We start from the raw sequence: 72,089 nt of genomic DNA on the forward strand, positions 1-72,089 counted from the left end.
CTCCTCTTGTCTGCACTTTTCCTCTCTTGCTGCCTTTGGGAGGAACGAGGCCCTGGGCACCCTCCAATCCCTGGAATCAGCCTCCCTAACGAAAACTAGCCTCAAACTGGGCACCAAATGGGCAATATGGACCCAGCCAGTCCTCGCCAGGGCATCTGAGGGCTCTCCATCGAGGAGATATTTTCCAGGGGGCACATGGGGCTCTCCAAAGGGGTGTAGAGAAAACCAGGGATAAACATCTCCAGGCTCCCTCTGCCGCCTGCTCGGTGACCTCACGTGGAACGCCTGAAATCCCCTGGATGCCAAAAATCAGGGGTCCAGGGAGATCCTCTTGGCAAGGAGGACATGGCCAGGGAGCAGCAGGTCTGTGCTCCGGGACAGAGGAGGTCCGCACGGGGTGAGCCACCTTGCCCTGCAGGACAAGCCCTGCCTCGTGCATTTTTTCAGCGGTTGATGACTGCTCTGAATTCTCCTCGTGGACCAAAAAAACTTGGCCCCAGCCCCTTAACTCTACAGTAGCAGCCAGGAGAACCATGTATTCACCAAGACACAGAATCATTCCCGTTTTCATGACGAAATGCTCATTGATGAGCAGCCCGAGCATGAGGAAAGTGCAGCAGCCTCCAAGGACAGTGATTTTGGTGTCTGAGCTCAGGCACGGAGATTCCCTGTGGTTAGAGAACTAGCTGATGCTGTGACCTGCCCATTATCCCTTCATTGAGGTGGCTTTTGACTTTCCCTGTCACGCATTCCCATTTCTTCTGGCTGAGCAAGCCCCAGTGTTTTTTTATGAAACAGAACTAAACAAACAGATAAAACAGTAATAAATATAATAAATCTCCCGATACCTGGACCACCTCCTGTCCCTGTTCTGCACTGTGCTCCCTCCCCACGATGACCCCCAGCATCACCCTCGTCTCTGTTCCACAGCCACTCCTGAGCTCTGAGTTCAGGAGCCAACTTTTTCACCAGCTTTAAGCTCTTTCTTATGGCCCAAACCATTTTACCCTTTCCCCAAGGATGGCTCTGCACGGAGGTTTCCTGTTAGTGTCCGTGTGGTCAAAGGGCAGTTAGGCTTTTCTCCTGCAATTTGGAGCTTGAACTGGCTTCATCTGTGTTAGGCAACACAAGCATCTGCTTCTCTTCTCCCTCCCACCTCCTGCTCGTGCACACACAAAGCCTCATTATATTAATAAAATATTTTCCCATTCTTCACCTGATTAGCTGCCTGCACGTGCCCGTGAGCCCATTTTCCATGAAAGATGTGTGTGTGCATTTACACCCATACGTGCCAATGCACCTTCCCCAGATTATGTACAAACAGATGTTTATATATAGAATGCATATTATAAATTTAAATTGATACGGGAACATAAATCTGAATAAATCACAGCTAAGCTGCAGCTTAAAATAAACATTCTGGAAAAAAATATATAAGCAAATAAACTTCTTTTTTTTTTTCATTTTGGCAGAATGTTTATTTATTTAACAACAGCGATGCAGTTGCTTACACTTTCTACAAATGTTTTATCTCTTCTTCCTCCGCACCTGTCCCTGAGTGAATAGAGCCACATCTGTCTCATCTTGGCATAACAAGTACACATCTACATCTGTGAAAGATGATTCCATTTTTGAAGGAAACACTGTCTACTTTTACACTCCTGCAGTCTGCTAGAAATTATTACACAATGGATTTTGTGTCTTGCAGGAAGGCTGCTTAATAGTGAATAGCGAGTTTGGAAGTGGTACAACAAAAGTAATGCCCTACTTTAACAAATACATGGCTAGATATAAATCTATATTTATTCTAAACTTTATGGGCAAGAGAGACCCACTGATTACTGTTACCTTCCTTTTACTCTTTCTGGTGTAGTAGACTCAGTTAAAAAGCTCAGGAAACTGTAGAGTAGAGGGTAATAATGGGATGTAGAGGCTTTTACTCATCAGCTGCCATTTCAGAGCCTACGTGAAGTTATTAATGACTGGAAAAATGGAAAAAATCCTTCCCTGTGAGGATGGTGAGGCCCTGGCACAGGGTACCCAGGGAAACTGTGGCTGGCCCTGGATCCCTGGAAGTGCCCAAGGCCAAGGTTATGTCATTAATGACATTCAGTAGCTCATTAAATAAATGAAGAGGTGAGCTTTGGCTGATAAGGGTTTAAAGAGTTAAAACTGTGAAATAGCCAAAAGCCTCTCTAGTGATACTGGACTGATGAGCAGCAGAGGTTTTGGTGCTCATCTTTCTTTTATGGGCTAGACTATCAAAGTTGAAGTAAAAACAAAGGAAAGATGAAGGGTCCTGAAGTTCCTCTATTGTATTTTCCTCACCGTTATAACTTCCACTGCACACAACAGCTCTTAGATAGACCAAAATCTGTAAAAGCAGTGCAGGAGGGTCATCCATCCATCCATCCATGCATCCATCCTTCCATCCATCCATCCATCCATCCATCCATCCATCCATCCATCCATCCATCCATCCATCTTTCTTTACTTCTCACCTGGAGGGATTACCCCAGGAAGAACATTAATCCAAGGTGTTGCAGACCTCTTCCACAAGTCACGGACTGTGTTTTGCCCTGTGCCAACTTGTTTGTGTCTGCTGACCAACTAGATAAACAAGAGGACAAAGAAATTTCACTTAAAATTGCGGCCAGGAAATAGAAACTTTTTCTATGGAAAAAAATCTGACGGTAGTAAAATTTTCATTCACCACTTCCCATCTCTTCATGGCTGTTTTTCATCTTTTTCCAGGCTGGAGTTCTTGTGCAAAGTGTGAGGAGCCTTCCTTGCTTTTAGAGTCTCCTAATTAAAAAAACAAAAAAAAAAAAAAAAAGAGAGAAAAAGAAGAAAAAAAAATAAATGCGGAAGTAACAGAATTATTTTTCAGGACAGCTTTTCCTTCACTATGTTGCAGGACAGAGAGTGGAGGCAACACAAATTCATTATTTCAAAACAGTCTGAAATGTGCTCAGATCAAAAAGAAATCAATACCTCCATGAGTGTGACATCAGAATTTAAATATTTTGTGGAGGAAAAAAATCCTAATTAGAATACATTATGAATTGTAATTAATTTAATGATTTAAAACATATATAAAGGTTTAAGGGGACATCATCCCGGTCGCTGTATCATTCTAAGAAAAGGTCAATCCTTAATAGTTCAACAATCAGCACTGATTTTCTTTTAAGGCAAGTTTGGAAGGCAGAGCACAATTTGTCCTTCTGTGGAGTATATCGAGGTATTGATATGCTGGTCTCAGATGCCATGGTGCCAACCCTCTCCCTCTTTTTTTTTTTTTTTTTTTTCCAGTGTTTCATGCACTATCTTTAGGCTTTCTCAAAATCAACTGCTTGATTTACCCATCCTTCCTGGGAATTTATGATTCATATCTTCCCTTCTTTTCCCTCCCCTCTCTTCTGCCAGACCTTTCCAACTCCCAACTGCTGTTCTATCTTCTATATTAAGCACCCCAGGCTCTGATGTACTTGACAGTGCCCTGTACTTTAAACACGCACACAAAAGCACTCTGGTGATCTGAGATATCTCCTACAATGTGACATACATACACCAACCTCAGACTCCAGACCTTTCACAATCTTGATAAATACCTCATATTTAAATTTTTACCTTTTAAAATTTTGTTTTATTCTATTATTTTTAAAAGGGATAGGGAAAAAAAAAAACCAACCCAAAACACTGACAGTTATATAATGTGCATTATTTACTTAATAGCTGTTCTGGTCTATTGGGTAAATATATAGCCAGGCAGATTTTAAAAACACGTATTACAGACCCAAGAGACCAGAGAGACTCTGAAGCAGCTGTTCCAGTCTATTGGGTAAATATGTATTTAGGCAATTTTTCAAAATATGTTAAAACTCCTTCAGTGCCATTCTGGTCAATTGGTTAAATATGTATTTAGGCTTCTTTTATAAATGCCTTTTATGTAGCCGATAGACTGAAGGAACTGCAACTGCTGAATATGTTTTTAGAATTTTTACCTGTGGGTATCACTGGGAGTTGTTTCCTGGATTCCAGCTCTGTGCCCTGCTGTCACAGCACTGAAGGTGAGCTGGGTGTCACAGCCATCCTCACCAAGAGCAAATACAAATATTCCCTTACCTGCAATGGCATTATTCCTTCTGATTGTCATCGCTGCTCACTGAGAGCGATGCTCTCCATCTATTTTTCCTCTCTGCCAGTGGACTGACACACTTTGCATTGTGCTGTGCTGGTTAGGCTGATGGATATTTTTAAACCAGACACGGGTTTTTTTCAATATTCAGAGGCACAAAATGGCATTTTGAAGCCCTGCTGTCAATTCTGGGGTTGTTTATATGAGTGAAGTTTAGCACATGCTTAAATATGAGCCAGATCAGGGCTCAACCAACAGGACTTAAATTGCTTTATGATTTAAGGAAAAAAAAAAAAAAAAAAAAAAAGCTTCCAAAATCTTTTTAGGTGTTCAAGGTGACAGGAAAATCAAATCTGATGGCTGAGCTGTAACACAAGTTTCTGAAAATCTTAATGTAAAGTGGCTGTGACAGATGTGAACATGCTGGGGTTTGTAGAACTTCTGCTGTATTTCAGCTGAAGATTTATATTTACATCCAGTTCTTTCAGAGTGAGCTCTGGTGAGAATTTTGTACAGTGAGAGAAGGAGGGGCTGGGCTTAACTCAGTGGCTCAAGGAAGCTTTTCCAGGCTTGTTTCTGCTAAACCACAGCTTTCAAGACAATTATATCTGCTCCATGGTTCCCTCTTTGCCTTCCCTCCCTTTGTGGAGCAGACACCTCCACTGAACTGCTGTTGTAAATTAACTCAAATTTTATTGTTGCAAAAACAGGATTAAATAAGTATCTCCTTTTATCCCCACTGCATGAAGTGACAGCTTAAATTCTTTCTCAGTTTGTTCCTTAATGATAAATTATTAACTCTCCACATAGAATTGATCATGTTCAGCCTGAAATGGTCTGTTCACTCACAGAATGTCTTCATTTTCCTGTGCCGATAATTATTTCGGGAAGAAAATTTTCACTATTTCAGGTGTGTCCTCAGCTTTCCTTGAAATCTGAGTTACTACTGGTAGTAGGTGGCTGGTCTTGACCTGTGGTGGAGTCAGTTCTGGTTTTTTTTATCCCACCTTTTGTTCCCTCAAGATGGGTTTGCATTCTCCCTTCCCAGCAAAAATGTGTTACTCACCCATCCAACTATCAGAGAGATTATTTTGTGTTGAGGTTTTCCTATTTTTCAGAAATTTTGAGATAGTTTATAACAAATTGTTATAATTTTCTGTTATTTTTATTCCTTTTTTTTATGTTTTTCTCAAACAACATTTTTAATAGTAAAACTAAATTTGATGTAAATATTTCCCTCAAATGTGTTTAGAAAGCTGACCGACCTTGATGAGTTTGGGGGTCTTTCCTAACCTTAACAATTCTATGATTCTCCAGTGGAAATGGAAAGGACAAATAAGCAGAAACTACGTGGGAAAATGAGGAATACAAGTGTGTGCTCACACAGCTTCAAACACAGGTATAAGTTCATATGGAGATGGAAATAAAAATTTGATGGAAATAAAAATAGTTAAAAAAATAAGTATTTTAAACAGGCACTTGATAAACTGGAAATAACCTTGTTGAAGTCAGTGTGAACACTTCAATTCAGGCAAAGTGCAAACCTCTACAGACTGGAGTAAAATGATGTCACCCTTTTAAATAAATCAACTGTTTTGCATTAATACAAGTTTAATACAAGTTTAAATCAGAGGATTTCTAAAAGGAAAACAAATGTGGAAAAATATTGATAAGAATTCTGACAGGGAATATTAATAAATGAAAATGTTGATAAGAACTCTGGATACATTTGATGATTTATTGCCAAAATAAGTAACTTTATTATCCAAATTATTAGACCAGCTGTAATGCCAGGATAAAAATAACAGCGATGCTATGTCACTCACATAATCTCATAAACAATGATCAAATCCCATCAGAATAAGAAACATCTTGTCTGTCAAAGATTATGAGATGCCTTCCAGATCCACCAGTATATCCAGGCCTTTCCATTAATCAGTGCCACAGAGGGTTTTGTTATTTTTTTTTCTTTTGAAATCACTGAGCTGGATGCCGGGAGATGCTCTCAACAGGAACTGCTGCTGTGTAATAGACTCAAGCCTGAAATGTGATTCTATTTTTGCAACACAAGGATCCCTGCTGGCTTAAGGGAGTACTGGTGGATCCTGTGCCCACATCTGGATGTTGGGTTCATTCTGTGGAAAAGGTGAAATTGCACTTTTAAATAATATTCCAGTTTGTTGGGGTTGGCAGAAGCCAAATGTGGTGATTTTTTTTTAATTCATCGACTTACTTTGTAAGTCATTGGTGAGGTTTTCCTTTTCTTAGGATGCTTAAGCACGGCCAGGGGAAATGTGAGTAAAACTGTAACTGGAGTTTCTGGAGTTGCTCTGCCAAACTGCTGCACTTCTACCCCTTTGACCATATTCCTGGTGTTCTCCTAGATAAAAAATAGAATTACCCATTTCTGTGAACAAAACCAACAAACAGATCCCCGTTACTGAGCCAAAGTGCTTAAAAACTAAATAAACAAACTTAAAAAAAAATAAAAAAAGGAATAAAACCTATCAATAAGTCATAATTCCCTTTACAATACATAAAGCATATAAAGAAGGAGAAGTCCCTGTTGTTGCAGAGCAAGAGGGTTTTTGTGCTTACGTGTGGCAGCTCTCAGAGAGGTCAGGAGATTGGGTTAACCCACCATTGCCATAATTTGGTTTGGCAATTTCACTGATCATAAGAATATTCTTATTGTATCAAAATATGTGACAGCTTTGTGATTGGCACAAATAGGGGATGAGATCAGACCCCGTTTCATTAGATTAAATGGAAATGTGATGTTTTCAACAGTCAAAAAACACTGGAGACATCATCAAAGCTATCAGTGCCCATCTCTCCACAATCTCTGCTATGATCATTTTGTTCCCTTACCATTGATCTACTACAAAACTGGAAATTAATTTAAAGGAGGAAAGATCTTCAAATATTTATATCTGAATATTTGCGTGGGCAAAATGCAGGCTGAGCTAAGAGCTTCTTACACTCACCCAGATGAAAAACTAAACCCAGAGCACCGGCCAAAATTCTTAAGGAGTAAAAAGGATGACTTTGCACTGGCTGCAGTGAACACGAGGGTCAGCCCAGGTCCTGAGTTCTCCTTCCAAGTCCTTGCCCACGTATGTTCTTTTTTCCCTGCTGCAGAACTTCTTGCCTCTCTCGCCAGGAAAGTTTGCACATGCAACACTTTGATTTGTGGCGGTGTCACTTGGCCAAAGCAACCAGAGCCCAGATGGGAAAGGTGAAAATGATGGCTGAGGTGGAGGTGCAGGTAAATACACAGAGGTACAAAGGAGACACAGCATGTTGGGCAGCTCATTTGTCAGCTGAGCAGCTTTTCCTAGCAGGCATTTGCTTTGTTCCATGTGATATTAAGCAAATGTGATATCGTAAAACTGATAAAAGCAGTTGATCTATTGAAACTGGCTGGACTCGAGCCACTTCTGTACTCTGTCACCACCTGCGAGAGGAAAAAAAAAAAAAGTGCTACAAAATACCTGAGTCTACCACTCTTGCTGTACTGGCTTTCCACTCAAAAGCACACACCAGCACATCTAAGGTCTTCTTTGCCTTTGAAATATGAATCTTTCTTTCCTTAATCTGCTCTGGACACCACGCACAAACTGAAATGGATATTCTTTATCACCATTCAGAGTTTTGCTGTGTTTCTCTGGCCTCTGGAATACAGCAGTGGGAGCAGAGATTCCTCCTCAAGATTTCTCTGCCTGGGGAATAAAAGAAAGGTCCTTCTCAGTGATGAATAATGTGCATACCCACCATCAGCACCGTCACTGTCTCAAGAGGAGACCAGCACTGAAGAGCCCACTGGATACAGCACAATGCAGATCCACCACAGCCAGTGGGAGCAATTTAAAAGGGGATTGAGGAAGGAAAACCCGCCCAGTGCCAAAAAACTGCTCTCCCACTGCTGTCTGTGGCACACATGGATGGATGGACTGAGCTCAGCACATCTGAGCACAAGGTTAGTGCCTCCAGGATCTGGTGAGCCCCAGGCTGGGGTCACAACTCAACACTTCTCCGCCAGGGAGCAGAGACTCCATTCAGCTCTGTGGGATGCTCTTATGCATGTCCAAAAGCATAGATGTGGTTCTGGCAAGGCTTTTCTTTTTTCTAATTTTAGTAAAATATTTACAAGAGAGAGGTACTTCCTCAGAGCACATCAGGCATTAGTCACTGATAGGAGTGAACATAAATCCTGGGCTTTAATCTTACATGCTATCATTCCAAAAACCACCTTAACATGTAATGATACCTTATAATATTGAATTTTAAACCCCCCCAACTTTTAGAACTGTTAGAGAGCGTATGTTTACTGGAAATGGAACATCAAACTCCTGATGTTGAGCTTTAAATTAGGTGACATTGTTTAAAATACCTTCAGAATGCTTAATCTGATATTTTTTGTCCAGTCTGAGCGCTTGAAAACCCAATGATAGGCATACTTGTTTGATATATAAAACTTTAAGTATTTATCTCTCTAAAAGGCAAGTTTCCTTGCTTTTGAGAATTTTTTTTACTGGGAAGTCTTCCAAATCCCCTCTCATGTAGCTTCATGGAATTTTCTCAGCTCTTGTGTTTGCTCCTTCTCCACACCTCTTCCCCAGTGCAGAGAGGCACATCTGTCTGTTTTCTGCCTTATCAAGCAGACATCTACATCTGTGAGGAAAACTCCACTTCCTCAGCTAAAAAAACCTGTATCTGATTGTGGTAATAAAGCACTACTTCCTCAGTTCAAAACATACATCAGACAGGACCAATTACTCCAAATGACTCATGGCAACAGGCAAAGCAACGCTCGTCCCGGCGGAGCCTTTGAACTTCCACCGCTTCAAAGGTGTACTGAAACGTGGTTATGAGGCGATTGTCTAAAATTGCCAAATTACCAGGTTCCCAGCTTTGACATTTGTTATTCCGAGCCATGAGACAAAGGAAAGCAGCTCCTTGACTTGCTGGGAAATACAGAGAGGAACAGAAAAGATGTTTTCTAGGTGGAGAGAGCTCTTAGGTCTCGGTGAATTCGTGAACGCGAAACAGAAAAAACACTCGTGCCTTAAATTCATCAAATAATATAACTAAGTGATCAAACAATGCACAATAATAATGCAAAACTCAAACAATATAAGCCAAAGCTACTGAGGGAGTTTAAAGGGCTTTTAATCACATCCTGGAGGTCAGAGAGGCTCAAAGTGTTATTAATGGGAATCAAAGCTTTTCACCTTTAGGTCACCAGCTCGAATGTGGCACAGGTTGGTTCTGACTGAGCATCATTTCCATCTGGTAATTACTGGGGGGACTTGTGGTGTCAGCAGCCCCGTAGGAGAGGAGTTTTCAGAATCCAGCACGAGAATGTGCATCATCTGCAGTGGGCCAAGGAGTGCCCAGCAGAAGACAGATGATCCAGGAGAAGACACAAGAATGTGCGACCCAGTGTCTCTTTCAGTAAACATTTCCGTGCTTTCTACTACTTCCAAGTAGTACTAAATAAAGTTCAGAAGTTGTCTAAAATTGCTAAATTAATTATTTCTAATAAATCTGTTTCCACTTTCCCTATGCTGGGCATTGTCCCTGCTGACAAGCACCATGCCCAATGAGATGCAGCAGTCTAGTTGGTTAACAGTTTTTTTGGGGTGGGCTGATCCAGTCTAACTGTCATTACAGTTACGTTGACTCTGAAAAATTAAGTGAAAGAAGAACCCTAAACTGAGCATCATAAAGCATATTATTATTATTACTAGTGACACAAGGTTGTTTGGGTATTCATGATTCAGCGGTTATTTTATCAGAAATCTTCCAAAATTAAAAGGCACATAAATATACCCATAAATATGGCTCTAATTTAGGAATGCATCTCTATTTGTTCCATTTTCATATCAAAAATTTTAATTCCATTTAATTAATATTAAATTTCAAATTTAATTTAAATGCCGTTTTAATTTTTACATTGTCTTGAGTTTTTACCTGCTTTCTTAACACTGAAGGTGATCAAGTATTTGGAGGGCACATGACAAGTGACAAAGGTTATTGAGGTTTGTTCCCAAGAAAGCTCACTGTCAAAATTCAGTGATGGGACAGGCCAGAACAAACATGATACAATCCTATTCCCTATTTGGTGTAGATCTTCATATACATCTTTTCTTGCAAACACCTACATATAATCAAGAATATTAAGGTTCCATTAATATTTGGCAGTATCTACGTTAAAACTTCTGTTTCTCTACAAGTTTTGCCAGAAATACTGTAATGCAACTATTCAGATAGAGAAATGCAGCAACAGAGAGACAGAGAAAATACACTTCAAAATCCCAGTTGTCACAGTGGAGGTCTTTTCAGGGCTAGAAGTCACTTCTGGCTTTGGTAGGAAGCCTACAGGCACTTCTTTTTATGAGTAAGTTACATCTGTTCAGGCACTGCACTTTCCTAACACCATACTTTTGTTTTTTAGACTGAGGAGCCTTCAAGTCTAGCAGCTCAGATGCTTGCATCCGTCTGTACCCTTTTGGGTAAATACCTGTCACTTTAGACAGCCTTCTCTGGCTCTCTGCTCCACGCTGAGGCTCAGATTGTCCCACTGACACTCTGCCTGCTCTCCTCTGGCACACAGGACACTGCCACCAGCCCAAGACCTTCCTTGTCGCTCCAGCTAAGGAAGCACAGTTTGCTCCTGACAGTTTTTGCCTTTTCTTGCTTATTAAACTCAGAGGATCTCCGAGAGCATTTGATGGAGCAAGGAAACCTGGATTGCCTGGTCAATCCCCCACTGGTTCCTGTACCTCTTCCTTTGCTGGGAAGATTTGGGGGTGTCTGTCAGCAGAAAGAGGCACACCTGGCTTTTTAACCCTCTCTGATGGATGTTATGCACACAAGGCACGTATTTTTTTGTGTTTGTCACAACTCTTCCCATTGAACACAAATCCCTTTGCTCTGTTTTAAGAAGTCAAAGATTAAGTATGCAAAAGTGGAGTGTCAGGTTATCCCTGTGTCTGCAGAAATGCACTGATTTCTCCAGGAACATGTATGTTAAAAAGCAGTTGTTCCTAAGAAAGCATTGGTCACTCATCTGGAAGGACCAAGAAAATTTAGCCAAGGTCTGTGTCAGAGGTTTTAAATTGTCACTGCAATCTCAACTAAGAGTAATTAATTTTTCCTCTGCACCATTCTCTATGTCAAGGGTCAAGCTGTATATTCCCATTCTCCCAGAGCACCACACATCCATGTCCATAGATACTTCATTGGTGACACCTTCACTACTCCAAAAAAAAAAGTTTTAAATCCACTTTCCCTTTAAAATAAGCTACGACCATTATGATTATTAAATATTGGTTGTATCTCAGTTAAAGGGTCACCAGCCTGGAAAAGATGAGACGCTCATAAATAGTCCATAAACTCCCTTTTCATCTCAGGACAGTGAATGAGGGGAACCAGAGTACAAACAGCTCTGGAGCAGCTATGGATGTTCTCCCCACTCCAAAACAACTCGGAACGATGTTTCCTGTCATCCACCCCGGAGCTGGATTTACGAGCACGTCAGCGCCTGCATTTCCACTGAGGATGCCCAGATGGGGAAACCCTCTCACCAGCACCATGAAATACCCATCTGCTGCGTATTAATATTCCTCAGGGAATGATTGTTTCCTGCTGCCTGGCTCCTAGGGTTGGTGTTGGGAGGCTGGGATGGAGGAGTACAAACCCAGAGTGGCTCTGGAGTGAGGACGAGGTCAAGCCACCTTGAGACAGGGTCAGTTTGAGGATATTCTTTGAAAGCTCTGAGATGGTCCACTCTCAGCAGAAATTGAATTGAAAAGCAGAATGTCCCCTATGCATCCATTTGATCAAATAATGCATTTATAGCACTGTCATTAGATCAAGAGAAACAGTTAACTGAGACATGACATGTAACTGTTAAAAATTACACACCATCAAACACCAGCCAGTGACACTGGAAGGAAGAGTTGATGCTTATAAATAAAAAATGATGTAGAAATTAAACAAACAACCCGTGGAGACTCTTTCAGGTTTTTCCTTCCCCCCCATCCTCTGTTTCTTATGTAAAACCACACAATAAATGGTCTTTGAGTTGCAGAGGTTTAATCTATGTGCAGAAAGGGAATTAGAGGCTGATTCAGGGTTTGTTTTTTTTTTCCCTTTCCTTTCCTGGAGGCCTCTTTTTTATTTTCTTTCCAGGTATTGATCGTGAAAGTGATATCACACCAGAAGGTGCATTGATATGGTGTTGAGTAACAGAAAACTGCAAAGACTCCTTACAGTATAATCAAAGCCTCTGTCCAAGCCCCCCACTCTGATGAAATCCAATCAATAAGGACGATTAAATGACACATACAGAGCCATCAATACTAAATACAATCCATTTCCTGTACAAGAGCAGTGCAATGTAAAGTGGACAAGATAAAACTTGAATAGGCAGGTTATTTACAATGCTTGTACAGTATTTAAGCAATGATGAAAGTTGGGAGCACACATGACGTGCATATTAATCAAAAAAAGCAAGTAAGCTTTCTGATTCACATGAAATAGAGATTGATGGGTTTGCAATGTTTCCAAACAATATGTTTTTAAAAGTTGTTTTCGGAGGGGCAAAGTCAGAGAGGACTTGACTCCAAACTGAAAAACTACATTCTACAAAATCTACATTCTACAAAATAATGAATTCTACAACCTGTGATTTAACAATCCATTGGGTTCTTACAGTCTTTTTTCAGTATTCCAAATCATTTCCCTGTTGCCTGTACAGTGGAAGAAAGGGTTTGAGATAACTCATTGCAACTTCAGTCTGAATTTTACCTCCAGAGGTGAGGAAGAGGCCACCAGGAAGTGTCACAATTTCCCACCATTAGCAAAAGGGCAATATTGGAAGGTACTTTAGGGACCATCTCATTCCACCTCCTGCCATGAGCAGGCGTATCTTCTTCTGGACCAGGTGGCCCCAAACCTCATCCAGCCTGGCCTTGGACACTTCCAAGGATGGGACAGCCATGGATTTTCAGATCTCCCAGTGGCTATTAGGGTTTCCTTTGTGGAATTACCTCATTATCCTCAGAGACACTCTGCAGTGTCTCTGCTGCCCCTGGGCTAGGGAGAGTCCATCAGCTGAGATAAATGGTTTTTGGTAATCTCTCCTCTTCTCTGCTGTGCCAGTCAAAATGCTTCCACCAGTTCTTACAGAGTCTGTGTGTTGCAAAGACTGAAAACCACCTCTAATAAATCTGGTTTCCATCTCACATATTGCTTCACACCATGGCTTCACAACGGGCAGGTGGGGAAATGGAAAAATTAAGGATCTACTCTCAAAGGAAACAAATTGATAAAAATAGAGAAATAGATTAAAATATAGATCTCCAGCAAATCAGGCCCTGAATCAGACTGTCTTTTGTTCTGGGAAAGTTGCAAGGATGAATGAATTCACCTCAGACAGAAGGAGACAAAAGGAGCAGCACATTGATAGAAAGGTATCACTATGCCACCCCTGAGCACATTGTTCTTTGCTTTTCACACATGGATCCTCATCATATTGATTGATAAATACAAATTCTTTTATCCCTTTTTTAACGTCAATTCATTCTTTTTCAACATTAAACTTCCGCAGTATCTTTGAAGTGAACAAATAAAATTCCTTATCACCAAAACTTGTGCTGGTTTTAGCGGAAACCTAGAAGGACTGTTGACAAGTTTAAAGTTAATAATGTATTTGTGTCCTTTGTTATACTGGGCCATAACTGGGTTTGGTATCTTCAGGATGAAACCTCTTCATCTTAACACAATTTTCAAGGATCTTTTTTTTAAAAAAAACTTCCTCAATAAAAGTTTTAGAGAGAAAGTGAGCCTGAAAAATGTTCTTGGAGATGACACTACTCTCTGCCAGGACACTTTCACAAATACTGTGGGGACAGCAGGTTGTTTGCCAATGAAAAGCTACTTTCTCTTGACAAAATTGAAAATTGATGACAAAGTGATTGGGTATTTCTCAAAATGCTGTCAAATGTAATGACATTGGGTGTGTTCCAATTAGTTTTGTAGGCTTTCGAGATGCAGCTCTCTCTCCTTGCCGTCTGTGTAAAAAACTTTTGTGGCGTGAGTCTGGTCTGCTGAAGGATAGCTAGAGCTGCTACAGCTCCCAGAATTTGCTAGGGAATAAGGCTGCACTGACACATCTAATCTGGACTAAATAACCAACTTTCACTTTACAAAACTCCAGTTTTCCTGTCCAGTTTGATGTGGTGCTATTCACACCCAGTGCAGGTCTGCAGGTCACGCTGCCACTGAGAGAGCAGGGAGAACTTGCTGACAAAATATCAAAGTGCATTATGTTTGGCCAGTAATTAACCACACTCCTATAAAATCAGAGGTGCCTGGGATGTGCTGAGCATCCCACCTGCAGGAGCAGAGGGGAGAGGGAGGCCAAAAGCTCCAGCAACAGCAACGTGTGTTGTGGGAGCTGGAAACCAGGATCTCCCTCTCTCCTCCCTATCTGAAGCACAAATAACATAAAGCTGGGATAGGATTGATACGGAATGCTACATAAAATGTTTGCTTATAATTATTTCTAGCACCCTTTTGAAGCTTAGGGATAAAACATTTCTAATTATTCATCAGGCCGTTGGAACTCCTAGGCCTCTGTAATAGGGATTTAGCAGAACAACAAATAACATACAGGGATCCAGATGAAAGGAGTGAATTTGAAGGGATTATTACCATAAAAAAAGCAAATGACTATTTGATGGAGTTACAACAATACAGAGAGTCAGACAGGGATAGAGAAATAATGCTAATTGATAAATACATAGCTGCTTAAGCTTTAATTTGAGCTGTGGAAGAGTTGTAAAGCGAGTGATACCTGTAATTTCCTTTTTTAAAAAAGATCCCTCTGTTTGAAATGCATATATAAGGAAAACCCCTCAAATGCAGCTTTTCTGCCCCCCTCCTCTCATTTTCACCATATTACATTCACAAGAAATAATTCTTTAAAAGGAAGGACCATGAAATCTTTTATAGTTGTAGCTGGCTTACAGCTGCATAAAGATTTGTTCCCCAGTTTAGGATTGGAGCCAGGACATCTTCTGCAGGATCCTGTGATCTGCTCATGTAGGAACCCCACGGGCCACAGGAAGCAATAGGCATTGAAGGCATGAAGAGTGGACTTTGTGTTCACTACCATGCACCACAAAATCACCACCTCATCTTAATCAAAGCATTGCCAAGTGAAAAGCAAATTACAAAGAAACTAAAACAGAACCCCATGAAAAAGCCCCAGATTCAACAAAAACAGGATTTGTGAAACTGAGGTGCACCCATCCCTACTCTCTCATTTTTTCAATAAAATGGACAACCTTTAAGCAGTTTGTCTTAAATAAAGACACATAAAATGGATAAGTGGAACCTAAACCACAAAAAAGATAAATCCTCCATATTCAGTGCTGTTACAAGCAACATCACCACCACCACAACAGTGATTCCTCACGAGGATAGTTTTTTTGAGGGTACAGAAGCCGTCTTGCCTAAAGGAGGGAAGGAAACAAATTTGACTTTGCATATACATAAAAAAAAAAAAAAAAAAAAAAAAAAAAAAAAAAAAAAAAAAAAATTAAACAAAAACAAACTAACAAAACACCCTCAAAAAATAATGGATAAGAGCCTTACCAGCTACTCTGCAAGCTGTGTGCTTCTTTATACCACAAATACCGGTTTAAAGGGCAAAGGTATGCAAAGCAGATGGATTGTGCCTATCTCTAAATCAGAATTTCAATGTAAGACAGTTCTCCAACAGCTCAATAGAAGCTTCCTTCCCCACCTTAATGAAGGTAAAATGTTAAAAATATAAATTGCCGCTTAGAGAAATTATATTCAGACTTTTTTATTAAAAAAAAAAGAAAAGGAAAAAAGAGAAAACCTGTATGCTCTAGATTAGCAGGGGTGGATCGTCTTGTTGAGACTTGTGCTGCCAAAGCCTATTAAAGTAATTCACATTTTATACACAGACATTACCATTTTCTCTGAACTGTAACGTCCTTGGAGCATTACTCCACAGAGACATCCAAAATCCACTTTAGATGGGGCACAAAGGCACAGTTTGAGATTTACCTGTGTGACTTGTCTCGCAGGTGACAGGCATTAAGGAAGGAAATCTACACTTCTGTCAGATAAGCAGGAATTCCTGGATTCTTAATTCACTTGAAAAGAAAGGATAATTACCTGAACTAAATTTCTGCGCCCATCTCAAATGGACTCTAGGGACAATCCTGCAGATTAATGCTCTAAGAACATAAGATTCAGAAAGAGAACGTAGGGATGTATGAAATAGGATCTCTTTTAACAACCTCGATCAAAAACTATAGCCTGAATGGAGGGGAGAGGCAGAGGCAGGGGCAAATCCAGTGCAGCATTAATGCATTCTGCTGCCTCAGCACAATCAGATTTTGACAATAACTATAATGATGATTTTTATGGGCTCAGTTTTTTGTTTTCTCTACGTTCTGATGGATTTGAGAGATTTCCACAACCTGAAGGCTTCAGGCAAGATCCTCAGGTGATGTAAATCTGCATTGTTCCTCTGAAATACCGACAGATTCCTCCCTTCACACCCTCTACAGCTTTTCTGCTCATCTGCAGTATCATAATCATCTGGTAACATTAATTAATTTTCCCGGTGTTTTTATGCAATGCTGCCTCTGTCTCCTCCCCGCCTCGAATTGTTTTGATTTTGTTCCTTCTTTTTTTTTTTTTCTTTTTTTCCTTTTTTTTTTTTTTTTTTTCTGCTGTTACTGCTCCACGTCTGCTGAGTAAATCCGCGGCGTGGTTACTTTAAAAATGAAATAAAGCTTGTGTTCATAGTGACAGTCAATAACACTACAGCATTATAATCAATTGCTATTTGTAGCAGCAGGACTAGCAGTGGGGGCAGATCAGTGCAAATTACTGTCACTGTGTGCTGTGGTGTGCTGCAGCCAGCCTGGATCACGGAAGACAAACGATCCCAGATCCAGTGGGAGCAGGGCGGGCTCACTCATACCTGCACAGCCATGCTCAAAACACGAGGGGAAAGTGGTTATGAACCCACAGGATGGAGAGGGAAGAGAAATAAATTAAATTAACTCGATTGTGCTGCTGAGATCCCAGGCTAAATGCTCCTGCTTTCGTGATGGGATGGAGAATGGAGGATTACAAGTGTCCAGGGATCTACAAAAAAGGTTGGATAGCTCTTTTGTGATCACCAGTGATGTCTCTGTTGTAGTTTAAACTGAGGGTTTGTACAGACTCCTGTAAGCCATGGGGGTCTTCAGTTCAAAACACCTGTTAGGATCAATAATAATGCCAAAAATGAAATATAAAAGCTCCCCCGCACCAATTTTTCTGTAGAACCAGGTTTGTTACTGCTATGGATCACAGCGATGCAATTTTTTGTCTGTGTTTCATTTGAGGAAAGAGATCCAGGCTCTGATCTCAGTGGGGGACAGAGCTGTTATCTCAGAGCTGGGCTCTGGGAGCAGCAGGTCAAACAGGTAATTTTAAAGATGGAGCTACCCAAATCCTCCTGTTTCTGCACACATTTTCCCTCCATGAATTGGGCAATTTATTTGGAATGCGTGTGATTAGGGAGAAATGCAAATGGTGTTTAGTGGGGAGAGAAGAAATCCAGTGCAGATCGAGGTCACATCCTCTGGAAAACAAAGCCTTGGCCAGGAAGCAGTGTATGGTTATGAGATTACGTGGGATTACCTGGCTGAAGGGTGTCTTCTTTATTTGGGAGTATGCACTGCAAATTCCAGCCCCCCGTTTTGCTTTACAGCATGGAGAGCAGGAAGGGGAAAGGGAAAACCCACCTCCAGGACCCCCCAACTCCACACACACCCTCCTGGAGAGGGTGATGCAGCAGCCAGGCCAATGCAAACACTGAGCTCACTTCTGGGACTGCTGCAAAGGATGACAATTTATTGCCCTTTTTAATGATAGAGTTTGTGATATGCACACTTGCCAACTGGGAACTGGAGTGAGATCAATGAGTTATTTTACATAGGTCCCTGCATCCTGGGCCAGAATGAAACTGTTGACCTAGAGGTGAAAGTCTCTAATTTTATTTCCAGTCCCTCTGAGTCATGTAGTCACCAGAAATAACACTGAGAGCAATAAAACCAAGCAAACAAACAAAACTAAGCAAACATCAAATATTAAGGGAGAAAGGGCTTTGCCAAAGAGGCTCAGCACACTTTTTGTGAGACGGCATAATCTTCGACAGGGAAATCTGGACCATAAAACCCCCTCTCTCCTGGAGCCCAGTGCTCTCCTCTGAAGACAAACGTTTTATAATAAATATTTCTGTGCCTGTGGAGCTTTGTGCAAAGTCGGACATGATATTTTTGGCATTCCTACTGCGTGTCAGTAGGAATCTGAGAAAGTGTCACACGCCATACTCGAGCTGGCCGGTTGGTGAGAGCCATGGGTTTGAATTTTCATGTCACACACGTGATGGGCTGGGCTGAGCAGAGCTACAGAAATAGGAACACTTCTTGTCTTCAGCCTTTTTATCCTCTTTAATCCACGACCTGAATCACAGCATTAGTGTAAAGTTGTGGTATCTGACTTCACCTCCCTACTGCCAATTCTCTCCACCTTCCAAAAGCACAGAACTGATGACCTTGTATATTTTTAGATCCAACATTTTCCCTGTTTGGCCAAATCAGAATTGCCTCTTCTCATTATTGCTATTAGTATTATAAATAATAATAACTACCATCATCATCATCATGGATTTTTTTCACCTCCCCTTTAGAAGGCAGTTTCCAAAGGAAATTTCTATGTCTATCCCTGGCTAACCGGCAGAGTGGTTTGGGAAAAATAATATTCCACTCAAAGGCAGTTTAACTTCCAGTGAGGACTTTTTGGCTCACAGATTGTTAAGGAAAATTACTTCGTTTTGCAACTGTAATTCCTATATTTAAATGAACAGGATTTTCCTTCAGAGAGATTTGAACTATGGAATTTTCCTTTGTTGGACAAGAATCAATGGAGTGTTTGCTGCTAATTAAACCAAATAAGTTAGCTGAAAAGGAAAATGAGTTGATTTTGGAGGAACTTCATACTACAATTGCAGTTTCGGATAAAAGAGAATTTAATCTAATTTCATTTTTTTCCCCTTAAATTTCAGGTTTTGTGCTTCTCAATTATTTTGAAGACTATCAGGGATCCCTCCACATTGATGTAAGTCACTCAATTTTATGTGACCTGTGTTTAGGGTCTGATTCTATTACCAGGGAAGGCAACGGGGTTTGGATGAAACCTTTGCAGTCAGTGTTTTTTAAGGTCTCAGACGGCAAAGATTCAGCTCTTGAACACCCTGAGATCAATCACTAAATTCAGAAAACTGGAACACATGCACCGAAATCACCACATTCTGTAGTGACAAAATATTTTGCAGAAACAGGGCTGTGATGCTGTTAGTGGCTTGGTTTGACCTGATTTTCCTCTACACAAACAGAAAATGTCAATGGGAGATGCCGACAGCAGATTTCATGGCTTTGGAATTTGATATTACTATGGATTTTAAAACATAAGGGGGAAATGCATAACAGCAAATGAAGGCACTGCCTTATTTTTAACCTGTTCAGGAATGAAATGATTGTAATATTGAAATATTTCAGATCACTGTGGAGCCCAAACACTGAATTCCTCATGTTTCTATACATTATATACCTCTAAACTCACAGAAACTGACAATAATCTGAAGAAAAAAATTACTTTGGTGAAATATTCTCACTGTTGTGAAAATACTCTTTGAGAAAGAGTTTTGGGTTAGCTTTTTTGATTTTTCTGGTGTTTGGGGAGTTTTGCTGAGTGACTGGAGCTGCAAAGTTAATAAAAATCAATATACACTTTGCTGCAATGAGTAGTGTCTTTTTTTTTTTTAAATCCATTTTGAGGAAGGTAACCACTGGGATAAACAGCACAATAGTATCTCTAATATTATAAAAAACAAAACAAAACAAGAAAAAACACCTGTGCATTTTAATTGGCTTGAAAGGGTCAAATGGCAGGAAAAAAATCACCTATGATACAAAACGCCTGGCTATTATAATGATACAGAGTGTAATTCAATATATCTGTTTAGATATTGACCTTCTGCATTATTAATGGCTTTGAAAAGGCTACTGCTGTCTTGCAACTCTTTAACAGGTGGAAGCCACTGGAAACCCACCATTTATTGGTTTCTATATGCCAGATTACTTTCCAACTAAAAGCCAGTGCAGATATGTTTGCAGCCTGAATGTAAGAGGGAATCCTGATTTTTTGTGGCTTGGTTGTTTTGGTATTTTTGTCTAAAGCTTCTTCTCTACTTCCTCTCCCTCCAAAAAAGATCCTATTGTGAATGAATGATTAAATTTCCATTAAAAGTAGTTCGTTTGGATAGGAGACATTTTGAAATCCCTGTCTATATCCTTCTGAGTAGTCTTCAGCTTCAGAAAAATCCTCATTTATTTGAGATACTTGGTAGCCCAAAGTCCCTATTAGACACCTCGGATTTTCTGACAGGCAGCTGAATCCCAGATTACAGAAGAGTAATCACAGCAAAAAATATTCTTTTTCTATATTCACCTTCCAACAATATTTTTTGTGTTAAATACCATGCCCACACAAGATCCCAGAGCAGAGCAAAGGGCCTCCCACACTAAAGGCACCAGAAATACTATAAATGCAAATTTTGGCATTAGATTTATTTCCTTTTTTTTCCCTTCCACCAGCAATTAAATTCTGTTCTGTCACTGCAATAACAAATATTCAGACATCACAAGATATACCTGGTTGGGCAACAACTTCAGTATTTATTTGTTTGGTTTTTTTTTTTAATTTTCAGAATGCTGTTTTGATTAATTTACATATTAAAAATGAAATATGTTTCTTGTCTTCTAAGATTCTCAGAAACATTTCTTGTTGATGAGCTAAATGTAAAGATCTCATTTCTCCTCATCTTTATCAATTATATAATATAGAAAATTGAAACTACTATAATGACACAGTATTTCTTTGCTGCTGTGGAAAAATCAGTTAAATATAAACCAATATTTTACCAAATCTCTTGTGAATATTTCCCCTAAGGGCCAGATCCTGTGTGACTTTCAACATAGCAGAAGGAATTTATGTGCAAATCAACCATCAAGCATAAAACAACAATAGAGACGAGGGAAAAAAACCCAAAGAAATAAATAAAAAAGGACAAATTTCAAATTATGTCAAAATTCAGAATATACTATAAGAAAGATTGCAAAAAATCCCTATTTATAAAGCTTTTCCTATGGTCCTTTTACCGACATTTTTTGAAAGGCAAATGCACAATTCTATTAGGAGAAACCTTAAAAAACAGCCATGACCTCATTTGTAGCACCACCAAGTATGAGCATTTCCCTTCATTCTAATTGACAATCTATTTACATACATTATCCTATAGTCAATGTATAGTGATGTTCAACTGACTTGGAAGTGCTGACCTACAAGCAGGAAACAGATAAAAGGATATTTTAATTTCTTTTTAAACGTTTGTTCTGATTTTAAAGGTGTCTTTGTAGGAGATTTTTTTTTCCTCAGGAAGAGAATTTATATCTTCTGTAGGTTCTCCTGGTCCAAGCAAAGTGTAAGTGAAAGTGGGAATTCCATACTGGAGTCAACTTCCAATAAAATCATAATTTGACAAAATCATTCCTATCCCATTAGCTAACATTTACTTTCTGTGAATGATGCTGGAGGATGCACCAGTGAGACAAGTCAGTCCTGTAGCTTCTCATCTCTGGATCTTTTCCTCAGCACAGATTTCATCTGCTGGTTGATCCAGGGCAGATTTTCATGCATCTGGCTTCTTTCTATTCCTTGGGTCAAGTGGAAATAGGAGGGGGAAATATTCTGTGATCTGCTGTGGTAGAGGAAGGAAGATCTTTTTGAAGGAAAATCTTTTTCCTTCTCAGGTTGGAGTCAGAGAAGGAAATCTGAGCTGGGATCTACGTGGGGCTTTCCTTCCCTTAGGTTTGCTCACAGGAAGTTGCTCCAGCCATTTGGGCAAGGAATTCCTGAGTTCATCACAACCACAAATTCATCTGCAAATGTTCTCATCCTTCCCAACTGAACCAAAATCAGCAACTGAGCTGCAAAGCACAGCCAGCCTCCTGATCTTCAGGTATTTTAAAGGTCCAGCCAGACTGAGGTTCTGACATGCTTGTGCTTTGTTTTTAGCTTGTTTCTGACTTTTTAAGTTGCCAACCAAATCCAAGAATTCCAAGGGACAACATGTATTCATCCATTCCCCTCCTCTGAGGTCTAGTGAACTGGTGACAATGTCTAAAGAAAACCTGCTTGATGGGCTTTTGGATTCAAGGGCTCTAGGTAAGCTCACAGATCCCTGATTTTATCTCCACATTAAATCTGAATTCTGATTTTATTTAAGCTCTAGATAAGCTCATAAATTCCTAATTATTTCTTCAAATTGAATCTGAATTCTGATTTTATTTAAGGTTTCACAAATACTTTTGACTTCTTCCCCACAAGAGATAAATAATATCATTGTAATTATGGGTTGATTGAGATATGGGATTCACAAAATTGGCATCAACACAGCACTTGCTCACATTTCCAAGAGTCATGACTGAAAACATGCAACAGAATTTAACTCAGTAAAAATATATGGAGTTAAAACTATGTTTCTCATTTTCTTGTAGAGCCCTGTGCTCCAAAACAATGGCTAAGGGTGAATTATTGCTGCTGAGAGAAGCACTTTCTGGTGACTCACCAAAGTCTCTGGCCTGGACTTCGACAGAGAAATTCCCTCATCAGATTAGGAACAACTTTGTGTTTCTCTGGAAACGTGCTGACTGGGCTGCAGCTCTTTGAACAATGCGTGGAAATACACCCAAGGATAGATCCTGCATTATATCCCAGATGAACAGCTCGTTTGTGAACAAACTGAGATTTGACATCAAACCCTGGTGCTGCGGGTGGAGGCAGTGGGCTGGAGTCAGGAGGTCTGGGGTGATCTCAGCTCTGCCAGTCCTTGTGCCATGGTTGGCCAGAGCTCTCAAAGTCCCCAGAGCAAATTGACTGCTAAGAGCAAAGGAAAATTCACCTCCAAATAATATTGGCACCTTTAGTGTCATCTATAACACCTTTAGTGTCATTGCACTGCTTTATAAGAGAGGTTGGAGCTATTGGTGCTCTGTGGTACAAACCTTGGAGCACCAGTTGGAGTGGGTCCAGAAAAAGGATAAGAGGAATGTCTCCCTACTGACAGAGGACAGAGATGGATGGAATATTGGAATGGAATTCCTGGCTGGGAGGGTGGGGAAGCCCTGGCACAGGGTGCCCAGAGAAGCTGTGGCTGTTCCTGAATCCCAGGGAGTGTCCAAGGCCAGGTTGGACAGGGCTTGGAGCAGCCTGGGATAGTGGCAGATGTCCCTGCCCATGGCAGGGGGTGAGACAAGAAGATATTTGAAGTCCCTTCCAACCCAAAACCATTCTGTGAATCTGTGATTCATTTCTCTCATCCCTAAAACACATATGTGCATATTTGCAGTGCTTAAAGCACTAATTTTTCACCTTTTTCTGTCGTTTCAGCAGGAAATCAAAGTCATCAACATCAAGAGGTGAGAAAGGAAGGCAGGACCACCTGCTAGCCATGGCTGCAGCCCCAATTCTGGGAACCTACTTGGATTTACCCGTTGAGGTTACGGCCTTGACACTAAGGATCAGGCATGGTGGCTTCTATGCACAACAGATGATGAAAGCAAAGCATTCTGCCTCCTGCCTTTACAAATCCATGCAGTCAGGATGTCTTTCCTGCACTCAGAAGCTATTTGAGGTGGCAGAGGGGGGGAGAAGAGGCGTTTTACAGCACATAGGATCATGGCTGGCAGGGGCAGGGGCAGCAGCCTGTGTGTGTGTGTCTCCTAATGCCCTGAGACAGGGATGGGAGGGACGGGCAGGGGAATGTTCTGCACACTTATAAAGAGGACTAATAACGACTGACACTGAAATCACACCCCCTGGCCATGAGGAAATGAGGAAAGACTAGGGGTCCAAATTCTGCCAGCGGTATCCAGCGCCAAGGAAGGTGGTGCTGAGCAGGAGGATCTGTTTCAGCATCTCTGTGCTGGAGAGATGCAGCTCCTAAGTGCCTTTGCAGTGTCCCTGGAGGATATCTGAGCACCTCGGCACTTTGCAGAGCCTCCAGCACTGCCCCTCTATCCCTAGGGCCCTGCAAAAGCCATAATTCAGCCTTTAATATCGTGATACTTAACGTGAGGGATTTCCCTTTTAGTGCAAACTGATTTGATCTGATTGAGGCACAGAGCTGTGCAGGTTTCCCTGCTTTTCAGATGATTTTTAGTATAAAACATGCAAATCCCACAGTGCATTCCCCCTGTTTCTGTGGCATTATGTCTGCAGAGCAGTGTCATGAACGATGACACCTCTTCACAGAGAAACAGAGAAATATCTTCTGCAGGATGTGAGATTTCTAACCAAAGCCTCCCTGTGACACGAGCTGTTGAACTGTCTCCACAGAGTTCTGATTTAATTTGAACTGTTCTTGCCACTCCATCACAAACAGCACCGTCCAAAATGCTAGACAATAATTAGATTTCAAAGGGAAATATTAATTAGTAAGGGCGCAAGTGAGCTGCATCTTCATTTAAAAATATTTCCTTGGCATTTATGTTCAGTTCTTCTGAATAGCCCAGGAGTTGGAGAGATTAGCAAATTATACTGAAGCCTTACACTTTTCAGATATTCTCAGTGAAAGGACTCTCATCCAGTTTTACAACTGTGTATTTTTAAAATGTTATCTTCCTATCTCTTCCTATCTTCATTGTTCTCTTTGAACTAGATACTTTTCAAATGTGCTCATAAAATGGTGTTAATCTGATGAATAAATCAAATTACCTCTGTCTTAAACCTACAGTTTGAACATATCTTTAAAAAAAATATGAAGGAAATAATAATCAGAGACAAAATGGATGAAGAGGTTTAACTTTCAACATGAAGAAATATTCTGATGTATTTTCAAAATCTGTGTGGTCTGGATTTATCCTGGACCTTCTTCAGGCAGGATAAAAACATTAACTTCTTTTTCAAAATACATCTTGGTATAGCTAAATTATATTTGAGTTGTCCTCTGTCCTTCTCTCTTGCCCACAGAACGTGGGCTATACACATGAATATTTATTCAAATTTCTTTTTCTCGTAGACATTCCCGCAGCTCTTTTGTTGGCCAACTGTAAACTGATCACTTACAATTGTACTTGAGTGTTTAGTGACCAGAAAATGTACAAATGCTGCTGCTGCCAGAGTAACTGAAAGTGCACAAGCAGATTGAGGGAAATACTACAGGCAAAAATTAGCCATCATTAGTTACCCCTGCTAATATTGCAGAAAATTGAAATGCTTGCCTCACTGAGAATTGAAGAGCATTTCTGAAGTTTATCCAGAACAAAATATCTGACTTTTAAACACAAATAAGATATAAAGTGCCTCCATGCATTGTTGGGCTGCACGGTAGCAGTTTGCAGGGAAATCTGCTAAAGCCCCTTCGTGGGAATCAATCCCAGGGAAATGCAGCCCTGTTAATTATAATTTTAACAGCTTCAGATGCTACATTAGGAGCAGCGGGGAGAGGAGAGGGAGCAAACTGGGTCTCTGCTCACTATGATAAACATAAGACCATAAATGTCAGACAAAGGCCAAGAACGATGCAGAGGACAGATTGCCGGAGTCCCAGCCTAAACGGAGGCAATGTTTGTTGGGTTGTGTTTGGGTTTTGTTTTTTTTTTTCACCCTGAAAAAAAATGCAAAATGCAGTGATAATCCTACCAAATACCTTTGCCCTCATAAAAGAGCCTAAGCTCCACCAGTCTTTATGGTTAGGATACCGTCTGTATTTTACATTTCTCCTGTATTTTACATTTCTCCTGTATTTTTCGTTTCTCCTGTATTTTTCGTTTCTCCTGTATTTTATGCTTCCTTCTTATTTTATGTTTTTAATTCTTCTGTCCTGGAGGAAACAAATTTTCACGCAAGAAGATGCAGAGCAGCAGCTCGTTCTCTGTCCAATTTGTTCAATTCAAAGTGATGCCCTTCTGAAGGTGTCACAATCCCTTTTATCACTTCTCCTGTTTTCCCTCGTCCATCGTCACTAACTTCACCCCAAACCTTCCTCCAGGAAAATAGCACAGCACCTTTTTTATCAGTGCCCCGGCACCCTGGCAGGGCAGAGGTAACCTTGCACTGATACTTTGGAGTGTTTGTTGCACCTTGCACTGATATTTTGGGTGCTTGCTGTCGCAGATGACCTTCCCTCCGATATCTCTGCCGAGCGCGTTCCGGCAGCACCTGTTACAAGTGCTACAGGCTTCCATGCACATGTGGCACCATATTGGAATGCTGCAGTTCATTTGGCAGCATGCAGGAAGGTAGGGGGACGTGTTTGCCCAACATATTTCAGCAGCGCTGCAGTTGGATCAAGGGAGGCTTTCGAAATATTTCACGCAGCGTCGAGGTTTAGGCTCGATAAGGTATAGAATTGCAGGAGGTTCATTTTGGATCCTCATTACCCAAACCAACCAACCAAGAAGATAACATAGAAAAACATTCTCTTCTCTCTTTTCTTTTTTTTTTTTTTTCTTTTTATTTTTTTTTTTTTTAAGATAATGCCATTATACACAAGGAAAGGTTAATAATTAACTATGGTGAAGACACCTTTTTAGCAGTCGTATGAAAAATAAAACCTGCAGCAACTCTGATGGTTCAGAAGCTGTTCTACTCCTTGTGAAAAATTAAAATGCACAGACCTCAGTACCTCCCCAAATGCCAAGGCTTCCAAACAATACAAGCAAACTGCTAAAATAATTTCCTGAACAAACAAAAAAGCTCAACCTGTGTATCAAAGCTCATACATCTTACATGTTCTCCTGTCTCTTCCTATTTATATTTGGATTTCAACACTTAACTGCACAACTGGTGTATTATTTTGTGTCTCTCTCACACCACAAAGATTTTTGTTATTCTTTGTAACACTAGCAGATATGTTTGATTATTATTTCTATTAAACTTTGATTTGGAAGTGCAGGGAAAAGAAATATTAAATAACAAAACCCACTTTAATCCTGCCTCCACAGGTAATTACTGATTTGGGAACCTTTTGTAAATGCATAACATCCACTTTCACTGAGCCTAATGAATGGAAGATGTTGCACTAATCACATGGAGTTATTTATACATAATCCCAAGGCATCCAAGGTAAATTGGATCCAAGGAAAAATTAGGGAGCCTCAACAAAACAACCAACCAACCCACCTCATGCTAAAATAAAAAAGACTATCAGCAAATATAGTGCTGAGGTATTGTTTACCCCTACAAACTGTGTCTTTTGTACACTCTTACACCTACACAGCTACAACAATTCAGTGTTTAAGAGGAAGGAAACACTGTGCAATTATGTATTTAATATTTATACCTGAAAACGCTGGGTAAAGAGTATGAGTTTTTCAGAAAACGATATAATGTGAAAAACATTTTTTATCATAATTTCATCCGAGGGTGCCTTTACAAAACTAGCAAGACAACGAGCAGAACTAATCCTGTATTGCTGTTGCTGCAGCCTCACCTCTCTGTCCACTCAGACACTGCTTTACATCTTTAGGCTTAGTTTTTCTCTGACCTGAAATAACAAAGCTGTGAACTGTTAACCGGAGGGGGGAACCTCAGGCAGTCAACTTTTAATCTTCCAGCGTGGCAGTTCTTATTCTGTCAATAATAAACACATTTGTTAGCTATGCCTTGTGCAGCCTTGTGTGTGCATCTGTCCATCCCTGAGAGATGTATTGGCACTGGGCTATTAGCAACCAATAATGCCACGTGAGCACAGCAGCGTAATTTAAAGGAAAAAAAAAAAAAAAAAAAAAAAAGAGAGGAAGAAAAATAAGGCCTCATATATATATATATATATATATATATATATAAAGATGAGACTCAGAGATGTAAGTCCCCAGCTGATGGAAGAGAAAGTGGAGAAGAGCAGAGTGGGAGGAACTCTCTCTGGTGTGGTTACGGTATTGTGGTATTAAATCGAGTTATATCATCACTTTCTCACTCCCCAGGAGTGGCACAGATGGGAGAGAGTGGTGGGAGAGCACCAGGAATAATGTTGGCTTGCCTTGCTGCTGTGAGGTGAGGACAGAAAACCACATTGCTCCTCACAGGTGAGCAGAGAACTACCAGAGGAATGCAAAGCTCCATCCCCAATCTCCTTTTCCCAAGGATTTCCGTGGCAGCCATGTGGTTTTCTTCCAATCCCACCCTGCCACTGAACCTCCCCGTGGCCCCTCACTGAGGACATGCCCTGCAAGGTTAATTTTTTCACGCTTCCTCTGTCTATTTTTTAATCTCCACTGTGATTCCCCGGGGGTAGAGCACAAGAACAGATAATTTTTTTTTTTTCTGCACACTTCTCTACACATTTGAATTCATCTCCCACATCCCAGAAATGAAGGGACCAAGCCTAAAAAACACTTCCTCGACCCATTCCTTCAGAAAAGGTCTTTGCTGTGATGACTTAGGAAGCACAAACCCATGATTTATATAAAAAAATACAGGGAGAAAAATGGCCAAAGGCCATTGAATGTATATTCTCAGACTTATTGAAGCCAACTGGCTGAAGGATGCTAAGTCAAATTGTGTTACTGTCCACAGAGCCTGCTTCAACCAGCTTTTTTCAAGATACACTTTCCACTTTTCAGAACAAGCAACAATTAGACTAAATCAGCTTAATCTCACAGATCCACTCAATTTTGATCTAAACTACAGATAAAACTGAGCTGATGGGTGCTAAGGATGTTTTGTAATATTAATATGTAACGCTGGACTATGCAGCTTCACAGTAAAGTTCCCGTAATTGGAATTTTTATCCCCTGGAAGTCAGAAAAAATTATTGACAGTTTCTGGGTCCTAAATGCATCACCGTTTCAAGTAAAATAACAAGCTTTGCCTGGGGCTGTAGTTCATGCTATGTGATCACTTGATACTTTGTCTGTGTGGCTTCCCATGGCAAGGGAGAAAGGGAGAGACAGAGAGGAGCCTCGGTTGGAGGAGGAGGAGGAGGAGGGAGGCAACAGATCGCTTCACAAGCAATTATTATTTTTATTATATTATTTCAACATCGTGATAATTAATGACTGAACTTCCCAACATGTTTGTGTGAATTCAGCGTGCCGATGAGAACGGCTGCGTTGTGGGTGATTTATTTTTTTTTTTTTTTCATTCCTCTGATTTTTTTTTTTTTTTTTTTTTTTCTTGCCTGGGTGCTTCAGCAGCAGATTGCTGCTCTCTAACTGCATTACTGTGGGGTAACTGGAAATGTTCTACAGGCAACTTCTGCCATTTAGCATACAACTGTAATATGGTTCTATTATCCATTTTCAATCAATATTTAACCTTTTCAATAAACAACTTAAGTGTACTAAGCCAGAAGGAGGAAAGCTAATTGCCACATGATATATTTGGTTTCCAGGTATACTCAGCTGGCTAAAGTAAAGTTAATTAGGTTATAGGTAGCGCAGCAGCATTTAGAAAAATACATCTTCTGCCTCATAAACCTTTTGCTCAGTCAATAGCATCAACAAATACTTGCAGATGATGGCTGTAACATGATGACCATCACTTGGAGACCCTGGCTCTGAGTTCTGCCCTTGCAAATGGCCTGTATTACCAAAGGACATGATGGAAAATGATGGCACTGGGTCATGGTCACCACACATCTCCACTTCCAGCCTTGGTTTTCTGCTCAGGATCACATTTATGAGCCCAGCTGTAGGAAAGCCTACTCCTTGGTGACTCTATAATGGCTAGCAGAGGCCTCTTCTTGTTATTGTTTTTTTTTTTTGTTTGTTTGTTTGTTTTGTTTGTTTTTTTTTTTTTTGTAGAAGATAAAACCCATAAGAAATTAAAAGGCTTTATTGTTATACTATAAAAAAGCTCATTGTTTGTGGTAACTTCGCTGAAGCAGTATAAGCTTGAAAATACTGTTGTTCCTAATTAAAGGATATTATTGTCCACTGTTCAGATAGGATTGCAGTTCCATTGCACCTCTCAGAAACCTTTCTGCTTTGCCACTGCAGTGCCCCAAACACCAAATTACTTAAGAGAGAGCAGTCTCTCTTGGAAAGTCCTTCTTTCACTGGCAATCACAACAGTCTTCGAGGCGAGTGTAAGGAGGTTTTTTCAAAGGAGAAAAATAATATTTAGAATTCACAATGTCAGTGTTAATGAGGAATAAAGGTAATAAATTTTAAAAATCATTTAAAACAAATGAAAGCTTGCCTAGAAATTGTTCCTATAGAGATATTTCATTAGCATTTCATCTGCTGTAGATGTATATTTTGTATTTGTTCATATCCTCTGGTTCTCACTTCTGTGACATGAATTTTCTTTTTTTTTTTTTTTTTTTAAAAAAACCTACTGCTAATAAACCCCAGGAAAAAAACCAACATTCTAAAGACCAGTTAGAAAATCCTGATGAGAACACCTATTTTGACTCAAGCAAGAAGTTCTGTTCATAAAAAAAAAAAAAAAAAAAAAAGAATTAATGATTGCCACCCATTTAACTGATGGGAGCCTTTCCATGGATCAAGCTTTAGATCCCTTGCTTATTTGCCAGTGAATACTGTATAATAGGGATTCCAGGGAAGTCAAATGGCAAGCCAGGCAGTGATTTCAATGAGCCCCAAACTAGGCCCTGAATGATCAACACTGATCCTTATTATTTGAGGGTAATAATGTGCCCCTCTAGTTTACCCAAAGTGGCTGCTCTGAATATGCTATAGTTTCACCAGGAGTGAACGAATGCATCTGTCTTCATGAATGATGATTAAAAAAAAATGCAAATCTCCTTACATCTTTTCTTCCTGACATTAGGTCATTGCTTTATGGCCTTCCTTTCATTTGCACATCCATAGTAATTTCTATTTTGGGCCACTATTGAAAATATGAGATTCACTGGGTCCAAATAGACATTCTTATAATAAGCAGATTGTACTGAGCTACAAAAGCTGCAGTATAATAAAACAAATTGTATGAATGTGAGAAGAATGTGTAAAGAAGTTTCATCATAAAAAAAAATGACCAATAACATTAAGATGTTTTGTGCGAGGAAAACACTCCAAGCACTGTTCTTTGTTACTGTATAAAAAGCCTTTTAGCAATTGCAGTTCCTTGACACAGGGTCTTTATATGGGGAATAATTTATTGCCATACCTGTAACTGAAATAATGACTAAATCATTTAAAAAAAAAAAAAAAAAAAAAGTCTCCTAGCTCCAACAGAGTAAATCTTCTACAACTTGCTGCAGTGCTAATCGTAAGCATGTTATACAGTAAGTTTGCCTGAAGCTAAGTTAAGCAGGCAGATTAGGACTGTAATATAGTATCAGGGCTCATAAATCAAGTGTGCTTGCAGATTTTCTTTCACTTACTGCTCCTTCTTACAGTTCAGACAAGTCATAATTACACATCAGTAGGCATTGTGAACAGAGGAATGAGCTACAACATAACGCACAATAAACCCTGTCATATAAAAGCAAACTGGATAAAATAACAGAAGCAATACTCCATTTTACAACATCACACTAAAGAATTACACCACGCCATTGTGTAATATTCTGATCAATCATGAGCCCATCCACAATTGACAGTCCCAGGAGGCTAAAATTTACTATTCAAAGAAATTTTCCATTTGTAATTATTATTATTATTTCCATGATTATTATGATTATAATATAGGGTGAATGAGAACTTTAAAAAGCCAGAGGTTCAAAATAAGAAGTGCTGGGTGCAAAATACAATTAAAGATATTTTCCTAAAGCTTCTCTGTGCAGGCAAGCTTTTGACAAATAATAATGGGGAAGAAGTAAATGATTTTTCATTCATATTTTGTGAGCATTATGACACTGAGCACAGGTATTGTGTGCTATCTCCTTTTTAAAGCAAAGCTGGGGCTGACTGATGTCTCCTCGTTATTCCAGGGCTTAGAATGAGATCAAAGGTGCTCCAGCTTTAGCGTGTGACATCAGCGGAACACTGGGAATGGGATTTGGTGAAATGAGAAAATACAAAATACTGAGTATTTTAATTCTAATGGAACACTTCCCAGAGAGGCAGGGTGCTGCAGGTAAATACCAACCCCTGCACACACGTGGGGTTCCTGCTTTTTCCCCTGAAAAATTATCCAACATTTTCACTTTTTTGTACAAAGAGAGGAGATGGCTGACCCTGATTCCATTCACACAACTCCAAGGCTCTTTTGTTGCCAGATAATTTGTATTTTTGCCAGATAACTTGTGTGGCAGCCCTGAGGCTCAGCTGCATTCCACCTCCAGGTGATCTTTCCACAAATGAATACAACCAAGTCCCTGATAGAAGGTGTCATAGATTTGTGCATGGGGAGTTATACAGAGAAGACAACTCAGCTTCCAGAAAGGCAAGCTCTTGGAAGACTGGCCGATTACTCATCTTGGGTTGGCTCAGATAAGTAAAATTCATTCCTGGTAGCAGCATATCAACAGAATTTAATTTTTTAATTTTTCAATTAAGTTAATTTTTATTAAAGGTACACATAAAGCTTTGCTGCTCTTCTTTTCTCTTCAGGTTGGAGTTTGGAATCCTAAATAATTTAATGTGTTTTAAAAACGTATGGCAGCTGGAAAAAGGGAATTCTGTGGTGTTTCTGTAGTTTACTGTGGATTATGTCCTACCTTCTTCAAGGAAAAAAAAAAAAAAAAAAAAAAAAAAAAAAAAAAAAAAAAAAGGAAAAGGGAAGGGAAAAAAACCCAACAAAAAAAACCCCATCAAAAAGCCCAGGAAATTGAAACCTGAAGATACATCTCAATCAGATGGAACTTCCCTTTTCCAACCTGCCCTGATCTTTGTTGCATCTCCCTCTGAATCAGTTGCCTTACCTCAAGATTTGACTGAGAAAAGTTTTGATGCTTTTGAGAGGAGAAAGGGTAAAGATTTTCAACTAAATTTGAACAGTAAAGTGAGGAGATACAGGCTTAACCAAGGAACTCTTTATGCATATTAATTTTCCTTCACTAAATGCAAAAGGATGTTTAGCTAACTCACAGAAAGCAGATTTCTGAACACGGTGTCCTCCTGTGTCCTCACCATCCTTCTGTGCCCTCACCATTCTCCTGGGGCCACCCTTGCTCTGCACATTATGCAATTAATGCTTTTATCTGATAACCTCACTTGTCTTGTCTCCAGAAGTGCAACAATAACCATTTTATTTCCCTGCAAACCATCTCTGCTGCTGTTCTCCTGCCACACGTCCCCTGGGAGCTGCTGGGCAGGGGGCTCCAGAGGGACAGTGACCACCCTGGTGCCAAGTCCATCTCCTGCAGCAGAGATATTTGCTTTTTACAGCCATCAGCTGCTCTGCCAAAGTTTCCCACACATCTCCCTCCATCAGATCTTGAATTTGTGGCAGACACACAGAGAAGGAATTGTCTCCCACAGCCAGAGGGCTGAGGAGCACCAAGAGATTCATGAGCTGGAGGAGAAGTCAGATATTCGAGAGCAGATCACCTCAAACCATCAGGTTTTCCCTCTAATATCACCCTAATTCCTAATATGTATGGTGAGCATCCTACTCCATCAACTTATTAAAGACTCTTCATTAATGTCTGCGATTATCTGGGAGACAAAAGGCTGGTTTTAAGCTGTCATGTACAGCAAGCAGGATGGGAGCAGATTCCCCACTGTGTTGTGCCAGCACTTGGTACTTCAGCCCACTCTGGAGCCCTTGGCCATGTCCTCAGATCCCTGCTCTATTCTCACACACACCATCTTTCCATGAAACAAACTGCTCTTGTGCCCTCAGCAAGTCATGGGCTCAGTGCAGAGACAGAGTCCAGCTGCTGGGGCGTTTATTTTCCTCTTTTTAGGGAAACCTATCAATCTGCCTGTTACAACTCTCATTTTGTGTTGGCATTCACGTTTTCTGTAGACATTTTCTCTCTGCAGCTCTGACAACAATTCCAACATGGTTTGAGTCAACACAACACTAAGGGCTGGAGGTTTTTTTGCCTGAGTGCGGGGACTCTGCTTCACTTTCTTTCACTTTTTGTTTCAGAATCAGCATTAGGATCCAAAAGGTGATGGGCTAAATAAGCTCCCGGCATTGAAAACCTGCATAAAAGGCTGCAAAGCTGAGTTTAGAGGCAAACTTGTCTTACTACTTGTCATTGGAATAGGCAAGAATCTGAGTCAGCGTTTCATTCCTGGAATATTTTAATGAGTGTTCTGTGCTGATTGAATTGATACTTTTTGTAAGGTGCATGAAGATTTGAAAAGTCTAAAAGGCAGAAACTAAGGAATACAGTGTTTAATGCTCCTGCTTTACAGTAAGACGCGAAGAGGGCAATTTTTCCATCTGCAGTATGGGTGTAAATTCTATGTGAGGGGCTGATTTGGTTGAGATTCCATCTCTGCTCCATCTCTGCAAAAGTCCAAGGCCAGGCTGCATGGGGATTGGAGCAACCTGGGATGGTGGAAGGTGTCCCTGCCCATGGCAGGGTGTAGAATGAGATGATCTTTCAGGTCCCTTCCAACCCAAATCAGTCTGGGATTCTCTGGTTCCTCGATAATGATCTTATCTTTCTGTACTTCTGTGTAATTTTTGAGGGCAGATGTTGCAGTGTGATGAAGTACAATGTGTTTTATCCAGGGTGGGAGGTCACCCGAGCAGCTCTTTGTGTGCTTTTGCCAACAGAGAGGGTCTGCTCAAGTTTTACGATAAAGACAAACATATTAGCAAGCCCATGAATCAATATTGTTTAAATAGTGTACCAGAAGGTTCACTGTCAATCACTAGTTTCTGAAAGTTGTTCATCCCAACTGTTAGGTGAATACTGAATATATTCACAGAAGTTTGGATCTGTTCATGAATAATTCATGGTGGAAAAAAAAATCCAAACTGATCAATTTGCAATTAATAATGATTCAGCTTCTCCCACCCATACTCACCCAACACAACACTCTTACAGGGCTTACCCCTCTACTAAATCCTGAATCCATACCCCTCCCCTGAATCCTGATGGAAGCAGACTCTGCTCCTATCTCCACAATAAATAATTAATCATCTTCTTCCCTAACAATGCTCTGTGGAAATTTCAAAGCTTTAGCTGAAGCATGCAAAAAAAAAAAAAAAAAAAAAAAAAAAAAAAAAAGATTCCCTAACACACCCAAAAAGCCCAAACCTATCAAAATGACTCCATGAGGTACTGATAACTCAGTTCTCTTCCCACAGCTCCTGGAAATGAGAGAGTTCCCTTATATGTATCACAAAACTCTTCAAATCCCAGTTGTCCTCTCTTTCTCCTTCTACAGCACAAATAATTCCAACCATGGCAACGTTCTGACCAACATTTCCTCTCAAAATTTAGGGAAATTAAAACATCTGATTTCATTAGGTGCTTTTGCTCAGGTTCTAAGCTCACACTTTCATGTTTAGTTTTTCTAAAGTAAAAATTTTTAAGTCACTTTTAACTTTAAATCAGCAATATCATATAGTAACCCCATTGGGAAAGACAATTAATTGCATAGATTTGGATATTCTGCCAATTTAGTCACCCTTGAAGGAAGAAGACTGGTGAAATTAAATCATAGTAAATTAGTGAATTTAAGAATTTAGATAAAAACCCACTAAATTACAGCTAGAGTTTCCAGTGAGGGTAAGTTTTTAGCCAGGGTGAAAGGAGAGATAAATTGTTAAAAATCTTTTTCTGTCACTGTGTAAGATAACAGCAGAACCTACCAGTTCTATGAGTCCTTTTCAAACAAAATAACAATGTGAAACTTAAGTCTGCATGTAAAGATTACCATTCCAAAGCCATTTATGTTCCAAATTCCTATTTCATAAGCTAAAATGGTAATTTTCTACTTTTCACGTGCTCATCTTCATTGAGTTTCAAGAGAAAGCTCATTTTCTTAGGTAAAAATAATAATCAAGAGAAGCCAGATGATCTTTAACTTCAGTGCTTTTGAAGAATGCATAATAAGGTGTATTGTTTAGTGCCAGACACTCCATTCATTTGGGCTCTTTTTATTTTATTTTGGGCTTTTTTCTTCCACCTTACCCTGAGAACAGCGCTGATAGATGATATATTTTCATTCTGTAAAACAACATAATTGCCCTTTAACTGGTAGATACAAAACCTACTACCCAACCTGTTAAGAACTGACTCAAAATAAAACAAATTTAATCCAGAAATGGCAAAACAGAAAGGAGAAATTCCCCATTCCCCCCTGTGCGGGTTTAAATTGCACAAACCAGCAACACAGCCACACTACCAATTCCATCTCTTTTTTGGATTCCCAGGACCAATACAAATCTCTTTTCCTCTTCAGGAGATGAATTCAGACCCCACACGTGTGGCTGAGCTGGACTGAACACCCACTTGATGCTGAGATTAATGGCAGGGGTCTCTTTCTCCCCTCATTCTCCCAGATGAGGTCTCCATGAAATATTGTCACCTGAAGGATTTAATGCACTGCCTTGTGCTGAGAAACGTCCTGTCCTGAGCAGAGATCCATCATGCAGCTCCTTCCTGCTGCAGCTGAGGGAAAATTGACATTTCCAGTGTTTTCCAGCAGGTCTCTTCACGTGAGGGTGGTGACATCAACCCAATGGTGCTGAATTCCGCTGCTGCACCAATACCTCCCTTGCCCTTTTGCTTTGCAACATCCCAAATATCCCATCCACTGTCAGAGCAGGAGGGCACGAGCTGCCACAACAGGTGGTTCTGCAGGGTGATGTTTACTCAAGCTGCAGCAGGAATCATTAACAGGCTGAGCCCAAGCCTTCAGAAGAGAGGAACAATGCAAAGTTTCAGTAATGAAGTGCACTAGCACAGGATCTCCTCATTCATCTGGAGCCAGGAGCCTGTAAAGTGTTTTTCTGCGTGCCTATTTTTCATCAAACACCATACAATCTTTACTTGACTATACTGTATATCTTTCCTGCCTAGTGGGAACCCTAATTTGCTTTAAATTGCCAAAGTGCTCATTATGGAATGCTTAGTAGCTAGAGTTTGTACATAATATTTGAAAATCAGCCTTAATTTTTCTGCCTGAGATGAACACTTGGATTTCAGAGTAAACATAATCAGAGATTTACACAAACTCGCTGAACCCTGTTTATTATATTTGCCTGGAATAGCTACAAAAGAGGTCAGAGGTCCAATGTCTTCCTGCAGAGACAGATCATGTTCTAGCTGGTAGTGAGGAGGAAAAAAACAGTAGGTGATGCTTTAATGAATGGCTTATCATGTGGAACACACCATGTGATAATAGCAGTGCTGGTAAGGAAAGAAGGAAGTAAAAAAATATAAAGGCTTTTTGCTAGGTTTACATTGCTTGAAAGCTCCCATTTCCACAGGAGCAGATGAAGAGGGTTTATTAAGAATATGCAGTAAAATCTGCAGCAAGTTGAAAGGAGCTTTGAACTTTTTGTTTAAACATGATTTTGGGAATTGAGATGGCATTGCCCTGACTACACAGAAACATGTATCAGAATAATTTTTGATTTTGTGTGTCAATTTTTGGTATCGTTTTTACTGAAGTGACCTCCCCTAAGAACTCAGTTCAGAAAAAAAAAAAAAAAAAAAAAAAAAAAAAGAGTGTCACAAGCAGATTGTTCCAAACACTAAAGGAATAGTCAATGCACTAAGCTACAACTTGAATTTTGTTTAAAAATGGTTCTCAATTAGGAGCTGAGAAAATGCTTGTTCCTTTAGACTAAAAATTATGGGGATAGAATGGTCCAGCTCTTCCAAAAAAAAAACATTTCTACTGCATGGCATGGGCCAGATCCACATCTTAAAGCAGCTGATTAGGCAGCTTTATGCAGCTTATTATTTTATAGATCTTCCTTCTGAATTACTCTTGTCCTTTGAAAGAAACGGGTTCAACATTGGAACAAAAATGTGCCTATCCCCAGTTGTGGTTTTCCATTTATTATTTTAAGCAACTGTTCTGTGCTTCCTTTTTTTGAAGCAGGAGTCACAAAATGTTCTTTCCACCATTTATCCAGAAAACACTGCCTTGAAAAATAGCTTGCCAGCACAAAAAATGCCAAGATGTGGTGGCTCTAATTATGAATAAATTTTGATGAGCCTGGGCCAGGCATCTCACTGTAAAGAAAACATAAAATTATAGAATCATTAAGTTTGGTAAAGACCTCCAGGATCATCAAGTCCAACTTTCAACAGCTGAAAGCCACAGCAGCTAGTAGGATGTTCAAAAAATATTTAGGAACCATGAATTTTGAACTCCCCTTTGAAACCAGAGGAAATAAGGTGTCTAAGTGAATGAATACAGGCTTCTATTTATCAGAGAGAGAAAAAAAAAAGAAAAAAAGAAAATTTAATATTCATTCTTAGAGGTCAAACTTTGGGAAAACAGAACACTCAAATCCAAATTTCCTATGGCCACCTGTACCCTGGTTGCTTGGTTGTAGCTGAAGTGTCTCTCCTTATGCTCCTGCCTTGCAGCATCTTGAGTAATAAGAACTGAATGCCTGGGTTAATAGAGTAATTAATTCTGATTTACGTAGGATAACCCTCCTGCAGTGAACACCTCTGGCTGAAATGTGAACGGTGTGGGAGGAAATTCTGCAGGGCGAGCAGGAGAATGGGGGGTCACATCTCTGGCCACATTTTGCTGGGCTGATGCTAACAGGCAGCATCAAATCCTCTCCCTGGGGGTGTAGAGGCTGGTGAGGGAGTGTCCTCTTTCCCTGCTTTTTTTTGCAAAGTGCTGGGAAGAGGCATCATCCTCCCCTGGGTGATTCTCTGTTGTTCATCACTTCCCAACCCCTGCAGAGGCTGGACACCCTGCAGGAGGGACTATCCTGACTTAGCCTCTGCCTTCTCCTAAAAAGGTGCATTTTTGGCCCTGCCCCACCCCTGAGAAAGCAAACCAAACCCTGAGGATACACCAAGGAGCAGACACAACCTGATCCAGAGGCACAGTGAGGCTTGGGTTCAGTACAGCCTCTCAAAGTCAGAGGAAACACAGAACGAAGAGGTAAACTCACGTCACCATTTAAGCTGGATTTTTAATCTGAAATATTCTTTCCGGCTTTGGTTTCTCAGACTTTCATCTCTTGCTCAACAATAAATTCTACATGAAAGTCTGGCGTTCTAGTCTGCTTTAGGAAGTTTCCTACAGGAGAAAATACAGAAACAGTGGCTGCTGATGCCTCTGGAAGTTGATCCCTGCTGGCTACTGCTCAGGATGTGCAGGGTGTTATCACAGGGGAGGCAACCTCAGCTCCCTTTGTAGAAGGACCCATCCCACCCTGAAATACATCAATTGCCCTAAATTTCATTACCCTAAAAGCAAAGATGTAATGATCCTTGTTAATGCAAGGTGTAACTCCAGCAAAAAAGCAAGGGGAGGAGTTAATCTGGCCTTTGGTGGCAGAACTCAGGAATACAAATATGCTACCATCAAACTCCTCTTACAGGTGTGTCTGCTACAAGTTAACTTCATTAATGGGTGTAAGTAAGCTAAATATTTAAAATTCTAGTCTTCTCTTGGTATTCATAAGGTATCCGCTCACTGAATTTGGCACTCTGAGTACTTCTGAGGAGAAATGCACTGAGCTTTGAAAATATCTCTTCAGAAAGTTTAAAAAAGCCCCAGGAAATAATCCCAGCATATATAAATTAGAGGATCACAGAATCCTGGAATGGTTTGAGTTGGAAAGGACCTTAAAGTTCATCATATTCCAGCCCCTGCCATGGGCAGAGGCAGCTTCCACTAGACCAGATTGCTTCAATCCCTACCCAACTTGAATCTTTAACTTGTAATGTGCCCCTTGTCAACTGGAACAACATTTTCAGCCCCTCTTGGAGAGATTATGTGTCTGAGAATGTCACACCCATCTCCAGAGTTACCAAAGGTACATTTACAAAGGCAAAAAAGAAACTATGCCATTTTCTATCCAATCCCTTGTACTACATATGCATTCACACAGATTAAAAAAAAAAAAAAAAAAAAAAGAAAGTCTCACAAAGATGTTAAATATTCCCAAATCTCTACGCAAACATTCCAACATTTCTGCTCTGTGGTGTCTCAAATGGTCTTGAAATCACAGGGAATAATTTAGGCTGGAAAAGGCCTCTAAAATCATTGAGTCCAGCCATTTTCCCAGCACTGCCAAGCCCTTGCCTCTGTCTATCCACCATCCTGCGGCAGTATTTCCTGGGAATTCCTTTCTGAGCACAGCACTTTTCTCTTTGGCCCATCACCACCCAATTTATATCTTCTTGTCTTCTATTTCAGGGTGAGAGTTTTGGGACAGAGACCATCTTTTTAAGAGCGTGCCCAGGGCAGGGAGGTCCAGGTTTGCAAATAGGCTTCTGACAGCTTGTTCATATAAAAAATAACTGCAACCACAACAATATATCACACAACTGCTCTGACATGGACTTTCGCCACATCTCAGCCAAGTATTTCTTGGAAATTTGCAGCAATATAGAGAAGTCAGAGTGCTGAAAAGCAAAAAAACTTAGTGTTGGTAACACCACCTTCAACCCACACAACTTTTCATGAGTTTCCTTTGATATCAGACAAGATTTGGTTGGTTTTTTTTTTCAGCAGATGATCAAGGCCCTGCTTGCAAGAAATAAATAAAATTCCTCCTGTTATTTACAATGGAAGCTTCTAATTTGCTTATTACTTTGCTATCTATTCATTGAGATAATTATCTGACACCTGCCAACAGCAGATTGTTCTGACAGATTTTTATTGGCTGAGATCAATTTGTTACTTACCATCTGTCCAGCTAAAGGTGGTTTACAGGTCAACAAGCTGGTGAGCTTTGGAAAATCTTAAAATGATCTTGAGCAGTATCCTTCCTGAACTAATTTCATTTTAATCTCCCGTAAAGCACATGAAAGGATGGACTTGAAAATGAGCTTTCAGGCAGAGAAGAGAAAATAGTTTGCCTTTCTTTGCTGTGATCTTGCATGATTTATTTCTTATGAGGTTTTCTAAAACCCCAGGTGAACCCATGAGCTGGTAAGTTGCTCTATGACATTAAAAAGGCCAGATATGGTCCAACCACCATGGATGAAGGGAGAAAAAAAAAAATTTCTCCCAACACCAAATAAAAGATATGATCCATTAGCAGTTCAGGAACTACTTTTTGTGGTGTCCTTACTACATTGCTAGTGGGCAAAGATACATCCCTCCCACTGCATTTTGGTAGCTTGAACGTCTCAGAACAATTCTCATGCTGCCCCATGGATCTGATAGGTTGGCCTTGGGTTGAAATGAGCCTTAAAGATCATCCAGTTCCAATCCCATTCCTAGGGCAGGGAAACCTTCCACTAGTCCATATTGCTCTAAACCAAATCCAACTTCATGCTCCAAATCCCTGTGTCACACTATCCAATATGACCATTTTGGGAGCTGGGCAGAGGCATTTCCCAGAATCCCCCATCCCCATTCTTCTTCCCCTGCAGAATTTCCAGCACAGCTCTCTCCACCTGTGGCTGCAGTAAGGATTTCTGCCATGCACAGCTCTGATGGATTTCTCTGCGGTATTTGCACTTTGTTGGCCACGTCTCTGGAAATGCTGGTAGGTCTCTAATGGCTGCTGAGAAATTCCAGGCCCCTGGATTGGTATTTTATCCTAAATGCCAACATTCAAACAACTCTGCTCTTGGTGTTCTTCTGGATCAAATTTTCTTTGTGCTTCTGTATCCAACCAGGTTTTGACAGAATAAAATGAAAAATATTTAAAATGTTCATAACAGAAAAGTATCATTCAGATTTTACTCTAATTTTACTTCTGAGCTGTCAGCTGTAAAATGTAAACATCCCATCACTCAGCTAATACTTTTTAGAATTACAAGAACCATTTTGATGGCTTTTCAAACCATTCTGAAAAGGGGAGGGAGCCGACAGCCCCTGCTGCAGGACCCATCAAATGAAACCATTTGAACTTAAAAAACTTCTCAGGGCTCCAGAAGCGAAAGCGAGATTTAAACGACAGCACTGGATTACACAGGAGGCTTCTTTTTCCTCCAAGAAACTCATCCTAGTAGCATCAGGAGAGCTTCCTAATGATTATGGATCATTTAAAGATAATGGCACTGAAGGTCCCCAGGACAGCATTTTGTGTCAGCACATCCTTCTGCAGAACCTTTCCGACTGTCGCGCAAATGGTCGAGCTGGTCCCGTTGTGCTCAGATCACTCCTCAGCGGGTGCTGGGTCTGTCGTGATAATGTGGTGGGACACCCAGCCCAGGTTTCAGAAACATCCAAAAAAATCCTGGAAACTAAGCCCCTGGTGATAATTTTTTCGTTGGAGAGATGGGGACTGCGAAGGCTGTAAGCGGCAGTCAGTTTTCTGCGTCGAATATTGCAGCCATTTTAAACTAAACATAAAATTGCCTCCAGAGCACAGCTCTGTAAGTCAGTCTGAGAAAAAACGGCTCTGCATTCCAGTGCACGATTTAATCTGCAGTATATGTATGTTTATAAATGTGTATTATGCATGGGATTTTTTTTCCCCCCTAAAATTTTCAAATCATATGGGGTGTCAGGCTGAGATATTATGTGTTAGAGTTGTAAGCTAGAAATAAACTGAAAACGGGTTTTAATGAAAAGATATGAAACAGAGGACAAACTGCTGCCTACACTGGTGGTTGTAAAAGGTGCAAATGTAAAACACCTTTCCAAAACTTGCTCTTTGATTATCTCTGAATTAGTATACCATGAACTTCTTCAAATAATCAGAAACTCATCAGTGAATTTTATTGAGCTGGTCCTCCAAAAGTCGAGAATTTTCTGAGAATTTCCAAAAGCCTGGTGTTACTCTTATCAGTTTGAGGAATTGATCCCACTGGAAATCCGGTGTGGTCTCCCAAAAATGCCCAAAAAATTGTATCTGCTGTTCAGCCAAGATCCCAGAAAAAGTCTTGATGACACCTTGTGCAAGAGATGGATTGCAACAGGAAATGAAGAGGTCTGAACCTAATGGTTTGAAATCCCTGCCTGAAATCTGACATCTGAATGTGCAACTGGAGCCAGTGACATCTGTGTGTTCCCAGATCTGTGGAGAAACCAGGCTACCTTCATTATTAAGGATCCGGAGTCAAACCCCACTATTGATTATTATTTTTTTGGAGGGGTAGGATTTCAAACTCCACAACTGGGCTTTGAGCCTGGTGATTTCTTACCCCCAAGGAACTAAGTTAAAAAACTCTTCCCGGAGCCTTCTCTGCTCATTTATCACAACCTACTCCACCTCCTGCATACCAGCTTAATTTCATTTCAGTTTCCAGTTTGATGTGCACGGCGGGGATCTCTTTCCCAGGCAAAAGGCAATATGAGGTGAGAAGAAGAGCATGCTGCCAGCACAGGTATAGGCCTGCATAATGGAGCTGTGACACTCTCAAAGAGGCTTTTCCTTTTAACAACTCTCCGAGTTGGGAGAAAAGACATAATGCAGATGGCATAATTGAAGTGGGAGAATGAAACATTAAGCATGCACAGAAGGGATTAGAGAGGAAGACTTTTGGGGTTATTTAATTTTGGCTCACTTGTTATCTAACAGTTTTTGTCAGAAAGAAAATGTTAAGGCTCCTTGCAGGTCCTGGGAAAAAAAAATGCCTAAGGAAGATTATTACCTGCCTAGGAGTATGTAAAACCTTTTAAAACTATCAGACTTGAGAGAATTTATTCTTTATTATGTGATATCATGTTCTACAAAATATCTCTCCTTGCACAGCTCTCTCAGGTCTCCTTTCTTCATTTTTATAGACTTGTCAATTCTGGGAATGATCTAATCATGATGAGGATTTAAGGTACGTACACGCATTGTGCTGAATGCTAACAATTCATGAGCTCTTGGTTTCAAAGATCTTCTCTGTGAAGCCGTGCAGTTCAAAAAAGGAATGCCTAACATAAAAAGGATGCTAAGCCTTAAGTTTAACACCTAATGAAATCATTAAAGGGCGATCAGGCGTGATCGCAAATGTTAATTTATCAGATCTCACACCTGCCACAAGTATGGAGAACAAAGGAGGGGATATTTAAACACCTTTAAGGTCTCATTAATTGAGGCAGAAAATAAAGCATTAAAGAGATTTCAAAGGCCATGCTCCGCCAAGACAAAGGGATCAATTTTGCACACACCTTACTGAAGGGAAGTCCTAAAAATCACAGGGAGTTTTGCCAGAGAAAAGACTGCAGGATCTAGTGAAAAATCAGGCGTACTCGGAGCTTTTCTTCTGTGTGAGGAGCCCTGGTGTGTGTTAACTACACGACCAAAGGCTCGGCAGCTCCTGCTCCACGCCTGTGGTATCGGTTACCTACAGAACTCCAGGAAGAATACATATGAGGATAAGGAATAGTCGCTCTTTATTCCTGTCAGTAGGTTCTGCCTTTGACTCTGCTGATCAATATCAGCCGTGCATTGGTTACTATGGGAATGAGCCTTTCCTGCACTCAATAAACCCCAAGTTCTTTTTTTTTTTTTTTTTTTTTTTTTTTTTTTTCCTTTCACAAAGGTGAGCAAAATACTTTTAAAAGAAGGTTTTATCTGCTTTATGCCTTGGGGGACTCCGCAGTCATCACTTTAAAGGTACTTGGGCACTTTGAAATGCAGAATATTATGATCTAGCTTTGGGCGAGCAAAGACTTAAAACCATTTATTTACCCCAGAAATCAATGTCAAATTCATGTAGAAATAAATCTATGTGTGCCTAGGCTCTGTGTCACTGTGCTCGTGCCTGTGTGTGCTGTACACTAGGAATGTAAACCTTAATTTGGATTACCTTTAAGGCTTGGAAACAAGATGCTGAGATAAAAAAAATTATCTAGCAATACCTTGGACTCAGTGCCTCGGCTCAGCTAATTAATCTGCCCTTACAATACTCCTGATTATAATGCTGGGATAAGAAATAACCTACTTTCCCCTTTTATTTATGAAAATACATTGTTTGATTATAAAATATTTAGCAATGCATTAATAAGTGATTCTGGTGGCACGGAGTGCCAAGAATGTGTGAAATAATTTGTAGAGTATTCCTAAAATGAAATCCATTTAAACAGAAATGATGATGGATGTGATCTTGGACTGTTGCAATGTCAGCTCAGTGATGTAACCTCTTTAAAGACTTTCCAGGTGAAGCAGAAGAGTGGTAGCAAACTGCCACAGAAAATGCTGCCAATTATAGCCAATCTGTCAGATGTCTGTTCTTCAGACCTATTGCTAATTGGCTTGAAGAATGTTAAGAAATAGTGAATTAATCTTTTTGTACCCTTTTTGTTCATTTAAGTGTAACGTGATTTTTCTTCTCATGTGCAAGAAATAAAAATATTGAAGAGTAATGATGAGGATTTTCTCAACCTGAAAGGAACTAGAAAGGGCAGAAAGTTACAGTAGAAAACTCTCTGGGTGCCTTTGAGACCACTCATGGCCCAGAGAGATTTACAGAGTACATAAATCAGTGAAGAGTGTCTAGTCAAAACAGAGAAAGAGCTTCCTCATGGGCAAGGGAAACATTTGCAAGATCCCTCATCTCTGTAATGACTGCCCCAACTCTAAGTATCTGCTCTCAGACTATCAACAGCCTCTGCATTCACTGGATTACTTCAGGGTTCCTAAATGATCACAGAATCGTTTAGGTTGGGAAAGACCTCCTGATGGCCCAGCAGCAGTGAGCTCCTCTTCTGTCACCACCCAGAACCTACATGAACCTCGTCACAGTGTCTCCAAATCTACACACAGTCTCAAGGGACAAGAGCCCACTGTCTATTTTAAATTATTGTTGAGAAAAAAGGAAAAAAAAAAGGTTAAAGATGCATTTGTGGGTCTTGCAATAAAAAACCTACACAGGTTCTGTTGAGTTTCCTATGGATCTTTCCTGATAGTTACAGACCAATTGCCAGGACTCAAGCTCACGCCAAAGAAGGGAAAGAGCTTTCTCACAAGGGAAAGAGCGTTTCCCTTACAAATGGCAGACAATTTCTATAACAATAATATTTATCTACGCCAGAAAATAAGTTCAGAAACTAGTCCTTTAATTTAAAATCTGGCAAATAAATTTCAGACACGCAAACTCCTGAGAAGGAAATATGCGTCTTTGCTCTCCTCTGCAGTTTTGAAGCACAAAACAAGATTGCTAAGTGTCACTGGTTCATGCCATAAATCCTTACATGAGGTTCAGATTACGGAGTCTTCAAAAGACTTAAACAAATATCTTTCTTGAGGAGGAAAGGAAGAAAAGAAGTAAAAAACAAAACAACAGAGAGGTTCTAAAGAAACTCAGAAGTGAAGTTGTAAAAGAGTTTATGCAAAACCAACTTGGAAAGGACGCTCGCTTCTGTTTCACAGTTTGCCAAACTAATGGGACCAAAGTGAGTGCTTAATCAAAGTCAATATTGGCCTGCTGACTCTCAGGAAACGATCTAAAAGTGCTTTGGGGGCTCTTTCTATGTTCATTATCTTTTCCTGTGTCACTTGGTGTCTCTAATGATAGACGAAGAAGCACTTAAAATGTCTCGACTCAATTCTCTTCACTACGGAAATCTCAAATTAAATACTTATCCAGACCAAGAAAAAAATCATATTCAGAATGAGATTGTGACACGAGGATCTTCTGAAAAACAATCTAGGATAATTCAGCAGCCCCACTGGATCTTGCATTTAGAGGAGTCTGAAGTATTCAAGTGACTCAGCAACTCAGTGGTGGATAATTTACAGCTCGCTCCTCCTTGAGAGCAGAATTGCAAACTCACCAACTAAAATGCTCCTGCACCAACCTTTGCTGAATGCAAATGCCCAGCTCGAGAAGCTCATGTCAGAACCAGAACTTAAAAATATGGGCAAAACACCCAAATACTTCTCTTTTTTATGACTGAAGGTAATTCCATTTAACTAGTTGGAATGATCCAAGACTGCAGTTCCTCAAAGCAGGCAGAAACTTCATTTACAGATGTAGAAGATGAGGAAGGTAAAGTGAAAAACATCGTGGTATTCTAAGCTTTTTACAAGGAAAGTATCAGATTTAAAAAAAAAAAAAAAAAAAAAAAAAAAACAACAAACTTGTCTCTCTGCAAAACACAATTATGTATCTTAAATTTAAATATATATATTTAAGCTAAAAGGTATTCCCAGAATAAAGTTGCTAAAAATAATATTACCCAGTAGCCATTTAATTATTTGAATATCCTCCATGAAGAACCAAGAAGCATAAACCCTGATTTCCTCATGACAAAAAAACCAGTGTTTTAGTGTTCTGCTACTCCTACCACATATGATTTTAGGGGTCTTGCTCAAGAAATTAAATACTTCCTTGAGCATGAGAACTTTGCCCCATATTGAAAATGCAAAAGAATTCTCTAGAAATGCATATTATTTTTTTCAGTCTTATATTAACAAAAGGTCTCATTTTAAAAAGAGATGGATTAAGTTCTTTCTTCAATGAACGCCCAAGAAGAAGATTTATTTCTGTGAGGAAAAATAAAGGTTAGATTTTATCCTAAGAAGACAGGTTTATCCTAATTTAAGATAGGTTGATATCATGCACAGCTCAACAGGGGGCTTATCAGACTAAAAACTTATGGACTTCAGCCCAAAATATTGTCTCATGTTAATGCAACATAGTTTGTTTTTGAAGCAAAATGTGCCTGTAATTACTTTTAAATTGATTATAATTCTTCCTCCTTAAAGCAAAGCACTAAACCTCAGTTGCACTAGGAAGACATGCAGCATAAAAACCTGCCCACATACGTACTTAATATAGTGGGTATAAAAATACTAATTAAGATAAAACATTATACCAGAGTACTTACAATAAACACAAATTAATAAGCCAATCAGAAATGAGAGCACCTTCAGGAAAATCGTGGCATGCATCATATAATCTCATGGAGACAAGTAAGGAATGCCTAATGTGATTTTTTTTTTAATGGACCAGATAATTTGGGGCATAACTGGGAAAAGCCTCCATAAAGACCACAGCCTGCAAAAATGAATATATAATTTGTAAGAAATGGTATTTACCCATTCAGGGAGGGTATCAGCAGCTTTTAGGCCCCAAACCCTTCCCTAAAGGGCTATGTTTTGTTGGCAACAGCTCAATGAGAAGAATTCCCACCCAGCTCTAGAGAGACAGTAGGAAGGGATATTTCTGAATTTAATTAAGGTAACCTTTCTCCATCAGAATATACTTAAACAGAGTAACCTGTCTCAGAGAGATATTCTTTTCTGAGCATATAAAACATTTTCACAGGAAATTTTGGAGTGTTTCACACCACAGTGACCAGCCAAGGCTGTGCAAGTCATCACCGATCAGGAACTACTGGAGTAAATGCAAAGTTACATATCGTGGCTTTAACCACCAGGAGAGTCTGAAGCAGCTGATGCAGTAAACACATGTCCAAAACTGATTTATGTTTACCTTACTGTGTTTATGTGCTCCAAATGAACACTGACTTTACCTATAAAGGCTAAAATTCAGATGATTCCAGTTTTAACGCTTATTAGGATATGCTTAAAGGGACTTCAAAGTAAATTTATCACATGTAGAGAAGCTTATAGGAGTTCAGAACTTATACTGCTCTCCTCAATAAGATGCCTCATCCTCATAACCTGAGGGTTTTTTCAGCTCCTGCTCTGGTGGTGGAGGTTATTCTTTTTCTCTGAAATGTTTTTTAAATGGAATATTTAACTGTATGTCCTTCCCTGATGGGAAGACCACCACACCATGGGTCAGATCCTAACTCAAAGAAACTGAAAAATAGAGACTGTTCTTCTTATGAATACCCAAAATCTAGATTTCTTAAAAAAAACAAAAAAAAAACCCCAAAAAAAAAACAACTATATATATGTAAAGGAAAAAAAGAAACAAACAAAACCCCAAGTGGAAGGATAAAGGACATTTTCTAAGATTATTTTCACTGCTTGTTCTTAAGACTTTCAGTCACTTATCTTTTCCAGTAGGATAAAAGTTCAAACAAGAATTATAACAATTTTACCCTAGAAGTGTTTGTGAGACTTATCCTGAGAGTGAATATATGCTAAAAAAATAAAATAAAATGCAAACAGCTACTAAAGAGATTCTTGCAAGGAGTTCTCAGCCTTGTTCATCAGGAAAAGCCAGGAGAATGAAGAAATCAGCCAAACTTGTTCAGAGCCTATCTTGGCCAACAGAGAAGAAGAAGAGAGAAATCCAGAAAGAGTCAGCAAATGCAGGAAGACATTAAAAAATGTCTGTTAGAAGCTATTTTGGGGGAGTTCTTTACGCTTCTCAAAGGAATTCACTTACACACAGCCCAGTTGCAGCTGCATAAATGCCCAGTGGATGGAGGTTCACGTGGTCGATTAGAAAACACGATATTATGAGATGAAATGATCACTGCTGGCAGCACAGCAGCTGAGGACAGGCACATTTTGCCCCACTGTGCCTTCCCCAGATGCTGTGTGTGTGGTGATGCCACCCTGATCACAGTGACCCCCTGGAGAGACCCACGAGGACAGAGTGGCTCTTACTTGGCTCAGGCTGGCAACCAGGACCCTCCAAATCTCTCCGTGCCCACTCACTTCCAATATGATTCATGTTGATGTTGTTTCCAAGGTTTCCATGGAGAATGTGTGTCTACATATTTCAGGTTTTGGGGTTTTTTTTAATGATGACTTGGATCTTCCATCTAGGAGCCCTCCTTGATCTGCGCGTTTCCCATTAAATTCCACTCTTAGTTGTTTCTTATTAAGAAAAAAAAAAAAAAAGAAAAAATATTAATAAAAGATTGACATGAAAGTGAATCTGGTCAGCTGTTCTTGGTGGGGTTATTTTTACAGTGACTCAGAGGAGCACTGGACGAAATGTCTCATCGGCGTTCCAGCGACTCTCTGATGGACATTGGGTGTATTTGGAGTTTGTAGGTGCTAACGTTTGTTTGCAAAAGGAATTTGAACAAAACAAAACTAATTTTCCCCAATATGCCATCCAAAAACCACTAATGAGTGTCACTGAGGCCTTCAGACATTCCTTCCACGCCTGATTGCTTCAGATGATAAAGTCTCTCCAGAAGGAGAAGGGATTCAAAAGGCAGATTCACTGGGAGGGTTTACTGTTTATTTAGGATATATGAGGACATGTTCCAAGAGTTCCTTGGTTATCATACACACAGATTACACTGAAAACTGGCTTTGCTTCCGTGGCCCTGCTGCTGCTTCCAGAGAATTTCCAGGACGGGAGTTGTTTTGCTGCATGACACACTAAGCTATTAGACAGGGCCCAGAATTAGAACTGAACTCCTGGTGGTGGTGTCTAGAGCATGTGTTGCACAACTGGTACTCAGTGGAATTGCCCTCACTCCCCACCACTAGGAATGGAAAGCTTCCCACTGAACCCAAAGGGGTTTAGGGCAGAGCCTTGAAAATGGGAAGCCACTGTGGTGAATAAAACCCGAGGTCATTGTCTGTTCCACAGAGCTCCAGCTGTCAAAGGAAGCTGCTGCCACCCCGTGTGGGGCATCCCACAGGCTGCCACCCCACACACACGTCTGCAGCACGCGCCACAGGCTGGAGGCAGCTCTGTTTTCCATGATGTTGAAACAAACTGGGATGTGGGGAGCGCGCACTCCAATGTTTTGTCGCTTTCCTGGGCTCAAGCAGCTGCAGTTGAACACATCATTCTTCCCCTTGTCTGAGAAACATTTACTGCTTGTTACAAAAGGTTCGGGGATGGCCTACTGTGTAATAGCTTAGATGACTGAAAACAAATTTAAATATAAGAAATGTACTGGCTTTTTTTTTTTTTTTTTTGCATGTTGTAAATACTCTTAGAAACGGCATGGGGCCTTATTAAGTTTGAATTTCAGGTCTTTCAACTTCCTCGAGAAAAGAGAACAAATGGTAAAAGCATGAGGAAATAAGTAACCTCTGTGATTTCCCACTTCAGTTCAAGCCCAGAGATTTTTGTCAGTGGTTATTACAGTCATATTTCTTTAACACCTTTAAAAAAGAAACAGCAAGAAGAAGGTGTCAAAGAGAGAGGTTGCGCCAGCTGCAGAAAGTTCTGGTTTCTCCAAACATGTGGAAACCCACTGGGCAAGGAAGATCTGGGCTTCCTGCAGATCCTACTGCCAGTTCTCCACAACAGACAACTTTTGATTATTTTCGAAATTTGTATTGAAATCAACGGGGTAAGTCACTTTAAAAAGAGACCCCTCTGTGCTGCTCTGTAACCCTTCAGTCTTTTGTTGGGTATGGGCTTTTATGCATTCTTTTTGCAAGATACTGATTTGTATAAATATCTACCCAAACATTAGCAGAAAACCTGTAGTAGGACAATAAAGAGGTAACTATTGCTATTAGTTTATTTATTTACCACTGTTCCAGCATGATGATCTTGTCATTGCAACAAGTGTTTCCTATATTTGAAAGGGGAAATTGATAAATCCCTTATGAATCTAAAAAGCATTTATGCTTGGGAAATATGCTCAGAGGGTGATTTCCTTGGGGTTTTTCTTTAAGCAAGGGTTTGATGTGATTATTTTTCACACAATCTGTTGTTCCAGTTCTTTATTAAATAATGGTCCTTTCACTTGATGTTATACTTCAGGCAAACACATTTAAAACAAAAACCTGTGATTGCTATCACCATGAGCCATTTGGAGTGTACCTGCATTTTGCAATGAATAATGACCCTCCCTGTTGTTTTCATAGGTTTGAGGACACCTACAGCTGTAAAACCAACAAAAACATAGAGAATAAGGATCCTGTACCCCAAAAAAAAACTCAGTTCCACAGCTGAACTTCTAAGATACCAAGTTATTTGTCATTTGCTCTGCCAAATGTGAGTAAATCCTTTGGTGGCCCCGTGTACTTGAGGGACTTTGGCTGGACAGGTTTGATGTTGCCCATCCTGAGGTTCTGCTGGGGGTGAGGATTTACAGGATCTTTGAAATAATGCTGGGGATTGCTGTTATAATTTAAATATTGAACAGATAAGTATGTTAATCTCAATTCAGTTGCATCAATCTGTTGGTTGTAGCCATGCTTATTTCACATAAAGTGTAAGTTTTTATGTTTCACATAAAATTGAAGGGTTTTTGTTTGTTCCTGAGGAGGAGTGGGAGCAAAGAAGCTTTGGGGATGGTCAAACACTGAGAAATAGGGCTGGGAACATGTTCAGCCATGAATAACCAATTGATAAGATGATTCACTGCTATGCACAGGTGCCTAACATTTGCTATGTGGGAACACAAAGTGGTGACTGGGTTGTTCATCATGCCACTGTGTCTTAATATGGAAAACTTTCCTGGCTTCATGTTGAGACTGCGTTATCCTCTAATCTTTCATGATGTGCCGTCTCATTTTGGAAACTATCTGTTATCCAATAAATGAGTAAGCAAAACCAACTGCCTGTGAGCAATAACATGCCCTTAAGGAAGATCAGCCAATCCCAAAAAATGCTGATCAGGAAACTAAATATTGTTTTTCTAGGGAATACTCCCAGGCCACATACAGAGGTAGCTTTTTGGTTCCTAAGGAGAGCGAAGAGGAAAGGGAGACTTCATGTTCCTCCATAAAATGCCAGACGATGGGGAATGCCCACTGAAAACCACAGCAGCAAATATTACACTGGATAAGGGTTAAGGCATGGCCACAAGTGCTTAAAGTAGAGCAGGGAAAGGGTTTCTGGGAGCTTGGGAATGTTGCACCATCGCATTAAAGGATGGCTGCTCCCACTGCTCTCTGCATCACCTGGCATTTCAAGTGCTGCAAACACCTTAAAACTGCCTTCACCCCAGTGCCAAATGGTCCCATTTCTCTCTGCCCAAGCAAGATTTGGTGTGCCCCTCACACAGCACGGCCTGCTGCTTCCTCCTCTGAGCACACAGCCAGCTCCTCCGTGCAGAACTCGCTCTGGCTTTGTGCCTCCAGCTCTGCCTCTCTGCTCATGTGTCCACTCTCCCAGGCTGTCCACTGACAGCCCTGGAGACAGAGCTCATTTCTAGTTCAAAACCAGGTAGGCAGCTTGGAAAAAAAAAAAAAAAAAAAAAAAAAAAAAAAAAAAAAAAAAAGATAGCATATGCATGGACGTAGATGAATTTTGGTGGTGGGATGGCAATAGTTTGGGGGTGCAGGGACCAAATTCTGGTCTCAGTTACACTGCTTAGGTTTGGGAATAAATCAGCTGAATCCAGCGTGACTCAGAGCAGAATTTGGCTCTAAATATTTCAAGTGTAGCATGAGTTTGCTGTCTACATGACTGAATTGCCCTGAGAAAATCAGTGCCTCCTCTTTGTCTTTGCCAGTGGGGCCGCAGTGATCCTTGTGTTTATTTAAGGAGCACGGCGTTCATGCCTCACCTCCCGCATCCGCACATGGAGCCGCTCACCTTCCCTTTCATCTCGCCTGCTTTGCATACAGGAGCGTTTAACTCCTTTAACAATTAGTGCCAGCCTTCCAACCTCACGTTTTTTATTTCCCTGGATTTCCCAATCTCTGGAGGGCTAATTATAAACGTTCTCCAAGAGCTCCACATCAGATGCCAGGGAGTCTACGCGGACTGCGAGAGACGCGAGGCGACTCCATCAGACCCTCCAACCTCGGCTGGCGACAGCTTAATAGCAACAAACAGATCTGGATGTCCTTCAAAAAGACCTCTCCCCCAGCTGCTTCAGACATGCAGGTTTATCTCTGGGTCTGCCCTGTCAGGAAACAGGTGCTTTTCTATTAATAGGCAGGAGGCAGCCAGGCAAGACGAAGGTGCGGCGCTGTATGGAAACAGGTGGTCTCCAGTTGAACAGTTTATAAACAATAACTAATCACTCAAGACCTGTAGCAGCTCCTAATGAGGACTATAATTACAAGCCAGGTGGCTGTAGTTAGAGGAATACATTGTTTTTAAACAGGTTACTTGACTCAACAGCAGTTTTACGGGAGGCAGGATTGTCTCCAACATATGTTCCCTCTTCCTCCCTTTTACCTTCTTTAAATTTTTTTTTCCTCTCTCCCTGTGTAGGGATGCCTGATGTCTTCCAGTATAAAACCCTGGGTTCTGTCACTTGTGATTCCAGAGGTCTGTAATTGCTCTGGCCGAATCCCGACTGCTTATGTCAGAGGTAATTTTTGGAAAAAAAAAATCAGCATGAACTATTCGGCCATTTTTCAGACTGATGGCAAGGAAAATAGGTTTAGTATGTTTATATTTATAGTTTAATGTGTTTTTATTCATGTTAAAGCACTACAGCAGTAACAGGCCTGTTTCTGTGTCAGATGCACAACAGAGACAGGAGCTGAAAATTGTTGAAAGACAGACTACATTCTCAAAGATTTTTTTTTATATTAGTTTTGATTTGTCAACAATCCCTTCTTCTGAAACATTAACACTAAAAACTAGTTTCACTTGCTTTTAAAAGTCTGCATTTTGCCCAGATTTTGACTCAAAATATTGGATACTACAGGGACATTCTCAATACCAAGACAAGTTTTACCATTCCACTAAAAGTTCACCCAAATATTTTCAAGTCACCATCTTCACAGGGAAGAATCTCTTCCTAATATCTAATCCATACCTGCTCTCTGTTTAAAGCCTTTACACCCTGTCCTATCATTCATGAACTCAGATATTCACAACAGCTCTAAAATATCCAGTTCTGCTAAAACCCATGGCCAGTTCAAAGCAGTACCACATTAAATTACCCCAGAAATCATTCTTACCCGCTGTTTATTTTGTAATAATAAAGGAAATCATACAAAGGAGGCTACATTAAGGCTCCAGGCTAATTCACTTATGTCATTACAGCATCAAGGTTGGTCTTGAAGCTTGATTTGAAATGACAGGCTGAACTTAAGCACTTTCTTAAGTGATTTGCTGGATCAGAGCATACGTGTTATGATATGGCAAATCATTACAAGATCACATGTTAATTTCCACAGGGCTCTCAGGTCTGTGTAATTAACACAGTTTCCATGTGTAGAGCTCGTGCCTCACGTGCTGCTGTGTCCCTTACCTTGATAATTTTGAGATTTGTAAACAAAATCCCAGCTATGCTGAGAGTTGTCTTGATTTGGGCACTAAACGTGCAGCAGGGTTTCAAACTTATTTTTTTCTATGCTTCAGCATTGTTGGTCAATAAAACAAGATGATTAATCACAAGGATATTGCACAGCAGAGTCATAATTTTGTGGATGCAACAGTGACACACTGAATAATTTTATAGTCAATAATAGGTTTGGATAGTGCCATCATATAGCAAAGGATTGTTGTGAAAGAAAACACATGAGAGGACTAAATTATTCTCGATATACCCAATTTAGAGTCTACTCAAGCACATTTTCATGTGATATTGATATCTTGTTCCTGCAATGATTACTGGTTTCTAAAGATGAACAGAGGGGCAGGTAATGACCATTCGATGGCAACACCACAGAAAAATATTTTCAGACTATAGAAATGTAATGGTGAAGAGTTGTTTGGAGTTTTAGGTTTTATTTTTAAAAAGCTTATTTCTAATCCTTACCCTCTTGCTCACCCTCTGGGAAATTCACAGTTTTGGTTTGGGCTCTTTATAAAAAGCAGGAGATAAATGTGGCCATCAACAATTTTTGGTTGGTGTTGGAAGACACACCATCAATTTGTAAGGATGCTCTCAGGGCTGCAATGAGCTGCACGAGTTCTGGGTTTGGAGAGACTTTGTGTTTTCTTCAGAGTGCACACAAAGGTCAAAGCCCAGGTTGAGGAATGGATCTTATAATTTAATTTTAGCCCATTTTGACACCTTCTTGCTACTGCTTTACATTTCCTCAGGACAATGGCATCGTTCAGTGGAAAATACCACTAAATACCACATGTCTCTAAAAGGCCTTATTGGTTTATTCCCTAAAGTTCAAAGAGATTTGCATGGGGAGGTTTTTCCACACTCAGACAAGGCAAAGTGTGAAACTGAACTAGACGATCTCCAGAGGTCCATTCTCCCAACTTCTCCATGATGTGTGTGAAGTCTGGCAGTCAGGAGCTCGCATAATGATGAAAGGAAAGGAGCCTCTGTACCCATGTCTGGATCACAGGATCGTTAAGGTTGGAAAAGAGCTCCAAGAGCCCCAAGTCCAACCATCAGCCCAACACTACCACCACATTCATCACCACACTGTGTCCTCAAGTGCCACAGCCACACATTTTTGACTCATTCAGAGGGATTCTGAGGTTCTGTCCCAGTCATTGTTATTTTTCCCCTCATGCTGACACAGAGTGAGAGATGAGAGGCTCCTAAATGTTCATCTGTGCTCCCTCTCCTGCAATGTGTGCACCCAGTCAGGGAGTGCTGGATAATGCTCTGCCTCTATGAATTGTAAATTCAGGAAGGGCAAATTTGCTGTCTCTGGATTTTTGGATGGGGGTTGAGATGGATTAATTATATGTCAAGAGGGACTTGAGCAATAATAAGTGACTTTATGACTGTCTTTACCACTTGGTGGAAAGGTTACATTTAAAAATTGGCTTTACTGCACTGGATTTTAGGTTAAGTTCAAAATGCAGTTTCCGCTGTTAGAACTGAAGGGTCATATAAAATTCATTGCAATAGAATATTTATAAGTATCTGGGATATTTGTAGGAAACACAATAATGGTAGAATCAGAGCTCACAGATAGAAGGGGGGGAATTGTTAAATGGCAAATAAAAGCTGCATTTTTTCCAGCACTTAACCCTACATATAATAATAACTATTACAAATCTGGGCAATGATTAAATTTCATTCTGGAGCCCGGTTAAACGTATGTGAATGGAGGGAAGATGATTTTTTTTGTGCTAACAACCGGCGTGCTGTGAGCACTCAGGGCAGGATTGATGCTCACGCACGTCACACATCTCCGAGAGGCTCAGGTATTCCTGGAGGAGCTTTGGGATGGACACGCCTCGCTTCCCACGCCTGGGGAGGAGCGAAATCCCCCGCTTGTTTACAGCCTCTCCTCTTCTAATCGCATAATTACAGCTCCGAAGGCAGATATCTGACAAAAGCCCCCCGAAAAGTGAGCAAGGTGAGGGCGCAGCAAGCTTTTGTGGCAGCTATTATCTCATCACCCTCTTCTCCGGCGAGATGCCGGGGGTGTGTTTGTGCAGGGCTATCATTTACCTCGCTGGCGTGTGCCACCGCAATTATCCCCCTGAAACACAAAACTGGAAGCCGGCTGTTGCAGAAACAGAGGCCACTCGAAGGGAGGGGAAGAGAGCAGCCCTAATTAGCGTTAAGTACCTGTAATCCTCAGAGATCTAACCCGACGATAAAAGCCAGGGAAAGTCCCTCAGGTAAGAGCAAAAAGAGCCCAGGCAGGTTGGCGGTGGATCAGGTGTTGGATGTCAGCTCTGTTGAATGCAGCCTATTGATCCAGAAGTTGCCCGTATTTTTCTGCCGCAAATTGAATTTAAATTGCTTACATGAAGAAGACATCTGGCAGGTTAAGGTTTACCTGCTTCATGTTTCGAAATAATTTTCTCCACCAGCAAATAGGCAGGCAGGAGCTCTTTTGGAAATAAACCAAGCAAAGCTTGCTAAGAGATCCAGGCATGGTTGTTTGCAGTGCCTGAGCTTGAAGCAGAGAGTCGTCAGATGAGAAAGATATTTCAGATTATTAAAATAATAGAGCAAGAGAGTTTTTGCAGGTTAACCACCTGCACAGTGCCTTCATTCCTGGTGAATAAAATATCTCCTCACCTTACAAAATAATACAGAAAAGTCCTCATTGAAAGACTTTATTTTATTTGGTGGAGGTGTGCTGGTTTGAGGGGTTGGATTTTTTGTTGTTGTTGTTGCTTGTTTGTTTGTCCAAATCAAATAAATTTACTCTTTATTAGCACATGATTACAATTTTTTTTGTTTTATACAGGACAGTGATTTTAGGATCTCTGCCAATGGTAGGGGAGTTAGAGTGAAATAATCTTTAAGGTTGCTTCCAACCCAAACCATCCCGTGATTCCATTAAATGCTTACTGGAGGTTGTTGTGTAGGACAAAATTATTTTCTGAACATTTTTTGGGACATTTGTCTGCCTGTGAAGTGGTCATTTGAGTACAGGAGGTGGTCGCCCAGGCCCCTTTCTCCAGCCATGAAGGCTTTGAATCACCTTAATCTCTCTTCCAACCAAAGATGTTGTCACTTTAAAATTATTTTTCTGATTCCACAGAGTTACACCAACACTCTTCCATGTGTTGGAATCCTCACTGCTTATGGAAAAGTGGAAACTCACCAAGGCAACCTGGGATCTCCAGGCCACAAAATCAGGGTTCTGAATTGAACAAGTGTGTTCTACACTGACAAATTAATATAACACTTATATTAGTAAGGGCTCTGTGAGTGCACTCTAACAATAAAGCCAGTTTAGATACTGGAAGAAAAAGAAGAGGAGGGGATGAAACACCTTCAGAATAACCCAAGGCATGGGAGAAACCTTTAAAAAATGTTATTATGTGTTTACTAACTTTTTTTAAAACTGTTTTTACTTATTGAGCCTGGTAAATCCTGGCCAAAGCTTGTACATCAGCCTGTTTGTCTCCCTCATAAGGCACCGAAGCTGCTGTTTGGACGACATCCATTTGATAATGAAGCAAGATGCAGGCTAGACAGCTGCTTTTTTCTCACTCATTTCACTCCGTTATTGGTTAACTTAGTGGAAAAATGTAAATTTTCCAGGGACTTTAGGTTGGAGGTATCCCAGCCAAGGTAGATATGTGCTTGACTTGAGGTCTAATTTAACTCCTGTGTCGTATCGACCTGCCTGGCCCACCAGGGAGCCTCAGAGCCCTCCTTTGGCAAAGGTAGGCAGTGGGATGAAAGTAAAGTGTAATAAATGCCCCTGTCCAGTCCCATGTCGATATCCAGCTGCTTTTCTCCCCCCCTCCTTTTTTGCTGTTTTGAGTGCATCAGTATTTCACGTTTATTGTAGTGTGATGAAACACCTTTCAGAATGGCCAGAGGGACACTCAGCAGTAGGCATTTAGGCAGTACAAATTGGAGTGAACAGGAGGACAGTTAGCAGGGAATATTTCTGAGGTCAAAGCGAGCTGGATTGCAGCTGAATCAGCTAAAAAAGCAGAGTTGAGAGCTACAGTACCTACTGCAAAGTAAATATAGATTACATTCCTTAAGACAAATTGATCCGCTGGAGGACGAGAGGTCTCCCAGAAAAGGAGGTTGCTACAAAAGAATTATGTATTTTGCACTGATGTACGTACAAAGAACCCTTAAAAACAGCAGCCAGAGGTTTGTCACCTGGAGAGCCCATCCCAGATCCTCACAGGAATCACCTGCAGGGCACTGCAAGATTTAAGGGTCCAGAAACTGGCACATTCCTAGGGATGCTGACTCTGTAAACGAAGCCTGAAGATTTAGCTGCTCATCTGAGCAACAGCTCTCACTTAGGCAAGTGGAAAAACCATAAAATCACAGGGAAATTCAGTGGGAAGGAGCCCCAGGAAGTTCCAGGAAGAGGGGAAGACCTCTGAGGTCTGACCTGGTCCAGTCAGGTCCTGGAAACCTCCAAGGATGAGGGTGGTGCAATCAGGAAAGGTGAAAGAACATCCAGCTCAGCAAGTCTGTCCTCAGTACTGTTAACTCCAGGAAAACAAATCAAAACAAAACAAAACAAAACAAAACAAAACAAAACAAAACAAAACAAAACAAAAACAAAAACAAAAAAACCCACCAAACAAACAAACAAAAAAAACAAAAACCAAAAAAACAGAACCTTGGATATGAAACTGTAATAATTTGTCAAGAACAACTTTCAGATTTCCTAAAGAGGGTACTAAAATTCTAAAATTCTTGGAAAATATGATGGAATAAATAACTCTGTGAGAGCTCTCCTCTCTCTCCACTGACCCTACAAGTGACGATGATCTTTTTTCTCCTGAAAAAATGTAACCATTGTGTGAAGAACTGCTTTTAATCAGTGAAATATTCACCAAGGAACAGAGGATTGCAACTACTAACAAAGGTGCCATCGTCTAACAGTTGAAACAAATCACTTAAAATCAGGTTATTCCACAAGATCAATGTGAATAAATACACATAGATTAAAAAAAAATACCCAAATAAAAATAGTTAAAAAGATATTAATTATTAGGCTCAAATTAGGAAAGTCGTTAACATATTTGTAAAAATTCCTTGAAACTCGTTTTACAAACATCTTTAAACTATTTGTAAAAAAGTTTTGCTTTTTTTCCCAGAAATTATTCTAAGCCAAGTGAACATTGAAGGCACAAAGGAGACAACTTGAACTCAAGGCTGTTCTCAAAGCTAAAGAGCTCCATGCCCTTCTGCAAGCAGAGACCTTCTCTCTGCCCACTGAGCACACCTTTCCCCAGCCACTACCCTGATCCACGTCTGGAACATATCACAGAGTTTGACTAAACAAAAACGAGCCCCATTTACCGGTGAATTCTTCCCAGAACACCTTTTTAGTCCCTAAATCATAGAAACAAGATCAATCATTTTCTACAAGAGTGTGCTAGGCTATGAGAGTGGTGTCCCCAGCGCTGTGGATGATTTTTTTTTCCAAGGAGGATGCCCAGGACAGAGTATTACAGGGGCTGGGATTTCAGCAGCTCACAGGCAAGGCTAATGGATTTGCACGCTCAGCACTCCTCTGCCAACAAGCTGACTTTTAATATGGGAAATAAACCCCTGCTCAGGATGGAGCAGTCCTGGGCAACATCAGGGGTCCAGGCATCACTGCAATTTTTTTTTTTTTTTTTTTTTTTTTTGTCAAGCAGGAGGTGTTTTGGAGGCATGTCCACAAAGGAGTGTAATGTTACAGAGGGCTGGATTTAGCTGGGACTCATACCTATTTGTTGCAGCTTAAACCTGCTCACACACAGCCTTTTGACAGTCACTGGCAAAACTGGGCTTGATTGTCTGCAAGTGGGAGAAAAATCACCAGAAGAGGAGAGATTTAGCTTTATAAATAGTCCATTTGTTGGTTGTTTTCTACGAGAACCTCTTTTAGATTTCTCCATTTCGTCCTCGGTACGCTGAGTTTTGAAGGGGAGGTAACTCTGTGATTGCAGTACATTTTCCCATCTAAAAGCCATCAGTGGAGTGAATGGGGCTGCTCTCCTAAGTGCTTAATGCCTGGTGTAAGCCTTGCACCATCTAGCCCAGAAGTAACAGAGTTGCCTCAATTACTGCAGTCCCACCAGGCTGTTCACAGCGGTGCTTAGGAAATGTTGTAGGCTCAAGCTCCAGTGTTGTAAACTCCTCAGGGCAGCGTGACTACACACAGCACCTCATCAGGAGTTAGCAAACAAGTCCTGAATGAGACACTAGACATTATTTTATTTGTGCAAAGATTTTATTTATTTATTTGCATCCAGGAACGAGCCCGGCGTTATTAAAGCAGCGGTCTCAGCGCAGCGCTCTCCTAAAAGAAGAGCGGCACAGCGAGCTGCCCTGTGTACTTTTTGTGCTTTTATTTTTTTACATTGTTATCAGGGAAAAATATGTCTTGCCATTTCCCAGGGGGTTCCCCGGGACAGTGTCTCAGTGTGAAAGGGCACCATGGGGCTGCCTCGGACAGTTTTCTTTCAATAAGGGTTTTTTTGTTTTGTTTTGTTCTGTTTTTTTGTTTCTATTGTAACCACTCTGCTCTGCTGCTTCGCTGATTTCCCAGCAGTTCTTCTGCAGTGTCTGAAGTCGAACGCGGTGAATCTGTAGCTGAACAGCTCAGAAACAAGCAGCCCATCATGGCAAGCATGAGAAAACCATGAATACATCTCTCCTCTCTCGACACAAAGCTCCGACTCTCCGCTGCGCGCTCCGGCAAACTCGCAGGCAGAAATCCCTCTGCAAGGTACCAGCTGGGGCATAACCACACCTCGAGCATCGCACCCCAGAGCTGCAAAAAGTGCAAGGTTCCCAGCCAAAAAACTTGTTTTATTTCATTGTTAGTTACGCCCACGTGCAGAGCTGTGAGGGTTGCCCAGGTGAGGTTTAGGCTGGACCTTGGTGGAAGGAGTTAATTGTCCCTGGAGCATCCAGCTTTCCCTGACAGTGCATGGCTCTCACTCTGCTACACCAGGGAATGACAAGATTGAAGGCCCTTCCAATTGTTTATCTTTTTTTCTCTGTAATGCCCCAGAAGGCATTATTTCTTGTATGACTTCACATGGGGAAAAACCAAGCAAACGAAGAAAAAATGTCTTTCCAATGACAGTTGACAATTCATCTGCGATGTGTTTGTGCTCGGTTAAAAAGTCACTTTTTAAAATGTATTGTAAAAATGCTTTCTTCTGATAAAATAATTCTGCAGGAATGTGGAATGTGTTTTGAAAGTTACAGTAGCATCATAAAATAAAATGGATTTAAAGTATCTACAAAAGTAATTTTTCCCAAGGTGAAAGACTCTCTGCTCTTCCTCAAAAGACTCTAGTTCATCCTAGGTAATTTTTTTTTTTTCAGATTATCCCAGTAAACCCACAGAAACTAGTAAAAAAATTTACCAATATACAATTCATCGTTTTAATTCTGCAACAGGAGGAGGAGTAGCAAGAGGAACATTTGAAAAAACAGAAGCATAATGTATGACTACTTTCATAATCAACCCTTTTGATTTCTTCATTTGAAATATTGTAAACTTAAAATGCCATTCAAATGCAATTGTAAAAATAACATGATAAAAATATTAGCATTGGAAATATGTGGTGAAAACTTATTCCATGTGAAACAGGGTTTTATTTCATGAAAACATTTTCAGAATAATTCATATTTACTTAGTTCAAATACTTATTTTTTTTACAAGACCAACTAAAAAGTGGAACAGCTTTACAGATGACTCCATTTCAATTTATTTTAATTTTATCTAATTAAGTGAATGCAGTAAATTTTGAGTGCTTCACCCTGTCTGAAAACAGTGTCAGATACCACACAATTCTTGAAGAGATGTGTAAAGTTATTATTTCCCTTATATGTAGTCATGTTTTGGAGTATGTGATCCATCAAAACTCTGTCCAGATTGATTTTATTGACTTTTAGATTACTTTTTATATTTGCTTTATATTACCTGGATTTTTATTTATGTGTTTGGAACATTATAATTTTCAGGTGCACTTGACATTATCCAAACACATTTTCACCAAGCAAGAAAATCTACAGCCTGTTTTATCATCCCTTTTGCTATTGCCTTCTCATCTCCTGATGGGAGCTTTTTGTGCCATCTGGTTCAGACCTGCTTTGATTCAGAGGCACCAAAGAGTTTCCCTGTTGGGTCCTGCTGCAGCTCAAGGTGTGACTGCTCCTGCCCACCCTACAGAACAACAGAGTGAGGCTCAAAGAACCTCAACAACACCCCTGAAGGATCCAAGCAGCACAGCCCTTCCCTTCCAGCATCCAGCTCCAGCAAGCAAGTTGCTCCTACTACTTTACAACCACCCAAACACACTGCTGCCAGAAAAACCCAGTGAAAACAAGGCCCCACCACTTTTTGGGAAGGTTAGAACCACAGTTTCAGTGTTTCCCAGCAGGTACCTAAGCACAACCATTGCTTCAGTCTCCATTTTTATTGCTCTAGGCAGTGGAAACTGTAGTTTCTATATTTAATGTATTGAAACTGCCTGGTCTCCAAGGTAGCAGGGGTATCTCATGTACACTGGTAGAATGTGTTTCAGGCTCAATCACTTTGAAAGCCTGGATAATAAAGGAGCACTTGTACTTTGGATAACAAAGTTATTTCCTTTAACATCAACAAGCTGCTCGGCTAGTAACTGCATCAGGCATTGATTTTGTGAGCACTTGGGGGGGCCTTTTCCACCGATAAAACTAAAAAATTTGCAGATCATTCTCGTGGTGCATTATTTCCCAGAGCAGAGCTGACAGGAGAGGCTGTGTTCATTTCAGCGTGGCTGTTTGCAATGTCAGTGGAACATCTGCAGGACCAGCCCTGGATCTGTCGGCTTCGCCCTCCCTGTTTTAAGATAGATTGAAGCCTGAACTTACATCTCCAGCCAGATTTTGTACCTGGTTCCTATTGGGGCTGTAAAAGTGCAATCACTTCCCAGACTTGCTGCTGAGATCCCAGACTAATGGGTTGAACATGCAACTGGATTCAGATGTGGGCTCCTTCCTGCTAGACTCAGGTTCATGGATCTCAGCAGGCCAAATATCTGCCTGTTTACTCATTTGTCATTACAAAGTGCTAAATTAAAAGTATCAGAAGCTACCAGTCATATTTTCCCTGGCCATATTTTACTTTTTCTTGTAAGAAATTCTCAATCTACATTTTTTTGGCCTTGCATCATGTGCTTCCTCTGAACGGCAACAGTGCCCAGCAAATTCCCCCTCCCAGCCTTCACCATCCAGCTCCTGTTATCAATAATGGGAACGAGGCATGTCCATGGAAATGAAAGCAGATCCCTCGCTGGAAACTTTTTTTGACAGAAGTGTTGGCAACAACTTTAAAAAAAAAAAAAAAAAAAAAAAAGAAAAGAACCCGTGTCTCGTTTATTTTCCCCTTTCTTCCTCCCAGCTTTCTGTCAGTCATCAATCGAACAGGAGACAACTCATTTCATTTCTGTGACACACAATGATGGACTTGTGTTACAACCCTGACTTATTTTGAGAACTTCAATTTCTCAAGCTGAAAGCCTGAATGTCCCATGCTTGGAAGGGCTATTGATCTGATGTAGATGGACAGCTCAAGAGGAACTGATACATTCCTTACAGCAATTTTTTTTTCTGACCACTACATAATGTAGACTTTCTGCTTGTTTGTTGACATCTAAAAACTTTGATCCTGTGATTTAACTGATACTCTTCTGCTGCTTCTACTCAATATTTCCCTGGCCTTTTTGATGTAGGAGTTTTTTATTATCCACTACCTGGGATGGAAAAAGCTGGTTCAGTGTGATAAAATATGTGAATTCACGAGGAGACAGGAACCTATAAATGCACATCACAATGGTACAGCTGCAAATGTGGGACACTTCCCAATCCTGGTCCTTTCTCCTTTCAGCAGATGTAAAGTCACCATGGAACAGGTTTGGATCCTCACTCCCAGACTGGGACAGGAGGGACCAGCCCTCACAAGCATTACTGACCACCGTGTGTCCAGCCCAGATGGAAAAAAAGCCTCAACATCCACAATTACGATTTAATCAAAGTTAATTTTGCTTCAAAGCAGGACAAATGCCACAGATCTACATCTCTTCTTTTATTTCTTTCCTTTACCTCAGCTTCCCTGCACTTCTCCTGAGTGGACAGAAGGTATTTGTCCACGAGGGGATGTCGCCACTGTGGCAGAGCCCCAGCACCACACTCCTGGCTGTCTGCAGGTCACAGGAAACAATTCATTCCACTCTTAATGATTTATGCAATTTCTTTGGACTCACTCTTGGCTTAGGGGGTTTTCTGCTTTTTCTATTACAGCTCAGAGAAGCAAACCAGAGTCTTTCAGGGGCAGCTCCTCAGCCAAGGTAGCTCTTTGTGACAGATTTAGTCTGTGTTAATACCAGCCCAGAATCAGCCCCAGAACTTCATTATTATTGCCTTTAAAGGAGGGTCTCCTCCTCCTCCTCCAGGATTAATGTAGAGCAATGAAAATTAAACTGCATCTCATCTAGTAGTCAAAAAGATCTGCAGAAATTGTCCTTGCTTAAATGCCAATTCAACCCTTTTCTGTCACAGCAGGGTAGAGCATCTATGTTTTTTTGTTCTAAAAGCCAAATACTATTCAAACAAAAGAATCACTTTGACGTTAATTATACAAAAGAAAAAAAAAGGAGAAAAAGAAAAAAAAATAAAAAAGCCACTCAAGAAAAAACTAAAAAAGAAAATTAAAGCATCTTCTGAGAACTTAGACTGTGCAACTAAAGCACGATGTGGTCTTAGACCTTTACATTGTCTACAAGACTCGGACTTCATTCTTTGATTTTTTGCACAGGATCACAGCTTATTATGACTATAATAGTTGTGATTTTGTTGACATTTCAACAAAAGGAGGAAGGAAGGAGGAATAAAGGTAAATGAGGTGGCTGCAGAAAAAAATTCTGTGATTCAGCTGATGGGAAGAGAATGTTAGCACGGGAAAGTGCTTAAAAAAACCTGAATGACTTGTTCCATCCCAAAATCTCTCTGTGTTGCCACTGGAGTCTTTATTTGAGTTAAACTCATAGTAAATTAAGAAGAAAGAATTTTGGGCTCTTGGGGTATTAAGGACAATCAATCACCATTGTAACAGTTTAAGACTGACGGGGTCAGGTTCTTTTCTGGTTTAACCCCTGGATGCAGCAGATCCCATTCCTCCCCTCTGCTTGGTCCTGAATCTCTGTGCAAGGTGGGGCATCCCAAAATAGTCCCCCACCTAAGTGCCCCTTCCAACCTGGGCTGAGACCACTTATCACCAAAAACCAGCCCAGTGAATTTAGAAAAGCTTTGGAAAACTGATTCAGTTCCATCTCCTCAAACCTTTTTCACAGTGTGACCCATATTTAAAACGTTCTCTCTTTTCTTCCCATCACCAAACCACCACCTCATGCACAAAATCCCACACAGGATCTGTCACTGGCACCTCAGAGGAGTAAAATATTTTCAGGGAGTTCAGTATTTTCCTATTAATAACTCCTTCCCCCTCCTGCTGGAGGATACCAGGGGCTCTGGTCAAGGCAGATTTCTGATTCCCCTCTTGGAAATCCAGGAACATCGCATATGTGCCGTGAGCAGCCACTTCTCAGCATGGAAATTCCTTCTTTTCCCTGGGGAGAGGCAGCAACAGTCCCAGATTTTCCCCTTGGAAGCCCTTTTCCCTTCTCCTTCCCACCCATCATTTGTTCTCCTGCATCTCCAAGGTGGCTCAGGGACGAGGGGAACCTTGGCAAGGCTCCACTTCTGACAGCCCCTATGAAGCCATACCTCCACAATATGGAAAACTAATAATAATGCAAAAAAAAAAAAGATTATATTAAAAAAAATAAAAGGAAATAAAAAGGTGGAAATTCCTGGTTAAAGCCTCTGCCTGTACAAAAAGCATAACAGCTTGTATGAACTGCAGCACGATGACTACTGCTGCTAATGCTTCCAATGACATCAGTGTTTTCCAAATTACAGAGTGCAAGAGGCTGGGTAGGGAAGCTGAAGAAGAAGTTGAAGGTAGTGAGGGTTTTAAAGGATGTGAGAAGAAAAAGACACTTCTTTATTTCCTTATTTCACAAATTCTTTTATTTTCTCAGTTTGGGGGATTTTTGGAAACATCACTGCAGCAATACCCAGACAATCAAAATCTCAAATTCCACCAGACCCACCTCAGATTCTTGAGAAACTTTGCTGCCACCGTTCCTGCTCACACACCCCCTGCACTGCTACTTTTGTGTGCCCAGTCAATCTCCCAGCTTTCAACCAAAGTGATTTTTGAAGCAACTATTGAATGATGAGGCCCAGAAAGCTTTCCTAAAATACAGATGCATTACAGCTATTGCATTTTCACTCTGCCCCTTACAGAAATACAAGGAGTTTTTGTCAAGATTTCTGTTTCAGAAATCCAGGCTGTGTTCACTTTTGGGGCACTCAAAGGGTTTTTTTTTTACTTCCCTTTAGGCTGGAGGAAGACTCTCAAGCTGCTTTTCCAGGTGTTGGAATAGTGCAGAGCACTTGAACCATGGTCATGGATGGTGGCCATCTAACTCACATGGCCAAGAGTGTGTTTTCCTTTCTGGCAGTGCTTTTGTTCCAGGTGGAATATTCTTTCATCCACATGAAGGAAACTCTTGCTTGTCTCACTCTCAGGTAGTGGTCTATAGCCATCCAGCTGGAATGAAATACAGAATCTATATGGAAATATATATATGTTTTTGTTTGTTTGGTACGCACATGCTTGCAACTTTTTCATACATTGCTCACACCCATGCTGCATTCTAAATTAATTGGATTAAAAATAAGGGCATTTTTATTTTCCTGTCCTGTCAATGCCAGAAAGCCCTGGAGTAGCTGCACTTTTACAACGCAGACACTCCAGACCAGGTTCCAGCTGTCGGAATTTTATGTCCTCGAGATCCTTCTGGAATAACAAAGTGTCATACACGTCCCTGCCAGTACACGAGATCAGCACATGAGATCAGACCTGCAGATGTTGCCTCCCCATCCGCCCACTGGCATCTCATTATCAGTTCAGTTGGGATCCTCCACCCATTCCCAGCCAAGGAGGAAGTCAGGAGCTGTAATTTGTGAGCATGAGCTGTATAGCAACCATTTATCTGCAAAACAAACCTCTGCTGGCAAAAAATTTCAGAGGCAAACGGGAATCTTATGAAGGTTTTGTGTCTTGGGACAGGCAGGTAATGAGTGGGGAATGCTGTGATCACACAGTTCCATGAGCAGTGGGACTTGGAAGAGGAGAAGGGACAGGGATTGGCACTGGACACGCAAAAAACTGATTTAATTGACTGGAAAATGCATTGGTCAAGGGTTGGATTGGAAGTTCTTGGAGATCTGTCCCAACCTTAATGATTCCATGGTCCTGTTCTCTGATTGCTTTGGGGAAGGAACATCACAGACCGCTGCACCTGACTTCCTTCACCCTGTTTCTTGTTAAGAAGGGAATCTTTTCCTGCCAGGAAAAAGAGCTGCACCACAGTGGGAGAGAGGCAGAGGATGATCCATCCCTGCCTCATCCTCAAGGACAGCAGTGCCAGACATCCAGGGCCTTCATCTGGGAACTGATGAGGGCCAGGAAGGAGACCCCCTGATATCCCAGGTCACCAAAGAATTCCCAGCAGCAATTTTATTCCTGCTCATTTAGGGTGGCAACCTTATCAGCACCATGCACAGCACACAGAGTTATAGGGGAAAAACGAGGCTGGGAGGGAGGACTGAGTCAGGATCCGTGCTGCATGGTTAATTACTCAGATAATAAATCCAGGAAGAAGGTGTGCTTGCATTCCTTGTCATGCAGGCTGCCACTCTGGCAACTGGGGAGAGACATCTGCTCAGCCCAGCCCTGTGCTGTCGGGGTGGATGATCACACCTTTCTAATGAGCATCTTAAAGCACTTCCTGAGCAGAGAAATCAGCCTGGCTTCAGCCCCCTCTGAGAGCTTTGGTACCCAGAGGTTGAAGAGCTCAGAGGTGGGGCCAGTCAGGCTGAGAGCTGTGAGGTGCTGGAGCAGAAGGCAAATCCAGCTCCATCATCCTCTCACCCCTGACCTCCCCAAAGCAGGAAGGACAGGAGTTTGCCTGTCATGTTTTTTCCTCCTTCTCTGTAATTATGATTCCTTGCTTAACTTTCCAACCTTTAATTGGATTGGAAACTTACAGTCACAGTACAGGGGAGAGAGAAATAAAAACAAATCCCAGCTCCTCTGCCTGACTCAAGCGTCTGTTTTCATTTACTACTCCAGGCTTCTGAGTTACTTTGTTACCTCAACGAAAATAAGGATTTCTTGAATTAAAAAAGATGTTCTGCCCTTGCTGGCTGCTCTGCCTCTCCCTGAGCATAGCGAGGTGCCTCTGCAGGGGAGTTTGGCCCGGGTTGCTCTATGTAGGAGGTGATATAAATAGATAAAAAACCTCACTCATGGAACATAAACTTATGGCTGCATATACCTTCCTCACTGGCACACCATGTAATGCAAGCTATGTGGCTCTTTCTTGCCAGAGAGGCCCACTCACAAGTTTTCTGTTGAGCACAGCTATTAATGTCACACTTTTGTTCCCAAGGAATTTAAAAAAATGAAAAAAAAAAAAAAAAAAGTGCCACTACAGAGAGAACTGCTCAAGTTTCTTTTGCCAGCACTCCAGTTCCAGTGAACACTGTGCTCCCCTAATCAAGTTCTTCAGTGCAATTAAGCAAACCACAGAAGGTTAAATGTGGGTTTTCTCACACCTGCCTCGCCCCTGGCAGGAGCAGAGTTAGAACATTTCTAATGATGGAGCGCGCTCTTGCCTGAAGTTCAAAATCCATTCACCTGCTGGTAATGAAGGAGGCCAATTTAGCTTAAAACTCCCTCTAAAAGGTGGGGAAGGGGTCAGGAATCAGTTTGCACAGAGGAGCACAGAGCAACCCTGGGCAGTTCTACTTCAAAAGGTTTTGAAGTGCATCAGTGATGCAAAGCTGAATTCAGAAAAATGCAGCCTGGGACTGCTGTGCTGTGTGCAGCTCGTTCCAGAATTCCAGGTCAGATGTAGACAATTGAAGTTTAAATTAATAATAATAGCAAGCTTCCATTTTAACCTCAGAATCTATTTTTTTTTTTTTTTTTTTCCTCAGTAAGCTCTGAGAATGTAACACCTTGCAGGGTAAATCCTGGAGCATGTGAAGTGCAAAGGTTCTGGGTGTTCACAGCCCATCAGGAGCAGCCAGGTTTTAGCACCTAAGCCGGTGCTCAGCTTTTGCAGGGCAGTGACAGCACTCAAACATACAGAGCTATTGTCTGATCAAGCCAAAGTCCTCACAGTCCCAAATCAGCCTCTCACTCGTGGCCGTGGGCTCCTTCTGACTTCAGATGGCAGCATCTGATCCATAAATACTGATGGTTCCTATGGCTAAATTTAACCTATGGAAGTGTAGGTTGTTAATATTCATGGACTATGTCGTGCCAGCTGAAGCCAAAAGGATTCCATGGTTATAACCTAAGTCATTGCTTCATAAATTTCCCTTAAAATACACAGGCCACATATAAACTGGCTTTCTGTTAAAAAAGGCATCATTTACCACCCCTTTTCTCATTTTAGAAAATAACTAGACACGTTTGGGGACTGATAGACTTGGCTCAGCTACACACATCTCTCATGGAGTATCGAGGCTCAAGTGTGACTTTTAATGAAGAAAAAAAAATTAAGCCACATGCCTAAAGAAATTCCACTTAATTACTGTCTTACGGTGAAGTCTACAGCAGCAGAGAGAGGGATGCCACTTCTCATTCAATGCACTCCAGCCTCACAGTTGCAGCCCTGAGACATTTCTAATGGGCACCTTTGAACACCTTTCTAATGGGCAAATTGTGCCAAAGCCAGAACCAGAATCTCTCTTACCTTGGTCCCTTGGCAGACCAGGCAGTCCCAGGATCAACTCCCCCATGCATGCACAGTTTTCACCTCAAAAATCAAGCCAGTGCTATTCTTCTTCCCTTTTATCATCATTAAATTCATCCCCAGTCAAGAGAAAATGCAGTTCATTCAATCCTCTGATTCTCATGAAATTATGAAGCTCTGCCTCTGAGCTCAAAAAAAAAAAAAGGGGGAGGCACTCATTTATTTTCAATCTTTGAGGCCATTGATAATCACCTGTGTGTTAGGATTTGTACAGTGCACTGAAAACAGGCAAAGTTCATCCTAAACAGCCAGCACAGTCTTCCATTAATCTCCAGCTCAGTCCCTTAAAGGAGGAAGTAAGAACTGTGTAATGATAAGGCTCGTGGCAGCAGCCAGAGTGCTTGAAGGTCTGTTCTTGTAAAGAAAATTTTTCAATTAGTTAAAGAAGCCAGGAGCATCGGCTTTCAAAAAAAAAAAAAAAAAAAAAAGAGCTTCCTTATGAATCTTTGATCTCTCTCACTGTACCATGTTTCTCATGAAACACAGTCGTAGTGGCACTGTTTAAATAACATCTACAAAACAGTTCCATTTGCAAATCAGTAGGATTACAGTTCCCTTTATAATCTTTATTTAAATGAAGCAGGGAGAACGAGCTGTTAAATTAAGGGCTTGTCTACGAGAGTTGTGTCCAACTAGAAGTGGCCAACACTTGAGAATAACAGGAGGAAAAAGCAAATATGATTCGTGCAAACCAAAGGCAGGAAAAGAAGGGCAATTTAAAATGCTTGATTTCAGTTCTGTTCCTAGAGTCTCAAAACTTAGGAGACTTGTTCAGGCAGGTTATCCACCCTCTTA

Source organism: Sylvia atricapilla, chromosome 7, assembly GCF_009819655.1.
Source record: "Sylvia atricapilla isolate bSylAtr1 chromosome 7, bSylAtr1.pri, whole genome shotgun sequence".
Classification (NCBI taxonomy): domain Eukaryota; kingdom Metazoa; phylum Chordata; class Aves; order Passeriformes; family Sylviidae; genus Sylvia; species Sylvia atricapilla.